At 31.8% G+C, this 71354-nt stretch overlaps 7 protein-coding genes and 2 pseudogenes across 18 annotated transcripts in view; 7 read left to right on the plus strand and 2 right to left on the minus strand.

Moving 5' to 3' along the window:
• Positions 1–9493: 9493 nt before the first annotated feature.
• LOC146951925 (putative galacturonosyltransferase-like 1) lies at positions 9494–11220 on the plus strand. Its single transcript, XM_085756587.1, has one exon. It carries the CDS (start codon positions 9901–9903, stop codon positions 11002–11004), a length of 1104 nt encoding a protein of 367 aa, XP_085612713.1. The 5' UTR covers positions 9494–9900; the 3' UTR covers positions 11005–11220.
• An 11693-nt stretch (positions 11221–22913) lies between these two features.
• On the plus strand, positions 22914–25139 carry LOC146951926 (lysM domain receptor-like kinase 4 pseudogene; annotated as a pseudogene). The gene has a single exon (XR_015032765.1). The product of XR_015032765.1 is annotated as a lysM domain receptor-like kinase 4 pseudogene (transcript).
• A 258-nt stretch (positions 25140–25397) lies between these two features.
• Positions 25398–32410, minus strand: DA1. Of its 3 annotated transcripts, none has more exons than XM_085756621.1 (13): positions 31932–32410; positions 31528–31672; positions 31320–31410; positions 30550–30682; positions 28632–28752; positions 28432–28515; positions 28240–28311; positions 27801–27920; positions 27472–27684; positions 27046–27102; positions 26694–26806; positions 26103–26161; positions 25398–25908 (listed from the first exon to the last, which is right to left on the minus strand). In XM_085756621.1, the coding sequence occupies exons 2-13, from the start codon at positions 31627–31629 to the stop codon at positions 25592–25594; spliced, it is 1482 nt and encodes a 493-aa protein (XP_085612747.1). In that variant the 5' UTR covers positions 31630–31672; positions 31932–32410; the 3' UTR covers positions 25398–25591. The 3 variants fall into 3 exon arrangements, with proteins under 3 accessions (XP_085612747.1, XP_085612738.1, XP_085612730.1); XM_085756612.1 differs by lacking the exon at positions 28240–28311 and adding an exon at positions 31761–31841; XM_085756604.1 differs by lacking the exon at positions 28240–28311.
• Positions 32411–40011: 7601 nt separating this feature from the next.
• Positions 40012–44148, minus strand: 5PTASE11 (inositol polyphosphate 5-phosphatase 11). 7 transcript variants are annotated; one of them, XM_085756672.1, is made up of 8 exons: positions 44051–44148; positions 43805–43952; positions 43553–43670; positions 43090–43166; positions 42856–42981; positions 42176–42381; positions 41934–42071; positions 40012–40407 (listed from the first exon to the last, which is right to left on the minus strand). In XM_085756672.1, the coding sequence occupies exons 2-8, from the start codon at positions 43839–43841 to the stop codon at positions 40243–40245; spliced, it is 867 nt and encodes a 288-aa protein (XP_085612798.1). In that variant the 5' UTR covers positions 43842–43952; positions 44051–44148; the 3' UTR covers positions 40012–40242. The 7 variants fall into 7 exon arrangements, with proteins under 7 accessions (XP_085612798.1, XP_085612792.1, XP_085612778.1 ...); XM_085756666.1 differs by having other exon boundaries at positions 42176–42363; positions 43553–43683; XM_085756652.1 differs by having other exon boundaries at positions 43553–43683.
• A 2184-nt stretch (positions 44149–46332) lies between these two features.
• LOC146951929 (F-box/FBD/LRR-repeat protein At1g13570-like) lies at positions 46333–49765 on the plus strand. 2 transcript variants are annotated; one of them, XM_085756682.1, is made up of 5 exons: positions 46333–46486; positions 46651–46697; positions 47339–48181; positions 48295–48450; positions 49077–49765. In XM_085756682.1, exons 2-5 carry the CDS (start codon positions 46695–46697, stop codon positions 49359–49361), a joined length of 1287 nt encoding a protein of 428 aa, XP_085612808.1. In that variant the 5' UTR covers positions 46333–46486; positions 46651–46694; the 3' UTR covers positions 49362–49765. The 2 variants fall into 2 exon arrangements, with proteins under 2 accessions (XP_085612808.1, XP_085612815.1); XM_085756689.1 differs by having other exon boundaries at positions 46333–46409.
• A 2023-nt stretch (positions 49766–51788) lies between these two features.
• LOC146951930 (F-box/FBD/LRR-repeat protein At1g13570-like) lies at positions 51789–54663 on the plus strand. The gene is made up of 4 exons (XM_085756703.1): positions 51789–51925; positions 52601–53434; positions 53584–53739; positions 54177–54663. Exons 1-4 carry the CDS (start codon positions 51857–51859, stop codon positions 54459–54461), a joined length of 1344 nt encoding a protein of 447 aa, XP_085612829.1. The 5' UTR covers positions 51789–51856; the 3' UTR covers positions 54462–54663.
• Positions 54664–57427: 2764 nt separating this feature from the next.
• On the plus strand, positions 57428–59533 carry LOC146951931 (F-box/FBD/LRR-repeat protein At1g13570-like; annotated as a pseudogene). Its single transcript, XR_015028061.1, has 4 exons — positions 57428–57448; positions 57748–58569; positions 58676–58832; positions 59210–59533. The product of XR_015028061.1 is annotated as an F-box/FBD/LRR-repeat protein At1g13570-like (transcript).
• A 3428-nt stretch (positions 59534–62961) lies between these two features.
• LOC146951932 (MATE efflux family protein) lies at positions 62962–67031 on the plus strand. The gene is made up of 9 exons (XM_085756714.1): positions 62962–63298; positions 63549–63744; positions 64870–65215; positions 65309–65395; positions 65642–65698; positions 65828–66066; positions 66168–66286; positions 66481–66567; positions 66650–67031. Exons 1-9 carry the CDS (start codon positions 63026–63028, stop codon positions 66707–66709), a joined length of 1464 nt encoding a protein of 487 aa, XP_085612840.1. The 5' UTR covers positions 62962–63025; the 3' UTR covers positions 66710–67031.
• A 3210-nt stretch (positions 67032–70241) lies between these two features.
• RPS9 (ribosomal protein S9) overlaps positions 70242–71354 on the plus strand; it is a 2152-nt gene continuing 1039 nt past the window's right edge. Inside the window, exon 1 of the mRNA XM_085756727.1 lies at positions 70242–70620. Coding sequence (XP_085612853.1) covers positions 70291–70620 — 330 coding nt within the window. The 5' untranslated portion in view covers positions 70242–70290. The remainder of the gene's footprint in view (positions 70621–71354) is intronic.

Consider the following 71354-nt stretch of genomic DNA (forward strand, 5'->3'; position numbering starts at 1 on the left):
ATATATATATATTCATCTAGTTTTTTTTTTTACACTTTTTAAAGAATAAAGGGAAAAAAGTTGGACATATAACATATCTTGTTTGTTACGCTTTTATTTTAATATTTGAATTTTCTCTTATCTATTTGTTATATGTGTTATTTGTATTGAAAGTTGTGGGTAATTTTGAAAAAAGAAAAAGTCAACCAAGTAGAACTAAGACATGCTATTTTCTTTTTATATAGTATACATTTTCAAAATTTTCATAATAGAAAAAATAGAAAGGTTAAATAATGGAGAGGATATTGATTTGTACTTATTTGTCATATTTTTATCTGAAATGATATTTATACACCATCTTATAATAATTTTTGGAACAACGCTCTTTCATATTCTCATTGTATTCACTCTTTCATATTCTCATTGTATTCTCTTTTTATTTTTTCTCTTTAGTATTTGTAGTCCAATAAAAAAAGAAAAAAATATTATCACACAAATTGTCACAAAAGGATTATGCAAATATCGTTACTCTTTTTTATTGGTAACAGTTATAATATCGAGTTGGCACTTTGACAACTCTACTTATGAGTAGTACTTGCGTGTACTTGTGAAAACAAAACAAAGTCATCAATTAGAATTTAGAATCACCAAACTTTGATTCCTCGTTTCCTCAATAAATTTTCTGAACTTTTTTAATAGTGTGGAAGAAATTCACTCGTGGCACAAAAATTCATATACGTACCATGAAATCAATTTGAATGGGAAAAATGACACTTTGCTAGTAGTGTGCTACATACTTTACATACACCTTGAAAGTAAGCATGTCCATAACTATTTATTGGATCATTCAATGCATACCACCGACAATTACTTATTTTGAACTAAGTTTTAAGATTTTAAGTTCGAGTGAAAATTGGAAAGTATGGGATTGATAGTGAATATAGACAAATTATTGGAAGTTTACAACATGAATGTTGAATCACCCCATATGAACAAAATGACTTTTAAGACTCATGTGAGGTCATGACTCAAACACGTTTTTTTATTTTTGGAATCTAATTAATTACTATGGCGTGTGATCATATCTTTTTATTTTAAACTTTGAAGTGCAATCATAACATTTTTCTTTTGAGAAACATACAAGATGTACATATGGAAAAAAACAATTTGATTGTTGGGGTTCAAAACAGAAAAACTTGTATGAGATCCTTTGTTAAAAATCATGTCCCTTTTTACAAACCTTAACTCAAAATTTTGTTGTTATTCATATTGCACAACGATTGTTTCTAATTATAGACATTGTAATTGATTCTTCTCTTATGCCGGAAGCTTCTTTTTGTGTGTTTGGTTTTAAGTTAGGGAAAAGTTAGGGAAAAAGCTAAAAGTGATTTCATATAAAATTGATTCTTCTCTTATGTTGGAACTTGGAAGCCTGCACATGTGTTTAGTTTGGTTATCATGTTTTGGTGATTTCGATTGAAATTGATTTTGGGTTTAGATTTGATTCTAAGTTTATGGTTTTTGACTCAAAACATGATTTTTAAACTCAATTTTTTTATTCAACTCACTTTTACAAAAATATATCTAGACATTAAATATTTCATGATCAACTAACTTTTAATTAACATCAATTTTACGGAACAAAATCTTTCAAAAACAATTTTCATAGTACAAATCCAAATACTTTTATCATTTTAATTTGGCTTCTCATAGGATTGAAGGATGGTTATCTAATTTATAATATTGTATGTTTTAAACGAGTATTGCATAAGCTGCAATGTGTCAAACGTGATCAAAAGGTTCAGAATGGCTAAAACGTCAAATTACTTGCAAACTACGTCTTTGCCTTTTATGTCTATTAACTCAATTTTAAGGTGTATTAAACAAGGATAGTAAGTGCAATTAGTAATAATAATTGGAGTACTAATTTAAGGATCTCATGTCTCACATTCCAAATTATAAATTAGGAAAAAAATGTATGGTTTGGTGGAGGATTACTTAATGGTTAGTACTCCTAATTGAAAGGATTAAGGATTTGTTTCCCATATCCCATAACAATAAAATAACCTCTGAAACCCTACGTGGACGTGTGATAATTTTTTATCACCATATATTATATTCTATTGGCCTAGTCTTTGGCAAATAGTTAAAGGAGTTTGAATCTACAAGCAAAGGACGATGTTGATTGAGGTAAAGTAAGTTCAATTAAAATATCAGCTTGAAAAAGCATTGACATTCGTATCTACTATTATATATAGGAAGAGCCCAAAGATGTATTTAAATATAACAGATAAAATATTAAATGGTCGATCACATGTGATTAATAAACTTTAGATACGGATGAATTTTTTTAAAAACTCATGTTTAAATTTTAGTTGAAATAAATTCTAAGTTTAAATATAATTATCTCTCCAACGAATTCTAGATTATTATAATCTCTTTTGCCTAAAAAGAGATGGATTAAGATTAAAAAATTAGATAAATAAAAAAAGCCTAAAAAGAGAAGGGTTAAGATTAAAAAATTAGATAAATAAAAAATATTGAAATACTTAAATCTATCTTGTTAATAGATAAACTCATGGGAGTAGGGAGGGGATGCAAATAGGTGCTAGGGCGTAGGGAGGGAATTTTTTTAGTTTTTACATTTTATTTTAAATGCATATAGTGTTATCATGTTATTTCTTATTGTATATATAGTTTTGATCTATTTAAACTTTATTTTTAATTGGCCAATTAAAAATTACATGCTTTATTTTTTTATACTCTATTTCATCTGACAAGTTTATTTTCAATTGATATTGTAATTATATTTTTATTGTAATTTTTTAAGTTCAATTGGTTGAGTTAAAATAAACAACAACAATTAAGCTTTATTCTATTAAGTGGGGTCGGTTACATGAATCAACCGGCGCCATAGTGTTCTATCGAAAATCATGTCTTTCTCCAACTCATTTATCTCTAGATCATTCCTGACAGTTTTTCTTATAGTTTTTCTAGGTCTACCCACACCTCTAGTGATCCGACTTCCCTCCATTTGATTTACTCTCCTAGCTACAAAATCCACAATTCTTCTCTCTACATGCTCAAACCACCCAAGTCTAATTTCTATCATCTTTTCTACTATAGGTGTTATCCAACTCTCTCTCTAATGTCGTCATTTCTAATTCTATTTCATCTAGTCATACCACACATCCAACGCAACATCATCATTTCTGCTACACTATTACTTTGTATTTGCGTTGGTTCTTCACCGCCCAACACTCTGTCTCGTACAACATCGTCGGACTTACAGTTGTTCGATAAAAATTTTCCCTTCAACTTAAGCGGTACTTTCGCATCACATAAAACACTTGAGGCACTCCTCTATTTCAACTACCCAACTTGGATCCAATGGTTCCCAACTTGGATTCAATGGCTCACACATCCTTCTATTTCTCCATAATTTTGTACTATAAACTCAAGATATTTAAAACGTATAACTTGTGGTATAATATGATCTCTAACTTTCACCTCTACGCTAGAAACGTTTCATCTCTTGCTAAAATCATATTCTATATACACTCTCGTGCTTCTGCTCGAGCGAAAACCCCATATTTGAATTAGTGTGATAGAAGCAAATAGTGTGAAATGAAATATGACAGCATTAATTTTTTCAAATATAGCTCATTTGGCCAGGATAATGCATTGTTATATGTAGGGGACGAGATTCCAACCCCAGACACCCCGCTTATTTTAGAGGTGAATTCTAACCACTAGATTACTTGACCAGAAAATAAATAAGAGAAGGTTTACAAATCTCATAATTAATGGTAGTATCTCTAAACTACCCTCATTTAATTTAATTTTTTTATATTTTCGATATCCAATTTATTAGTAAGGGTAATTTAACCAATGTACTGATTTTTTTATTGAGATTGCATATATTAAATATGTTCAAATACATTTATTAGTATGTGTTTTCTATCATTTTTTTCTTATAAATCATTCTAGAGGAAGTATCGTTGTTTCCTTCTAATTTTACTCTTTATTAAAAAAATATATTTCTTCAAAAAAAAATTATTTAGAATTTCGTGTTTCCCAATCAAAGAAGCACATAACATTATGTGTGTGTGAGATTTATTTCCCTTCCAATTTTATCCTTTATTTGTATCTATATATAAAGGAGATACCAAATTTTAGTATAACACCTTTTCATTCTTATTTCAAATAACTATTTTTTTTAAATAAATAATAAAAACACACAACTTCATGACTTCAATTGTTTCATCAAGAAAATCGAGTTAATACCTCTTCGGTCTCTTGGGTCATCGAAGATGGTACTAAATGTGAAATTTGGGCAGGATAATTGGATATTAGGTGCAATGTCTCTTCAAGATCTTGCCACTCATTGGAGTCATCAATCCCGAATTGACTTTCATGTAGTTTTTTTTCCCTTTCAGGTGATGATTGGAATCGGACGATCACCGAACTCCTCTGAAAACCCTAACTTCTGAAATCGGACCCTTGAGAGTAACGATCAATTTTCCATCAAAAGCATCATCAAGTTGAAGATCCAGATCTTATCTTTGCTATGATTAACGGTTGAAAAGATCGTGATAGAATTTGTGTTCATCTTTGGAAAGTTTCTCATCAAACCATTCTCAAGAATTCAAAACATTTATCTTAGAGGTATGTTGCATGATTCTATATGCACTTGTTGCCAAACGCTATTGCAACTATCATGCATGTTTCTATAAATTGTCAATGGCTTTCATTCTTGCGAATGGCAGCAACTCTGCTGGACGAATCACTCTGGATGAGTTTGACAAAATGGTAAATTATTTCCACTTGAAGATCGATTCTAGTATTGCGTTAAAAGCTTAACTTAAAATTTTGAATTAGGATGTTCCAAAAGTGCTAATTTGACCAAAACCGAAGAAAATAATATTCCATCCATTTTATCTTGTGTGGATATTCGGTTTACTCGGGTTTCTGTTTGAATGAGTGAGTTGAAACGGTTATCATAGAACAAAGATCATAAGCACAAAAACAAGAACATAGAGGACCACTGAAACATCAAACTTCAATATATATTGAAGAACATAAAGAAAATAATTCAATATGTTTGCTTTTTGGTTTCAAGAATGTTAAAACTTGAAGATAAAGAATATGTAGTACAAAAAAAGGGAATGATGGTAAACACGAAAATTCAAGTATTTTGTAAGAAAAAAACAGATCCAAAATAGTGAAAATTAGATTTAGCGCAAATCTACTTTGATCAAAGATGGACCAACGAGAGATGAGTGTCTCCATTTCTGCTTGGTCTACGTTGCAACAATTAAACGTGAGATTGTAAGAAAATTATGATGGTGGCCATAATTTATTTAATATTTAGTGCTGTGTTAATTTGATATGAATTGGAAAGATGATAGGAATGTTAACCTAATTTGGTTTGAGTCTATGAGGAAGTTGAGGGAGGCAAAATAAGAGATTAAGAGAGGTTAGATGAAGGGAGAGCGACACAATTAGGATTTTCATAGATGGTTGAATGATATTTTTTGGGTATAACTCCATCTCTATAAAACGATGTCTCACAATATTATTACTTATACCCTAGGCATATACATAGCAAAATGGCGTCGCAATAAATTGTGGTTCAAGAGGATGCAGGTTCTGACAGTGGTTTTTGGCCGATCCGAACTCACCCAACCGTCAGTCGAGTGAAATGATGCAGTCAATCGAAAACCCAAGAACCCACGTCATTGATTCCCTTCATTTCATTTTAGATTGGGATGGTCGTGGTTGAGGCTGAAATCCTATCCACCCCATCCCTTAACTAGATGTTGATACGAAGCTCTACAACTTCTCAGACGTTCAAATTGCCACGTAGTGGTACACCTTATCAACTGAAACATACACAAATGTGCTGACTTCGTACCCTCTTTGAGTCATAAGATCTTGTTTGGTTTGCGCTCTTATGAACATCATTGTCTATCATTAGACCCGATTATATGTTGATTGCATTATAAATTATAATCCTCTTGTTCATCGTTAATTAATTTTTATTTTCATCCAATTATTTTTTTTCATAATTATCTACGCAACGATTAATTGAAAATTCATAAAAAAATATGATTAAACTCAACTACAATTTTTTTTTTATACTTATAATGTATATCAATTAAATGTTAGTAAAATCATCATGTAATTAATCAAAGGATGTGTTAGTTTTGTTAATCATAAAATAAATATTTGTCTTTTAGATATTTTGTCATTGTGACCATCTTTTTTTTTTTTTTTTGACAAAATCATTGTGACCATCTTTTGTCTCCCGATTTATTAACAAATTAATGTGATGTTAATTTTTTTCGTTTAATTGCAGATTTGATCCCTCTATTTTTATTATTTTGTAAAATAGTCCCTGTTTTAAATTATTTTAACAGTTTTGATCTCTGAATCAAATAGTTGGTCCAAAATATCATGATATGAAATGCTTTAAATGTAGTTTTAAAGGGGATTTTCTTACAATTTCATCGATGTTGATATCACCAAATTTTTAGTTCAAAAATATGATGGAGGGGCAAAAACTATCAAATTAAAATAGGGAAACCAAATATGGAAATTAATGGAAATATGGAGACCAAAATCGCAATTAAGCCTTATTTTTTCAATTATATCAACTAATTGATACTACGTGCATCACTCTAATATACATTTTTTATTTATTTTGCATTTACTTCTTTTGTCCCATAATAATTGTCACTTTTTAGAAGAAAAAAATATTTTTAAAAGAGTGTCACTTTCAATTTTCAATTTAGTTTTAATTGATTTTTTTTCTTCAATTTTACCCTTAAATTAATATTATGTGCATAACTCTCAATTTTATTTTCTACTTAATATTTATTATAATAAAAATACATCAGTATTTAATAAATATAGTTTAGTAAAATCATATTATTTATTTTTCATTTATCAAAAAAAAAATTTGGTCAATTATTTATCAAATTTTTTAATATATGTGAAATGGTCAAATGTGTGTGGTTAATTTGCGAGTTAACCAATGAGTAACAAAGTTTTTTTTTGAAGAACCTATGACTAACAAAGTTAGTTTGTTAAAATTGTATAATTCTCTTTATTTCATTGATAATTTTTTCTTAATTTGTGTGAAGTGGCCTAATTTTTTACTTAATTTTTTTTCTTATTATCTTTTCTACTTGATCATGTAAATAAAAATCTTTCCGGTCAATGTAAGATTCGGTTGCTGGGTAGTTTTCGGATGAATGCGTGATGGTTCCACCATTGACAAGAAGGAAAAGAAAATATAAAAACTATATAATTAAATGCCATGACCATGAACCATTAACAACATTGAATGTGCCTCGAATGAATGCGAAGCTAGCCGTAAGAACAACGCTAGATGCATAAGATACGCAGAAAAATTAATATGTTACGAGTTTACCTTCATGGATGCTCTTTACTAGTCTTGTGTCACTGTTACTTTAACACAAAGTACTTTCTTCAACAATTCTAAATTTCTAATCCAAGTGAGAAGGGATAGTGCTTAATCTGTAAGGACACTCAATGAATTTGAGGGCTTCCTTTGTTATTATCTTTTCTAACAGGAAAAAAAATAGGGTTAATTATATGTGCACAATTAAAATAGTTTTGTATTGTGTACAATTTTGTCTATTGTTGAATCAATAAGTTTCATCATATCTTAACGATTTTATGATGGGATTTATTGATTTAATGGTGGAATCAAATGTGTACAACGTGTGAAAATATGAATATTAATTTAGAGTTTTCGAACATATTAAATATTATTTTCTTACAATGGTTGTTTTGTCATTTAAATACTCCATTCGTCCATATATCTAAGCACCCTTTTATTAGATGCAAAAGATGCTTATATGAATGGACAGATGGAGTATAACATATTATATAACCAAGTGATTGGTCATCGATATTTAATAGATTCCATCAAAGGACGAATCATTCGAAATAATTAGGATTTGATTCTTAGGTGGAATAACTTTTGACAAAATTTTACCTACTTCTCTGTCAAACTCCAGATTGCTAGAGTCTCTTTTATTAATAGCAGGAGAGTAAAAAAAAAGCATGTAACGGGTTTCACAAGGGTAAATTTGTCATATAGATATGATAAATATCATATGATGTAACAAGGTGTGAATAAAAAATAAGATTGAAAAAAAATGTTAGCCTATTTGTTATAACGTGCGCATCAAATACATGAGATAAAATTTTGGTATGTCTCTATTGTCTCTCTGTTTTTTTTTTTTTTGACAAAATCTTTATTGTCTCTTATCCTTTCTCAAATTTTACATCACATTTTGTCTCTAACTTATTCTAACTACAAAACGAACCCATAAAATTAGCTATTTATATATAATCTTATGAGATATATTACAATGTTACATTCCTTTTTATTGAGTGAAATTCATGTAGATATTTCCTTTTTATGAGAGATCTATTTTCAAAAGACAGGAACTCGCACATGTTTTATCTAATAAGTGAGTGAGTATTGAAAAATGAGTGATAAAATGAGTATTTCCAACACTCTTTTCAAATATCGGATGATAATGATACAATATCATAATTTAATTTTTGGGAAATGCTAACTTCTTCCATTCATACACAAATTTAAAATTTAAACATACAAGCTTTTTAATTGGAAATGGTGCATTATATATCTTCAAATTTTAAAGTTCTATATTTTCAATAGAAAAATTAATTTTTATTTCTATATTTAATTTTTTAACTTCTGCCCATAGAACACTTAACATGTCCATTTTTTTTAGGAAAATGCGCCATTAAGACACAAGTTAAGAAACTAAAGATAGAAGCATTTTGAATGTACAATTTCCATTTTTACCTTCTTAACTTCTTAAGACAAGATAAAATTTATGTTTTAATTCTATTTTTAACTTTTAACTTGTGCACTTAAATGTCCTTTTATTTTTATATTATAACAAATATACATGAAATAAAATGGACAAGATATATAATTGAATTTTAGATTACTAAATGTCCTTTTTCTTTAAAACCCAAGAGATAAGATTTTTATTGATTAAATACACTCACTATTTCCATTGTGTGAAATAAAAACAAATGAAAATACATTGTTTGCTGAACATGGGAGCAATATGATTCTGACATATTCAGATACATTTCCTCTTTTATGATACATAAATGCACTGGTATGTCGAGAAACACTTGTGTGGACCAAGACCAAGAATTTTGGTTTGGTCACACACAAAGAGAGAAGAGAGAAGAGAGAGAAGAGAGAAGAGAGAGAAAATGTAGAAGAGATAAGAGAAGAGAGAGAAGGAGAAAATCTTGTGTGTGTGATGAAACCAAAATTCTTGGTCCTAGTCCACACAAGATTTTCTCCTGGTATGTCTACCTTGTGTATTTGTAAATGGATAAATGCTCTTTTATATCCCCATCCCATGGCTTAAACCATAATTAATTGAGTACAAAAACCATACATTATATACAAAATAAAAATCATAAGTTAATGAGACATGAAGAAATTCATATCCTTATTAAGAGGATGGTAAGGGTCCCCATCCCATACCTGAAAAATGGTTCAAAATACTAAACCATATAAATCCAAAACTATATATGTGAACTCCACCAACTTCCCCCCTCTTACATGATTTTCATATATATTCTTGACTTTGCCCTCTCTCTCTCTCATTATGCTAACCCATCCAGCTAGCAAGCCACTTCTCTCTCTCTCTCTCTCTCTCTCTCTCTCTCCCCCTCTGCCTCTCCCTTTTTTTCTTCATCTTTTTCTATAAGTTAAAAAACTTTCACTAACTCAAAAGTGTGTTTGAACCCTCAAACTCCAACTATAACCACCTCCAAGATCTCACCCTTCTCAATCAAAAAAAAAAAAAAAAAACACAGACACACACAATGAAGATCAATTTTCCAAAACCAAAACTCTTATTTTTCTTTCTCATTCTCTCCCTCTTGTGTCTTCAATCTCTATCATCCTCCAACACCAAAAAAAATGCCTCAAAAACAAGAAAAACAATTATCAATGATCAATTCAAAGAAGCCCCTCAATTCTACAACTCACCAAATTGTGCCTCCATCAGTGAACCAGAAGAAGACACCGAACATGACACTGACACATATATCTGCTCTGAGGAAGCAGTCCATGTGGCAATGACATTAGACACAACATATATCCGAGGTTCCATGGCTGCAATCCTCTCTGTCCTCCAACACTCATCATGTCCACAAAACATCATCTTTCACTTCGTTTGTTCCTCAAACACTTCACTTCTTCATTCCATAATCTCAAAATCATTCCCTTACCTCAAATTCCAAGTCTACAATTTCGATGATTCAATCGTTTCGGGATTAATCTCAACCTCAATTCGATCAGCACTTGATTGTCCACTCAATTATGCAAGAAGCTATTTGGCAAATCTAATTCCATTATGTGTAAGAAAAGTTGTGTACTTGGATTCAGACCTTATCTTAGTTGATGATATCGCAAAACTTGCATCAACACCATTAGCCGAAAAAAATGCAGTTTTGGCAGCACCGGAGTATTGCAATGCAAATTTCACATTTTACTTCACACCAACATTTTGGTCCAACCCATCTTTGTCTTTAACATTCGCGAATCGAAAACCTTGTTACTTTAATACCGGGGTTATGGTAATTGATCTAGAAAAATGGCGCGACGGTGATTACACAACAAAGATTGAGGAATGGATGGAATTACAAAAGAGGATGAGAATCTATGAACTTGGTTCATTGCCACCTTTTTTGCTTGTTTTTGCAGGGGAAATTGTTCCTGTGGATCATAGATGGAATCAACATGGTCTTGGTGGTGATAATTTTCGAGGTCTTTGTCGAGATCTTCATCCAGGTCCAGTGAGTTTATTGCATTGGAGTGGAAAAGGTAAACCATGGGTGAGATTGGATGCTAATAGACCTTGTCCTTTGGATGCTCTTTGGGCACCTTATGATCTTTTGCAGACACCATTTTCTCTTGATTCTTGATTAGGGAAGAAAAATCAAGTTTAAATGTAATTAATAAAAATTATATATATATATATATATATATATATATATATATATATATATATATATATATATATAATCTTTTGAACAATGGAAAAAAGAGACAATTGTGAAGAATATGAGACTTTTCAATATTGTTGAGAAAAAAATAATGACTTTGTATATAGTTGAAGAGCTGCATATTTTGAATGTGTATATTCATCGAGTAATTTTTGTTCTTATTAAGGAGAACATAATCAAATTCAAGATTATGTATATACAATTTTGTTTTGATTGTTCTGATATTATTTTTTGTTTTAATGAGTCTCGCGCCAGAATTCATACGCACAAAGTGCGGAGAAGATGAATATTGCGAGTTTGAATTTGCGTCTTAGCATATCAAATGTTTATGCATATTTTACAATATGAATTGTATTTACGGAATTTTTAAATTATCTTCTCTTTATCTGCCATTTTTTCTCTGTTTTTTAAGTCTAGTGACATGACTTGAGTTATGATTTTGTTCCTTTAAGCATGTTCCAAAGATTTTGAGGCTTTATGGTATACTAATTGATAATTGAAAGTTACTTCTGTAAAGTGTGTAGAGAATAAAGTAAAAAAATTAATAGTCAATATTTTCGATACATGCATATGTTTTATTTTTGAGAGGGAAAATATGCATATATGTTAACTACCAAAGTGTATTTGCCTATTTCAATACCTCAATAATTAGTACTATTGCTTATTTTACACTTGAAAGTGATTTGCCTATTTTAAAAAAGTGGGATTCAAAGTGTTTAATATGATTGTTAATTTGGAACCATCAGTTTTCAGGTTACAACAACTTCTTCACAAAGTACTATTTCTATGTAAAAAAATTGTTGTTTGATTTATGACTAATTAAAAGGCCCTTATAAAGTTCTAAGGCTATGTCACATATATCGGTTGAAGAAATTAAGATACATAAATTAATTTTCAAGAGTGTTTTTGGATGCACCAACTTTCAGTAATGAAGAACATCTCTAATAAGAAATTTTGAAATTGGTTTCTCTATTTTAAACTAAACAATCATGTGTTTGCTTTTTTATCATTGTTTTCTTTTCTATTGTCTTCATACAAATAGGGTAAGGTTGGAAAGGTATTGTGCCAGCTGATTACACTTTCCTTGGATAAACAATGCCATGTGCATTAATTAATAATTGATGGTGAGAGGAAAGTAAAGACTAATGATTGAAGGTGAAGAAACTATGATCAAATTTACAAACTTAATATTTAATTTGGATAAATTATGAGGCGTCTGAATGCACTATACCCTCTTGCCCTTATACCAAGATTAAAAATAAAAATTTAATGTATTACCAAGAATGAATTGATCCAATAGTAATGGATTTGGATTTCTTAAGCAGTTAGATGTTCGATTCCACACTTTTGCAATTTGAAAATCCAGTTGAAAGATGAGAACTCGCTTCGTGTGTCGTATATATTCTTCTATAAAGATTAATCACTGTTAAATAATGGTAGAAACTTTGTATCTATAATTTGTTTAAAAAAAAATCTACTCGTGTTATTTAGTAGTAGCTATGATCTCAAAGAAGAAGAACATTATTATGACCAATACAAATTATTTAATATTGTAATTTTGAAAGATTATTTTAAATGCAGCAGCTCTGTTATGAATTATTGATTTATGAATCAAGCAATTTTAAAGTACTGTTTTTTTTCTTCATGTTGTAATGTTCTATTGTGGAGAAATCGAATGAATTTTATTCCGGTGTAGAGAAAGATGAAGAAGCAATTTAAGTGTAAGTAGGGCTGACAATAAACCGAACCAAATCGAAAATAGTTCGAGACTCGATTCGATAATTGATTCGTTGAACTTAGTTCATGAATCAAATGAGTCGAACTTGAATTGAAAATTAAGCTCGTTAAATAAATGAGTTGAACTTGAGTTGAGTATGGTTCGACTCGTTTGGTTCATAAACCAACTCGATATATATAAAATATTATTTTACATGTTTTTATATAATATGTAATTTATTATAAACTTCTAATAATTATGTATTTTTCTCACAAGAATTATTGCTAATTTGATTGAAAATCAACGACAATTGTAATAATAGAGGAAAAAAGTTAATACCTTTTGAAGGCTTTTAAACAAACCTTTGTACACAAATAGTCCCATATCGGGAGTTTTGAAAATATTAGAGAGGAAGAGTCTCTTATATAAGAGAGGTGCGTGATGAATACAATGTAAACATGGTATACACTACAGTACTAAGTGCCACTGCCTTTCTACCTTCATGGTTTTATTTAAGTTATATTTTTGGTTTTTTTTTTTAAATTCAAAGACATATTTTGATATAAAAAAAAGCTTTTTTTGAAGGAAAAAAAAAGCTTTTGAACTATACAATTCGAGCAGACGAGTTGAATCTAACGAGCCGAACCGAGTTGTTCGTGAACTTTAAACGAGCCGAACTCGAGCTAAAAAAAGGTTTGTTTCAAACTCGAGTCGAGTTTCGAGCCGAACCAATTCTTATTAAGTCGATTCAAACTCAGACAGGTTCGACTCGACTCATTTTCAGCCCTAAGTGTAAGTAATGTGTTCTAATTTTGGAGGTGTCACAATAAAGAAAGTTAAGATTTTCTTAACAGTGACTATCATAGTGAACATTGAGGGAAGGTAAGTGTTTTTTTTTTCAAATCAGAGGGGAAGTGATTGTTTTTTTGATAAACTTTAAGGATGTGTTTGGATTGAGGGTTTAGGAGGGGAATGGAGGGGAGGGCTCACTTTTATTTTTTAAATTACGAACAATGTAAAATATATTTTTAAAATAAATTAAGTGTTTTTGAAGTATTATATCATCATCAATCATGTTGTTAATTCAATTTTCTAAAAATCATTTTATAATGTCCGTAATTTAAAAAATAAAAGTGAGCCCAAACAAAATGTGGATAGAAAAAATAGAAAACTAATTCACTCGTCATCGGATTGGGTTTGTTCAAGTTTGATAGAAAAAATGTGGATTTTTAACTCAACCCAAACAATTGAAATTTGATTGGATCAGGCACTTTGCGAAGAAAAAAAAAATAGAAAACCAATTGAATCATAAGATTGTGGAAACACGAATACGAAGCATTCACATAGAGCAAAGGGTTCACGCGGATATGATTCATTTTTCATATCGTTGTTGTTTGACTTTAGTTTGATTTTCTACGGAGACTAACATTGAAGTGACTTTTATTTGTAGTGATCATTTGCATATTAAAGTTTATTTATATGACATAATTTTGGTACATTCATTACATCCATATTTTTGGATAACTGTGTTATTGGTATGAAGTTTCTACCACCATTTAGAATTAATTTCCGTCGATAAATTTGTGGAGCACATAAGCAGGTTTTTCATTTTAACCGAATTTGTTTCATAGCAAAATTAGAGATCAAATTCTTGACCATTTATTTAATGGATTCAAAACCTTACTATTTGGATCAACTTATTATTGCTTTCACATTAAAATTTTAACCCGAGATTTGATGTGTACTAATGTGACAAGCACATTTTCTTTTTGAGGGGAAATGTGACAAGCACATGTGTAGCTAATATAATCATGAAATGATAAGGTGGCTAGAAACCATGGCATGTGGAACTAGTATTGTGGAACTAATATAATTATTAATTATGTGGAACTAATATAACCATGAAAGAGTTTCTTTTCAAAGCTAAGGTCTTGGGTTTAAATTCTACGATGATATTTTTTTGAAATTTTCATACTCATCAATTTTTCTGCCGCATTAGAATATCTGCTAAATCAATATCTTTTATAAGAATTGTTCAAAAACAATATCGTTTATAAGAATCAAATGATAATTTGATAAGTGAACCAAAATTGTATAGGAAAATGCTAATAAGTGTTTTAAGAGTATTGTTTAAGAAATAAAAAGAAATACATAAAATATATTATATTTTTTTGACAAAAAAAAATATTATATAGTAGTATGAGTTTTTTTGTGTGTGCAAATTAGACATCATCCGCATACGCAACTGCAGAGATTAATTCCTCAAACTTTAAGTATCTAAATGAAAGATAAACTCTTCCTAAAATTGTTAACGTTGTTACATGTCATGGTAGGAAGAGCATTGTTTAAAAAATCAAAAGAAATAATTTTGTATAAAAAGTGATATGATTATGACTTAAACTTGTATTGTATTTTTAGACAAATTTTCCTTTCTAAGTATTCCTTTGGCAATGTCATTAAGGTACTTTGTTAAATGTTTCTATAATCGACGGATCCAATTATATATCGATTGTGTCACAGCTTATTTATCGAATTTTTTAATTTTCACTTAAATATAATAAGTTTTGTGTCAGCGTCGATATTTTTTCTCAATCCCACAACATGTCTGTTTAAAATATTAAAATTAAGAATAAAAAAGAAAAAGAACGTTGTCTCAAAAAAAGATAAAAGTTGGCAACAAGTCAATGACATTGTCAAAATATGACGATATCATCATTTGACAACCTGTAAGATATATCCACTATGGCTCTGTTTGGTAAAAATAGCGGATAGCTTATAAGCTAGCTGATAAGCTAGCTGATAGTTTTTAGCTGATAGCTTATAGCTGATAAGCTAATTAAAGTGTTTGGTAAAAATAGCGGTTGAACTAGCTGATAAATGTAAAATTACATAAAAGGACATTATTAATTCATATAACATTTATTCCATTTCAGTTTTTATACTTTACAAAAAAATTCAAGTATAAAGTTTCTTTAAAAAAATAAAGTATAAAATTTGATGTTAAAATGAAAATTGTTACTACAAGAAAAACTGGAAACGCAATATAGATAATATACATAAGAACGTAATATACATAATATACATAAGAACGTAATATTCCATTTCAGTTATTTTAATGAAAATTTGATGTTAAAATGAAGACGTAATATACATAAGAACTGGAAACGCAGGGAAAAAAATATAGAGGCAAAGCATTGAAACGTAATAAATGTGTTTTAATATATAAAGGGTAAAGTTGGGTTTTAATTAAAATAACAAGGGTAATAATGGAAGAAAAAACAAAAAGCTATAAGCTATAAGCTCAAACGCTACTTGGAGTAGCTTCTGAAAAATAGCTTATAAGCTCGTTGAAATTCGTGAAATAAGCTATAAGCTCATTGTAAAAAAAGTTACCAAACATAGCTTTTTTTGTCAAATGAGCTTATAAGCTATAAGCTATAAGCTATAAGCTCTTTTGGTGGCCTTACCAAACAGACCCTATGTGTATTTTCTTTTAAAAAATAAAATAAAATCCACTATGTGTATTTTCATGTTTTATGTCGTAATATTTTCCAATGAGGATATCAGCAAAAAAAAAAATATTTTTCTAATGAGAAGACAATTATTAATAGTAATATGTTTGTTTATAATACATCATTTTAGTTTGTTCAAAAAAAAATTAATAGTAATATGTTTGTCACGTATTTTATCTAATTGTTATATAAAAAAATATGAATAGAGTAGGAAATTTATTTTAATCAAAATGATAATAAAAAATAAAAGGAAACTTCTACGGTACACTCGCAAAGTGAGGTGTACCGGTACTCTCGCTTCATAATTTTATAAATTAACGATAATTTTTCATGTAAGAAATAGCTATTTTTCAATATTTATATTTTATAGAACATCATTTCGTAAGAAAAAACATCATTTCATTGTTTATAAAAATCATAGTAATTTTTTTTACATATTATCGTAAAAAATAATTAATGTTCTCAATCATGAGTGATAAAAATTCAAAAAAAAATTAATTTTATTTCGTTGACACTTTTGATGAATAAGATTTAGTTATTATAATTATAAGTGATAATAAAACAATATTTTTCTTCAAAAAACAACTCATTTAACTATTAATTTAAAGAGTGAGTGTACCAGTACACTCAAATATATTGGGTGTACCATAGAATTTGCCTAAATAAAATATGTAAAATAGTTAATGTTTAGATTTTTTTTTTGGGGAAGTTAATGTTTAGAATTGTAAAAACTATTGTTATTAACATAATTTTTTTTATGATAATTTATAAATCTCAACTATATTTCATCTTGTGCCTGGAAAAATTATAATTTCATATCAAATTAAAAAGTTAGATATTAATTACGAATCAAAATTAAATTCCTTTATTCAATAAAGTAAAATATTGATATTATTTGGTAATTTAAAATTATAAATGTTGTGATATTCCTTAAAATCTTATGTTGGAAGTTGAAAATCTCGGTTGACAGTTTTTCTTATGCGTTAGGCACACCTGTTTTTATAGTTTGAGCGAGGTATAGACTTTGCGTGCATCACTAGGCCCAAGAGCCTAGTGCGCTAGGCGCATGAGCCAGTAAAATATGAATTGTGCATGCTGCTGAGTCATGCGCTAAACGCACATGGCAGTCTTGGGGTCTATTTTTAGTTTTTGGAGTGTATAAAAAGTCAAGACTTTTTTTTTTTTTTGTAATATTTGAAAATCAAAGGAGGAAACCTTCGTGGAACTTAGAGGTTCAAGGTTGAATGTTTTTGACCGAGATGCTTGGGTTGAAAAACACTTTTCATAAAGACCTTGAGTAGTTGAGATCTCATTAGAGGAAGGATAAAAAAAAATTCTATCTTGATTTCTCTTAGGATCTATTGCAAGTTTAAATGACTTGAAAAATGGGTAGAAATTATGGACCTTTATTGAGATGCTGTAAATTTAATTTTTTGTAACATCTTTGTATCTCTAATTTCATAGTGGATTTGAGAACTACTTTCTCTCCTCCCCCATACGTAGGTCATCTTGGCCCGAACGGGATAAACAAATATTGATGCATTGTTTCCTTTACTCTCTTAACTTTGATCTTTTATCACTAATTTCAAAGTGGATTTGAGAACTACTTTCTCTCCTCCCCCATACATAGGTCATCTTGGCCCGAATGGGATAAATAAATATTGATGCATTGTTTCCTTTACTCTCTTAACTTTGATCTTTGATTATGTTTGTGGATTTGCTTTGCTTAATTAATATGTCTAATGTTGTTGTTGTAGTTGCTCGAGACTACTTTTATTTTGGTTACTACTACCTTTAGCTCCGCTCATCTAAATTTAATGGTGTGATTTGATTTCCAAAATCACAACAATGAATATAACTTATTACTATAAAATGTAAATTAAAACTACTTAATTATTTTAAGTGAGTCGGATTTGAACAACTTATCAAGGTTATGAATAACCTCAAGGATTAAAAAATGAGCTATTTATATATTATTCAGCAACAATGTGTGAGCATAGAAAATGAAACTTAAACTATGCTTTTTTGGAGCATGAGTCAAATCTTTAGCAAATCAACAAACCTTATTTAATATGTTTTCAATTCATAAATCATGAAATAGTATAATTTAATATATAAATAAATAGAAATAGATTCCAATGAAATAAAATAAAATGGTCCCAAAATATTTTATTAAAAAAAATACAAAAAACAAAGACAGTGTCGGTGGAGAGATAAAATCAAATCAATAGAATAAAATGTCAAATTCATGAGAAGAAGAAAAACGCGTTAAAGTAGTGGAAACATGATTTGTACTACACAGTATAGTTGTTGAGTCCCACTTCTAAGGTGCTTCCTCAATCTCACTCATTTCTTTACCTTTATTAGGAAAGAAAATTTAAATCTAACATTATACCATACGATACAAAATTTTGATAAATATCTTTGTAAGATTATGATGATAATAATAAATAATTAAGTACATAGGCTGTACTATACTGTACAATTAGTTATACGTAGTCTTTCATATGGCTCTTTCAATCGCTATGCATGTCCTATTGTCTACTATCATCCACAAATCTTTGTCCTCTATGACTTTACTTCCCTAGCATTAATACTAGGTTGAGTCTATAAAGTATTGAAAATTACACGAGAGCTTTGTTATTACTATTTTTTTAAAAACTTTTTTATTCTTTTATAGACGTTGATATATAATTATTTTTTTAAGGATTTTATAGATATTTATCTTGCAATATATACCACATAGTTGGGGGTTTTATGAGCCTATCCATCCAACTATTTTCTTTTCCTTTTTTAAAGGATTAAGAGTAGATAAATGAGATGTGATTATATCCCATAGGGTTTTCAACGATGTAGGAGTGTCATAGTGTAAGTTAGAAGAATTACATTGAATAGAAATATAAGTGCTTAACTGAAAATCATATATATGAGAAAATTTATACTCAATGTCTTAAAGTTTTATGTTAAAATGTAATGCTTAAATACTTGTATGTATGCTCTTAGCTTAACGTGATGTTTCGTTAGTGTTTTAAACTCCTTTGCAACAATGGCGCAAATGTATATAGATGTTAACATTTTCACTTGGGACTTGAGAGAGAGCATTCTCAAATGTATGTATAAACTTACACTCGAGTAAGAAATTGTTAGTGTTAAATATGAGCAAGCAATTCTTCATCAAGTGAAAAGTGTTAAACAACATATAAATGAAATAATCCACATATCTATTGATTTATCATTGCTTGAAAGCTTTAGTTGAAGATATAATGTCCAAATGATTGGCATGATTGTACTCAGATAAATGAATCAATCATGTTTGTAATCAATTAAATTCTATTGAAGAGGTAAACAGTACAATTAGATTATCAAGAAAAAGACAATTCACTGCAAAAAATATATAAGGGTCTAATCACAACAAGTGGCAAGACAAATAACATAAAAATTAGTAGCATTCCTTAAATTATGGGGAACGAATACAACAGGTCTAAACAATTAGTCCCAGTCCCACTATAGGTCTATCCAAAATAAGAGAACGAAGGCCACGCCCACGGTCCAATATTAACCTATTTGTCACCGCTGTTTTAAGGACACTATTGCTATTTGAAAACTTAGGTATGGGGTAAATTTGTTTTTTTAGGAGCAAAAATTGCTTTCTTTTTAAATATTTTAAGGATGAGTTTGAGTGTTTGGATGAGAGAGAGGGAGCTTTGGAGGGAGGAGAGGAAAAAGAAAGATAACTTTTTGATTTTGTTTGAGAGAATGTTTTTGTAGAGAATGAGAAAATAGATTTTATGATGAATATATTATGGTAAAATTAAACAATTAGTCCTTTAACTTAATTTTACGTAACACTTTCGTCCTTTATCTTTTTTTGTCATGATTTAGTCATTTATGTTATAAAATAACAACATAGTTATCCTTTTTTATTAAAAAATAATCAAAAACTCCAAAAAAATTCATCAAACTCATAAACAAACGCAAATCTTCATCATACAAGCCTAGAAAATCAAATTTCATTAAAAAAAATCTCATAAAAAATGATAAGATATTGTCATTTTATAACATAAAAGACTAAATCGTGACAAAAAAAAGATAAAGGACGAAAGTTTACCTAAAATTAAGTTAAGGGACTAATTGTGTAATTTTACCATATATTATCTATTGTGAGGTTATTATAATGAGACAAAAAAGATTTGAAAATTTTGCCTAAAGCCTTTAAAATCCTCCTCTGGTATATTTTGAGTTTCTCTTGTCGGACCATGGCGGGGAGTTTAATTGATTTGAAACATACATTGGACTAAGTGTAACCACACAAGTGAATTGGTCTTATAACTTATATATTGTTCAACCTCAACTCTTTCGTCTAATCTGTAACTTTAAATTACACTTAAACACATTACAACATCTCTCCTTCAAGTGTGAAACTCTCCACGTCTGTGGTTCAATACAAACATTAGGGCTTCGATACGATTGTTGGATCATGAGAGAGGCCTCACTAATTTGGTTCATCATACCGAACTAAAAGCAACCACATAAGTGAGTTGGACATTTAATCTTTACCTCAAACCTTAAAACATTGTGTTTATGGTCCTCTCATTTTATATATTGCTTGAGCTGAGATAGTGTAGAACTTTAAATCACACTCGTAATACCTCCTTATTAGAGATATTTTATATTATGAAAAAAAAAACTAATCATTTCATTCAAGTTTGGAGACTATTCCTGCTTTTATCCTATTTATTTTCCAAAGCTCTCACATCCTAAACTCCCAAATTACTTCTAAATGACATCTTTGAAGACATGGGGAAATTTGTTGAATTATTTAAAGCTATAAGAGTAATAAACATAACTAACTACAATAAATAATATGAAAAAAATAGAAAAAATAAAAGAGGATGATTAATATTTTTCGATTTTTTTCCACTAAAAAAATATGAATTATTTTTTACACCCTCAGATACAAGTTACTTAGATTTATGGATAAGAAAATGGGCTTCATTTTTTTAGTGCTTTTGGGAACATACAATCGATGCCAACAATTTATGTACAAGCAAATGGGATTTATTATTCGCACTCGTTATTTTCATTATTGTGTCTTTTAGATTTTTTTTCCATGAAAAAATGCCCTTCATGAAAATTTACTTTTGGAAGCTACCTACTTTTTTTTTTAATATCTTGATTCATCCAAAAAATAACTATGTTTGTCTTATAAATCAAGATGTGTCTACATTTGTAAAAATCGATCTCTTAAAATAATTGAAATTCATTTAAGATGTTGACATCTCTCAACAAATATGATTTCAAATGTATCGGTTAAATGTCAAACTCTTGATCGTTAATGGTTAAAACACTCTGACAACTAGACAATAGACATAGATTATCTCTTATGGGCTCTAATGCTCCACACCATATTTATAAAACCCGCAATTTTATTCCATGGTGCATATTTAAGCTACCCACAAGATACACTAGCTTAATTAATTCTTTTGTTGGTTGATTGCAAGCATAATTAATTCTATATTTCTATGAAACAGTAGGTTAAATAAAGCACTCTACAATTGTTTATGGATTCAGACTCTACAATTGGATTCACACTAACTAACCAAACTAGCAATAACAGACTATAACTAACTTTCAGTTATAATTTTGATTGGGTCTAATAACGTATACTTCAAGGCTATTGACTTATTTGGTTTCATATATTTATCATTTGAGATTCAATTTTAATCAATTATATCAAGCTTCAAAATGCAGATATATATTTTGACAACTTTTGGACAACTTTCTCTCTCATACTCACATGATGTTGTTATCCTCTCTTTTCTTTTTTCTCTCTCTATTGTTTTTGACCAATAAGAAGTGAGAAAAACAAGGTTGTCAACAAAGTTGTCATCAAATGGATGTCAAAATATCATTACTCTTTGCTAAAAGACACCAACTAATTTTTATGAAGGTGTCTTTTAACAAAGTTATAACTAAAAAGTGGAAATCACACCTTGAGGTGTGGGTTGCTAAAAGACACCTTCATGGGTGGCTTCCAGCAAAACCATATATATATATATATATATATATATATATATATATATATAATCTTTTCCAACAAAAACCAAAAAAGGAAAGAAGAAAAGCCGGATTATATCATGACAGTAGAAGCAGGCAGTAGAAAGCAGCAGCTTAATCATACCAATATGATATAATAATCAATTAATCATTGAGTCTTGAATAAAATACAAGACGGTCCAATTAGTAAGGTAAGACCTTATGTGAACAAAAATATGATGACACTAATTTCTTGACAACTTTGATTCAAGTGGCTATATTTTTTTTTAATACACTCTCATTCTCTGTATGAAAAGAATTTTCAGAATATACTTCCTAGAATATTCTTCATCTATGACGCAAACCCAAAACTTGGTCAATTAAATTTTAATATGACCCAATTATATAATCCATCTACAAAAACAACTAACAGACCAAGGTACCAGAAACCACAGGTCTATTTTAATGAACACCATAATATAATACTATAATTAAATATTGTAATATAATGATTTAGACTATGTCTTTTAATTCATCACACGTTATTCTGATATATTAGTGCTTAGTCTAAAGTTGATGATACATTATTCCTTATAGGCATTACTTACTTTTCATTTTCATAAGGAAAAATAACTTACTTCACCATGAATCAAGTTGTGTTTAACCTCATTTTCTTCACATTGAGCATGCTTCATTCATCAAAAACAAAGGCACAACAGAATTACTCAGGAAATTCAATACTCAGCTGCAAGAACAACGATGATGCGGGACCTTCATCGGCATTCCTTTACACCTGCAATGGCCTCAACAAATCATGCATGACCTATCTAACCTTCAAATCCACACTACCTTATAACTCCGTTTCCACAATTTCCAGCCTTACTTCATCAAACCCGAACGAGCTAGCCAGAATCAACGGCGCCACTTTGCTCACTGTTTTTCCATCTGGTAAAGATGTTATTGTCCCTGTGAACTGTTCTTGTTTAACCAATGATTATTACCAAGCTGAAACCAAATATATATTGGGTCCAAACCCAACATATTTCATAGTAGCAAATGACACGTTCCAGGGTTTGTCGACATGTGATTCTCTTATGCGTGCGAATCCGTATGGAGAACTTGATTTGCTTCGAGGAATGGAGTTGAATGTGCCACTCCGATGCGCTTGTCCAACATATCATCAGAAAACAAATGGCACCAAGTACTTACTCACATATTCTGTGACCTGGGGTGATAACATTTCAAATATTGCTACAAGATTCAATGTAGCAGTAGGTAATCTAACTGATGCCAATGGTTTTTCCACACAAACTGAACTCCTTTTTCCATTCACAACTGTTCTGATTCCTTTGGCAAGTGAACCAGTGAGTTTAACAACTATAGTTGCTAATGATCCACCAACCCCTCTCGGTTGCAGCTTCAAAAAGTGCAAGTCTAACACAAAAGTACTCCTTATTGCTTTAACCACCTCACTGCTGGTTCTGTGTGTTTTCTTGTTTGTGCTGTTTCTGATTTGGTTTCTACTCAGAAAGAGATCAGCGAGGTTTGTTAAGCAATGTATGCAAGTTAACAATAAAAATGTGGTGTTTTCAGAAGAGATCCGTGAGGAGATAGCGATCATTGAACATCTCTCCAAAGTGTATAGCTTTGAGGAAATAAAAGAAGCAACTGAGAATTTTAGTTCAAAGAATAGAATCAAAGGTTCTTTATTTCGCGGCATATTCAACAATGGCAAGGAAGTGTTGGCTGTTAAAAGAATGAGAGGAGATGCTTCCAAAGAAGTCAATTTGCTGAAAAGGATCAATCATTTCAACTTGATAAAGCTGCAAGGTTACTGTGAAAACGATGCTTGCATCTATCTTGTCTATGAATACATGGAAAATGGATCTTTAAGGGAATGGCTTAGCAAGGATAGTTCCATTGAACACCAAAGTTGGGCAAAGAGAATACAAATTGCTTTGGATATTGCCAATGGACTTCAGTATCTTCACAACTTCACAGAACCTTGCTATGTACACAAGGACATAAACAGTGGAAACATTCTACTAAACAAAGATTTAAGGGCCAAGATAGCAAAATTTGCTCATGCTGAAGAATCAAAAAGGATGATAACTTCTGGTTCTCCCACATCACATGTTGTAGGATTTATGGGCTATCTGGCTCCTGAGTATCTGGAGGCACGGGTAGTCAGTACCAAAATGGATGTCTATGCCTTTGGAGTCGTGCTGTTGGAATTGATCACCGGCAATGATTCTATTACCCTACAAGATGGAAGAGAAGTGATGCTTTATGAAATCATACAAAACATCATTGGACAGGATAATGAAGAAGAGAAGGTGAGCTTGTTCATTGATCCTTGCCTCATCGAAAGCTGTAGGAAAGCCTGTGCACTGCAGCTAGTTAAACTGAGCCTAGCCTGCTTGATCCAAGAACCAGAAAGCAGACCAAACATTGAAGAGGTGGTCTCTAGCTTATTGAAAATACAGGCAAATGATATGCAACAGAGAATATCACCCAGCATCAATAAAAGTTTAAGTTTGGAGAGGTGAAACCAGAGTTTCGACTAACTGATACCGTTGCTTTTGCAGTTTTTGTATATACTATACATATTTTATGCACCAATGTCATTGGCTTTTGTTTTGGATGAAATCACCAACTATCCTCCAATGAGAGAAGACAATCCTATTTGAGGTAGACGGAATAGCAAGGTTTTTTAATTGTTAGTTTTTTAATACAAAAGTTTTCTTCCTCTGCATTTGATTATACCAATCATTATTCCTTTTCCACAATGGCCTCTTGTTTTCTAATTATTATTATAAGACTAAAGCTTAATGATGTCTTCAAACAAAATAAAATCCAACAGCAAATGCAACAAATTCATGTCATAGGGGTTAGTAAGCGTGGATTCTCTGTTTTATTTTTGGTTGGTTGCTTGTGTTAGGTGTTCCAGCTAGTGCAGAGTTTGTATAACTACTGTTGACTTGCTCCATGGCACTACTTGTACTCGGATTTAAGTTGTTATCGTTAAATTTTGTGATTGAAATAGATTGGAAAAAAAATTATATATATGAATGTAATCAATAATACTTGAGCAAAGGTATCAATTAATTACAAGTACAAAAAAATCAGCACTGCTGGAAAGCTAATGCCAAAGTACCCAAGCCTCCGTTTCTAATCACAACAGGCTAGGCTTTATCTAAAAAGAATGAGAAACAATGAGATAAATGGGAGATATCTATACTTAATATGGGAAACTACCCGTCACCTTGATATGGTGAAGGGTCCTTTCTAGGCCATACTTGCGAACTGCTTTTTGACCGGCTCTAAACCCATCTCCATAAACAGGGGAAATGTCTGATTCAATCTGGTGCTTGAAGAACTCCCCAAGCTTCTTCTCAAAAGGAGGTCTTTTACCTGTCTTAGATGTATATGATGCAGATGAGGATGAGGCTGATGAAAAGTTGCTGCCTGGTGCAGAAGAAAGCTCAGACTCCAACCACATGTGAGCCAAAACCTGACAAATACCTTCTTCAACATCTTGACTTAGAGTCCGAAAACCTTCATATATACAAAATTGGCATAAAATTGAGACAGCCGCAATGAAATAAAATGGGATTGATGTTACACAGAAAATGTTAACTATTAAAATGAATAAATGATGGTTCACATGTTGTAACCAAGAAAATGTACGCTGGAACTGCAACGACTTTCTAGATGAATACCAATAAAAAGGAATCGAGAAAGAAATACACCTGTTAGCCGCAGCCATGCATGCATCATCTCATGAGCTAGAATCGATCCGGTAAGTAATCTGTGAAAGAAAAAAAACAATTCATGCACAAATTGATTCTCCCAAGGGATGGACGGAAACAAAGATGCTGATGCGATAAGAGGGAAGAAAAAAAACACCTCACAAAATATCTACAACGGAATTAAAAAAACTTTTAAAATATTCAGATGAGAATCTTATGTGACAATGAAGCATTACTATATTCTTATACAATTTAATATCAAAACCGCAACACATGCTTGGCAGTAGTATTCCTTTTTTTATTTTTTGTTCAACTTCCTTTCCTAACTGCAAAAGAACGCAAAGGTTCTATCATGGACTCATTCACAAAAGCTAAACCCCATGGATATCACGGGGGAAGCAATTTTAGCACCTCTTTTTTTATTCAGCTATGTAACTTTCAGATTAATATGCAGATATAAATTGTGTACCATGTAAAACACAGTGCTTCTGACAAACGTAAAATATTATCTGGGTCTAACAGTCTGCAACTAGGAGGAACTGTCTGCTTGTTATACAAGTTGTAAAAGCAACAAAAACATCAAATTATTACCTTGGAAGACCGTATAGAATGAGAATTGCAGTCACATCACAGCGCGCAGTCAGTTTGTATGGCTGTGCTCTCGTGTCTCTATTTCCTGTGCCGAGTCTAGGTCTTCTTGAAAACTGATCAAGTTTAAAGGCAAAGTTGCGTAAATATATAGCTAACTGTGTGTGTGTGTATATATGTGTGTGTAAGAGAGATATATCAAGTGAGATAGATATTTTTATACGAAAGTGAGAAGAGTTAATCTTGACCGTTGGATCTTATCATAAATGATCAAGATTAAAACATAAAAAAAGCCATGTCGCTTATATATTTATATATGTATGTTAGGACAGGAGAACATAACAGGAAATCTTACAGTGCTGAGTTCCTCTGAGAGGCAGAGTCCTCTGGTCTCAGGCATATGATAGTGGCCCTGTGAAGATAAAGAATAAGATACGCAGGAAAAACAATTCCTTTAATTGTGAACTAGTTAAGATTAGAAGCTTGATATTTTAGAGCATTTTGGCAGGGGAAGTATTACTTATTACAAGCATTAGGCTTCCAAATTAGATTTGTTTGTATCTATTTTGCTCTTAAATTTTTTATATCATCGCGTGTCAAATTGAATCATTTATTTGATAAATTATGTGGTGAACATATCACCAGAGAATAGCATTTTCAAATCTAACACTAACAAAAATGGAAGCCACAAAAAATAGTTCCTCAGAACAAATTAATGCCGTTACAATCAAATTATTAATTATATTCACTGCAAACAAGTGAGATACATTTTATAACTCACATTCTTTTCCCCCTCCCTCGCTTCATTCAGTGCTTGTCTTTCAACCAAAAGTAGAGGAACTTGCTGATTCAATTTCATATTTATGCTTTCATAGAACTTCAGTATATCAGCATGAAGGGGCTGACATTCATTAGTATCCATGATAGCAGAATCGAGACACTCTAAGCAGAGCTTCCTTCCATCCTTATGGGCAATATATCCCGTCCCTTGTGGCTGCATGTAAAGAGAGAAATTTTCATTACATTCTTTTCACTTTGCACCATACATTTTCATTCAACTTACCCTAAGCAAGCATATGATTAATATAAAAATATTTAAGCTGGACTGACCTCCATTCGCTCACAGCTACAACAGCGGGCAGTGTTATCATGTTCATGTGAAGGGCAATAATGCTGGTTCCAGAATGGGTGTGCCCTATATTCAATAAGACCAGCAGGGTTTGTTGGAATCTGTGAAAAAGATATATATTACCAAAAATTAACGGCAACAGGCCATGAGATATATGTCTGCAGTCAAGGAGAAAACTAACAAGCATGCCTTAATTTAATTGTAACATGGAAAAACAATAAACATCATGAATGAAATGGAGATGATACATCTCCCATTCTCCCTCCAATTGCAGGTATAAGAAATGCATAAAAGCGTAGAGTTGTAAAAGACAGAAAAAGTATTAATATTCCCAGAGATAAAAGCTTGTTCAGAACTTCACATCAACGACACCCGCACACCAATTATTCCGGACCAGGAACAGGAAAACAATCTACTTACACTATTACTAGTATCTAAATTAGCATTTGGCATGGTTATACTCATAAGGTATGACTCCCATAAGACCGTAATCTGGATAACGTTTTCCATTCTCCCCATCCATTTTTACATATCAAAAAGTAAAGGCAAACGAAAGTCTATGATAGGTATCAGATGCAAGAATGTAAAAAGTTGTTAAGGGGAAATACTTACAAAGTGCTTGCAGACATCACATTTCGGATGGTAGCTTTCCTTATAGCATGCTTTATGGAAAGGGTAATTTCCAGACGTGGAAAACTACAAAAGCAAGGAAATATACATGAAATACCAATAAAAACCTTGAGTACAGAATAAAAACCAGTTACAAAAACATTAAAATGAGAAATTTGACTGGTCAAAGGAAATTCTTGCACCTCATAATCAGAGATTGGTAGGTTGCAAGCACGGCAACGGAAGCATTCAGGATGCCAGAATGCACCCAAGCAATTTAGATAGCGGCCATAACCAATCTCAGTATTGCAGCCAGCACATATCCTATTATGTAAATAATTAGATTATATATCCACAACTGAGTCTGCATTACATATGTTGTTGATATTCTAATCTAACACCAAGCTGAAATAATAGAATAATTTCTCCATCAACTGAAAATAAACAGAAAATTGATGGGCAGATGTTTTCTCCCTTTGTTTATGAGCATTGAATGCGATGTACATGATACAAAAGCTATCCCTTCTTTGGATACGGAACTTAGTTCATAGTACCCCATGGTTATTTGTTCATAAATTCATCTCATCATGATAAAGACTCTACAACAACAATAATAACCCCACACTTTCTGACTTGGCAAATCAAAATTCTAGCCACACACACGCACGCACACGTATAAATAACAGGCGTAAATTTGTTTTTGTGCAGCAGTCTATATTCGGCTAGTGTTTAGTACAAGGTATTTGAAGAGGATAAAAAGAAGGCTTAATTGCACTCCCCCCCCCCCCCCCCAATCTTTTGTCAATTGTGCGATTTTGCATCCCATGTTTTTAATTGAGCGATTTTGCACCCCATCTTTTTCCCCCTTTCTGGTTTGAAGACCCCCATGTGTTTTAGTGATGATGTGTCTGATTTTGATGACGTGTCTTTGTTTAATGTTTGTCATGTGTGTAAATGAAATTTTTAAAAAACAAAAAAATGATTTTGGAAATTAAGAGAAAAGGAAAAAAAAAATTAACAGCTCCGCCATGATGCAAAGGACAGGACCAAGGAAGCTGCAGAGAGGGGAGAAAGCTAGAGATTATGCTTATAATGCAAAGAACCAATCTTCACTTATTGTTGAGAAGATTATTACAGAACCAATCTTCACTTATTGTTGAGAAGATTATTACAGCAACAATAGAACCATCTTGAAGAATTCCTCTGCATACAATTCCATATCCTCCTTCTCCTATCATGTTCCCTTCCGCAAATCCATCTGTCACATTCTCCAATTCCTTCAAACTATACCACCGACCCCACCCTATGTTCGCCGACGGCGGCGGTGACTCCACCGACACACTACTACTCTCTTCGATCTCACACTCCACTTGATTCTTCATCCTCGAGGATTCATCACCGTCAACGTGTTCGATCTTGATCACCTCCACGATCTCCTTAGAAACGAGTGGAATTGTGCTGGAGCTATGCTTCACTCGACGCATTTTGCTCTTCTTTGAGGTTCTGTTCCGGCGAATGCAGAGAACGGTGATGCGAATGCAGAAAACAGTGATGAGAATGATTGTGACTACGATTGCGAGGAAAATGAGGACTAAGATGTAGAATTTGAAACCTGCAATGGAGGTGGTTAGCAACGGCACAACACCGCCGGAGGAATTGGCGGAAGGTGCCATTACTGTGCTAGCTCCCTTTTTTAATTTCCAAAATCAATTTTTTGTTTTTTAAAAATTACATTTACACACATGGCAAACATTAAACAAAGACACATCATCAAAATCAGACACATCATCACTAAAACACATGGGGGCCTTCAAACCAGAAAAGGGGAAAAAGATGGGGTGCAAAATCGCTCAATTAAAAACATAGGGTGCATAATCGCACAATTGACAAAAGATAGGGGGGAAAGGTGCAATTAAGCCTAAAAAGAACGAACAGTGTATCTAGACTACATTCTAGACCAGTTTTTTTAAAGCTACATTCTAGTCCAGTGTACATCACATCAGCCCCTTCCTACCAAAATATCCTTGATGATTCATAAGATCATCAGTCAACAAGTAGTTCAACAAGACCAGCACGAATAAGTGGGAATTGAGATGCACAATGTTATCCTCTAACTCATACCTGTACCCCATCGGGAAATACTGAATTGGTTGATACATGTTATCATTTCCATGTTTGGGAGGTGACTCCAAATTTAGACTTTCTTCTATTGCTCTGGCAAGTTGTTCATCTTCTTCTAATTGTGATTTGTGGTCTGTAAGATGGACAGAAAACTTCATAAATATAGAACAGAAATTATTTTTTATCTTAAGACATAGATGATATATATATAAACTAAGTCAACACCATCAATATAAGCAGAAATTCCCATAGTAAAAAAAAAACAAAAATATATTAATTTTAGGGTTTATATTGGATCAACTCCAATTTCTAAATGATTTCAAACATGGTAGAAATTGTTAAAGAACGAAATGCGAGCATAAATGATATTGTAGCTATCATATACGGTAAGAATATAAAATATCAAACTGCATATATTTCAATCTAGTAAAGCAAAGCATCCACATTTACTATCAGTTATCATCCTATTACATTCAAGCATGAAATTCAATAGTAAGCAACTGGTTTCTTGGTTGATCAAAGGATTTGAATACAGATTTCATATCAAATTTCTCCTAATCACAATTCGATGATAAAAGGAGAAATGGAAAAAACAGGAATAATAATATCTAGAACAAATTCGAATCAAGTATCAGAAATTAAGAACTTTCAAAAATAACATCATGCCATAACTTAACTTCAATCTCAGAGCAAAGATTCAAAATAAAAATGCACCGCAATCCATATCCTTTCAAGAAGATGCAATAATCTTTTAGAGCTATCTATCTCACCTTTTACATTTTTCACTTTCTGATTTTCTTCTACCAAAGACAACGCAATAGCACGATCAATGTCTTCATTCTCGTTCTCAGTCCAATCATCCTACATTCAAAACCCTATCAAAACACGCGACACAATATTTTCTAAAACAATAACCTGCAACATTTTCCAACACCAGACAAAAAATTCTAAACCATTACAAATTGCATTAACAAGTACCCCTGAAGTTGATGGCAAGTAATAACTCGAATCATCTTTATAATAATGCCCTTCAGAAACCTTATGATCAGACCCTTTAAAAATTCTACTAAGCCAACCCATCAATCAAAAAAATAGCTATATGTTCAACAATAACAACTCCTCCCTGCACAAATAAACATCAACATTTAAAAAAAAAAAAAAAGTAATCACAATCAAGAATCTTGCAAAAAAAATCATCCACAGACACTGACACGCTACACCGGTGGTAATTTGAAAAATTGACGTAATTGAAAGTAATCACATGTGCCAGTGCCGCGACAAGATGTTCATGTCTTACACAAAAAAAAAAAAAAGAGGGTTTAGCAGGTTTATATAAAAATTAAACAAGTTTATGAAACAAAAAACTTGAATTATGAACTAACCTGTGTTAAGAAATTGCAGAAGCAGCGAAAAGCGAATTGTAACAAAATTGAAATAGTTTGGTTTGGTTTGGTTTGGTTGTGAAGTGTGTGATCTAATTTGGAAGAATGATTCAAAAACGAGTAAGAAAGAAAAGACTCTTTAGATCATTGACAATTGAAGAAAAAGAATAATAATAATCAAGAAAAGAATTATTAATTGTAAAAAGAATTAAAAGAAAAGAAATGAATGAATAAATGTGAAGAAGAGGGAAAAGTAGAAGAAGTGCACGCGATTATAAAGTCAAATTAAATTTGAAGAAAAGTAAAACATTTCATCAATCAATTATTATTATTTAAAATCCAGTTAGGAGGAGATTGATTTGGAATACAAAGGGGGGTGTGCGTGGGGTCCTCCTTGTTCACACACAACACACACCTTCTTCCTCCTTCTTACGAAGGGAGACCCCAAAACCAAAACCCAACACAAAGACAAAAAGTTTGTTCCTGATAGCGAAAACCAAAACAGTTTTCTTTCTTTCTTTCTTTCTTTATTTTATTTTTAACTAACGTCAAAATATGCATTAATATAGTTGTGTTGCAGGTGCATTTTAAAACTTACGGATACTAAGAAAAAAGAAAATGTTAACTTGTGCCCCAACAAGATAAGGATCTTAAAATAGATAGAATATAAAAATAAATATTGCATTGAAAATATAAGTTTTGAAGTTTTTAAAGTTATGAATGCACAATTTCCAAGATTAAGTTTCTACATTTAGTTTCTTATCTTGTGCCCTTAGGGCACAAGTTAACAAGACCCTAAGAAAAAATGTTGAAGTATTAAAATTGTCTGAAAAAAGTGCTACTATTATTAAATTGACTTTTTTGTATAAATGTATTTAATGTTGATTTTTAATATTTTGAGATAGTTTTTTTTTTTTGTGGTGATCGATGTTTGAACCCGGACTTTGCATATATTATGTATTGTCCTTATCAACTGTACTAAGCTCACGAGTATATATTCTAAGTTGATAGTATTAATAAGAGTATAGATGAAAACAATAATAAATACGTTTGGTACATAATCTTTTTTTTTTTTTGACAAAAAAATTGGTACATAATCTTATATTTAGAAATTCTTTCAAAAAAAAAAAGTTATATTTAAAAACAATTTTTTTTTATCAAGACAAAACTTTCTTTTTTAAAGGATTTTTATGATTAAAAAACAAAAGAAGTATCAATTTCGCTAAGTTAGTCCATCATTTGTGACAACTAAAATGGGTATGGGTCCTTGATTGATTACGTTAGGACGGAGGAAATGGGGTTAGGTATAGAAGAAATGGCAAATATTTATTTGCGCATCCGCGGATTTATGGAGATTACTTGCTTCCTTGTCATGCGCTAGGATAGGAACGGGATTTAAGTAATTAATTAATATCCTTTCTTATTAAATTCATTAAATATTTTAATTTAATTCAGAGATTTTTAGAGTAACTTTGTTAAAAAGAAAACAAAAGTAAATCTAAACTCATTAATTTGGGGTTTTTTTTACGGTTAAATATGTTTTTTGTTCTCTATAAAATTGGGGACTTCTAAGTTTAATCCTTACTTAATTTTAATAGATTTTTTAGTCCCTACAAAAAAGAATTACTTCTAATTTTAGTACCTGTTACAACAAAGTTTGTTTAATTATCCTTAAACTCTTAAATTTTTGAACAATTTTTTTGAGACAAGTTTAGAACACTATGAAAGGTTCATTTACTAAAATTTAGAATTTTTTAACATGAAACGAATTAAATATGAATTTTTTAAAACGGCAAAAGTTAAAGATAAAATTAACAAAATCTGAACGTAGAAATCAAATTTTGCGACAATTTTTTGCAGAGGAACTTTTAGTATTGTTCTTAACACGTCTGCAAAAAAAAATGTTCAAAAACTCAAGAGTTTAAACATAAATTAAACAAATTTCAATTGAGGAGGGATTAATAGAGTGCAGAATTTTTTTAAAGACTAAAAGAACTACTAAAAAATTAATTAAGGACTAAACTTGAAAAGTCCCAATTTTATAGGGACCAAAAACATATTTAACCCATAAAGTTTTTTTTGTCAAAAAACAGGTTTTTTTAAAAATTTCCTTTAACAAAAGTAAATCTAAACTCATTAATTAGGGATTATTTAAAAAAAAATTGGTCAAAAAACAAGTTTGTTTTAAAAAAAATTCCTTTTTATCAATGATTCACAATTTCACGTCTATTGGAGTTGAATACAAAATTTTACGGGTGAATCAACTCATTATTAATTGTGGTAATATTCACTAAGGATGAATATATTTATCACAAATAATATTTGAATCATGGTGATATTTTTACTACAAAAAGTGTCTCTCTCTCCTTTGATTACACTTTTATGTTTGTATTTAAATGTCATTTTTTTTAATGAATAATGCCAAATCAAGCGAATTTTAGGGGATGTATTGGATTACGATTCTAAGAGATTTAAAAAGACTTTTTAATTATGAAAAAGTTTTGTGGTATTCAATCAAGACTCTTTGCAATTTAAAAAAAGTCTTGTGGTATTCAATCTAAACTTTTTGTCATTTTAAAAAAGTCTTGAGGTATTCAATCAAGACTTTTCATCACTTAAAAAAAGTCTCATGATATTCAAAATCATTCAAATTTCGAAAGATTGTTTAATAAATTGGATTTTGATGGATTTTGTGGGATTTTTTAGTGAAATTTTAACAAGAAAAAGTCTTTCATGAAGACATGATATTTCTTGGGATTGTTTTTCTTTTAAAAGTTATTATATCTTTCTTATCCCTTCTCTCTTCTCCCTTCTCTCTCTCTCTCTCTCTCTCTCTCTCTCTCTCTCTCTCTCTCTCCCCTCTCTTTTCTCCCTTCTCTCTCTCTCTCCCTCTCCCTCTCCCTTCTCTCTTCCCCCCTCTCTCTCCTCTCTTTTTCTCCCTTGTCTCTCTCTCTCCTCTCTTTTCTCCCTTCCCTCTCTCTCTTCTCTTCCCCCTCTCTCTCCCTCTCTATCCCTCATAAAAAAATAAAAAATTAAAGTCTGTATTGAGAATATTATGATAGAGAGTGTTGTAATCATTTCTTTTCAATGAGTCCTTAAAATTCATAAAATCTTTTAAAATCTTATAAATCCATAAAATCCTTTAAAATCTTATGATGTAAATCCGTTGAAATTCAAATTGAAAGTCCTGATAGTTTTTTAAAATCATGGAAGTCATTAAAATCCTACAAAATTTTTTAAAATCTTTGAGACTTTTTTAAGCAAAAATTGTTCTTTAAAATCTTAATCCAATACAAAGCATCCCAAAAACTTGGCACGGTGACTTGCGTTTATTTTTTGTTTCTCTCTCTTGCGTGACTCACTTCAATTGGTAATTTCCGTAATATATCTCTAGTCTTCTTCCACAAAGGCTTCACACTTTCCATTGCATCTATCACTGGGGATAAAACTGAACTCACGTCAACTCCATCATCCAGAGTTTTATGTTTTGACACCTCTGTGCATTTTTGTTGCACACACCAAGCAATATGTACGAGAAAATTTGGACCCAATTTAAAAAGTGGATATGTCAAAGTAGAACATGCATGAATCTCTCATCATCTAAACCTACACAATAAAGTGCCTCTGTTTTATTCAAATGTGATGGAAATAAAAACTTTACGATAGAAATGGTGAGAAATCAATCCATAGAATTACGGGACATAACATTATAGATGCTCAATTTCATTTTGGCCACAAAGAGTTGAATTAGTACTTATGAAAGAGGGTCTAGCCACGAAGAACCGCATATGATATTACTTCACATATCAAGCAATCAGAGTTAGGGGAGATACATGTTTGAAAAGTGCTTGTGTGACCGATAGAGTAATAGAAATATCGTTCGTGAAAATTTCGCGTGAATATGTCTTCGCGACATAAAGCATTACTGTTTTTTAAGGGTTTATACCCTTTTAGTCTCTGTAATTTGGGCGAATTCCAGTTTTAGTCTCTGTAAAAAAAAAAAGTTTAGATTTTGTCCCTGTAATTTAAGATTCTTCCACTTTTGGTTCCTCCACTAACCCTGTCAGCAGAATCTGCACATGTGGCACGTTGACTGTGTATTTTTTTTATTTTTTATTTTTTTTATTATGCCAAGTGGAATTTGTGATTTTTTTTTAATAAAAAAATTAAAAAACGAAAAAAAGCTTAAAAAATAAAAAAAATTATAAAAATTAAAAATAATGAAAAAATATTAAAAAAATTATGAAAAAAATCTTAAAAAATAATGAAAAAATTTTAAAAATTTAAAACGAAAAAATTATTAAAAAATAAAAAAAATCTAGAAAATTATATAAAAATTTATAAAAAAATCTTAAAAATTTATAAAAATCTGGAAAAATAATGAAAAAAATTTAAAAAATCTTAAAAAATTTAAAACAAAAAAAAAATATTTAAAAATATAGAAAAATCTTAAAAAATTCTGAAAAAAACTGAAAAAATAACGAAAAATCTAAAAAAATTTAAAACGAAAAAAAATCTGAAAAATCTAAAAAAATTTAAAACGAAAAAAAATCTGAAAAAAATTTGAAAAATCTTAAAAAATTTAAAACGAAAAAAAATCTTAAAAAATCTAAAAAAAAATTCTGATTATTTGTTTTTGAAAAAAAATCTGAATATTTTGAAAATTTAAAAAATTTTGAACTTTATTTTAAAAAATTTTCAGGAACTTAATTAAGATTTTTTTTATAATTTTTTCGAAAATTTCGATACATATTAATTTTTCCAGATTTTTTTTATTTTTTCATTTTACGAGATTTTTTAAATTTTTCCATTATTTTTTCAGATTTTTCCAGATTTTTATAAATTTTTTTATTTTTTTATTTTTTTAGATTTTTTTTTCGTTTTAAATTTTTTAATTTTTTTCATTATTTTTCCAGATTTTTATAAATTTTTAAGATTTCTTTATAAAATTTTCTAGATTTTTTTTATTTTTTATGATTTTTTTCGTTTTAAATTTTTTAAGATTTTTCCTTTTTTCTTATAAATTTTTCTAGATTTTTTAAATTTTTTCATTATTTTTTAACATTTTTTTTCATAATTTTATAATATTTGTTCAGATTTTTATCATTATTTTAAATTTTTATAAATTTTTCTAGATTATTTTTATTTTTTCAGATTTTTTTTCGTTTTTTTATTTTTTTAAGAATTTTTTATTAAAAAAAATACAAATGCCACGTGGCACAATAAAAAAATTAAAAAATAAAAATAAACACACAGTCAGCGTGCCACATGTGCAGATTCTGCTGACAGGGTTAGAGGAGGGACCAAAAGTGGAAGAATCTCAAATTACAGGGACATAATCTAAACTTTTTTTTTTACAGGGACTAAAACTGGAATTCACCCAAATTACAGGGACTAAAAGGGGTATAAACCCGTTTTTTAATTGCAAATGTTAGTGGCTAATTTATTAGATTAATTTTTACCTATTCGTCTAAGTTTGAACTTATAACCTCAAACTTCTTTTCCCTTTACTCAAACCAGGGACGGATGCAGGCACAAGAGTATGTAGGCTTGTGCCTGCAATAAATTTTGAGAAATTTTTTTTTTAGGTGGTAGAAATATAGTAATATATAGTTATGGTTGAAATGTTGACTAATTGGTCCACACAAAACAGACAACACTTTTCTATTGGCCCACACTTAAACACACACTTTGACATAACACCATACACACAACTTGAAATTATTACTTATTGGATGCATGCTCTGATGATGCATTTTTAAAATTAGGAGGGATTGGTGATCCTTCCATAAAGCTAGTGGAGACAAGAAAACATATTGCATACCCGTTGATATATTTGCTTTTAGAGTTATCTTTGATATTACCTGTGGCAACTGCATCAGCTGAAAGGATTTTCTCTACTATGAATATTGTCAAGAATCGGATGCGAAATCGCATGTGAGATAAATGGTTAAACAATTGTTTAGTTACTTATATAGAGAGATACTTTTGTTGGTATTGAAAATGAGAAAATCATTCAATGTTTCTAAAATATGGAGAATTGTAGAGGACAATTATGATGTATATTTATGTTATTAAAAATGAATTATAATATATATATTTATTTAATGTTTGAAATTTATATACATGTGGTGCCCCCACTTTCCAAAATTCCTGGATCCGTTACTGACTCAAACCACTTAAGCTACTCAACCCCCTATTTAAATGTCATTTTGATAGCTTAAGGATACAAATCTCTCAATTAATCATACTTACTCCTTTCCAATAAAACTATAAAACAAAGTTTTTTTTTTTTTATGTACAAATTTAAGTTTCCACGAAACTAAATTCATTTTCCAATAATAGTTGTTCCATGGTGATATCAAACACATTGGAAAGGTTCTCGTGAGCTTAACTCAGTTAGTAGGGACAATGCAAAATATATGCAAGGTCCGAGGTTCAAATCCCGACCACAAAAAAAAAACATTGGAAAGAGAGAGAGAAATAATATGCAAAAGAAAATGAAAAGTTATTGATATATTAAAATGAGACTATTTTTTTTATTTTTGGTGGCCGGAGTTTGAACCTCAGACCTTGCATAAATTATGCATTGTCCCAACCAACTGAGTTTAGCTCAGGAGGACATTAAAATGAGACTTTAATTCAAAGAAAAAAATTCCAAAAATTCGCTTACTTATTTGTAGAGTTTTATTCGAAAACAACAATTAAAAAAAAGTTTTAATTAAAGAATAAGAATATTATTTTCACTAAATTACTCATATAAGTGAAAATTCATAAAATTATGCAAATTAAGAAATATAGTTTGTTTTTAAATGCAAACACGTTTAAATTAAAGAGAAATATCCAATTGGACTTGGTTTACAATAGTAGGAGGGACTTCCTCTATCCAGACTCCATTAGGACTTGAGAGCGATAATTGAGCCATTTGATAGGCTGCCATAATACCCGATCTCCAATTTAAAACGTCAAACGTAATTAGTATAATTAATACTCCAGTATTTATTTTGAAAGTGTTGTTGCTCTTGGTGCCTCATGTCAGTGAGAAGTTCCTTTTTGTGCCATGCAGATTTCCAAATAATTAGGGAGAATACTACAACTATGGAGTTTGATGAAAAATTCCAATTAAGATGGCATCATAGGGAAATCATGGCATGTGCAGAAACAAACGGGGCTTTCAAACCACAATCCGCCCCAAATGCAGTGCAGACTCCTCTTGCGATGACAGAGAAGACACATGGAATTTTTTCATTCGTTTTCAGACCTTCATTTAGAACCAACCACAAAAAAAAAACACTTAATTCTTTGAGTCCTCTCCCAATGCCACACATTTTCTTAGCTTGGTGCATTTGAATACTCATCGTAGATTAGAAACTCATAAGTTGACTTCGTTTAATATTGTCCATTTGATAAAAATTAAAGGACGAATACAGACCGTCATTAGTTGCTAATTAATGTTATATTTTGATAGACACTCCTCCAAATATATGTGAACGGGAATTATCCCAACATGCATGTATCTTCAAGCATATTGTAATACAATAAAATGAAACCCATGAGGACTCTTGCACACCATTTAAAAAACGATCTATAATACAAATGTTATAGTAAAGGATTTAATACAACAATGGTCATAGTAATACAGCAATAGTAAAGGATTTAAATAATAGAAAATGAAAACCATGAGGACTCTTTTACACCATTTAAAAATAAAAATAAAGAATCACTTAAAATTTGAACTACATACAATAATTTAATCCAAAAGACATTTGCAAGTTAAAAAAATTGTCGGCAAATGTGTCAACTTCAATGATAAACCTTATTGACTTAAAGCTTTAGTTGGAATAAATCCAATTCATAAATTCAATCACAATGCGCAAGCCAAGTACTCAATAAACCGACCTGGATTCATACGTATCCATCATGTGCCAAATTGCAAAATTTAGCATTGACAAATTAGCATTCTTATGTGTCTTTTTTTTCTTTCTTTTTATCTTTGTATTTGACCAACTATATATATATATATATATATATATATATATATATATATATATATATATATATATATAATCATAATCACAAATACAATAAAATGATTTTCTCTTTCTTCAAAAGAAAAAATTTACAAATGATTTATCTGTGTTAAGTGTTAACCACAACACAGTAAGAAACCCAAAAACTTCACTGAAGAAAACTCTAAAAAGCTTCATAACCACAAAACTCAATCATCACAGAAAATAAAATACAATTTACAAATGAATAGAACCAAATATTAAGGTAAGCACTTAGAGGGGTTCACTACACTACAATTGGATTAAGTTTGAAGTTGACGAAGTCTTAAGCAGATGTGTGCTTTTACTGGTTTATGATCTGAACCGTATATTTTATCCATTGACTCGTATGAATGTAGGGTTGCTTCCACGTTGTCTGTGTCTTCTATCTTGAACAGTATGCGATCTGTCCATGCTGGTACTCGAACCTGTAAATAAATCAACATGCACACATCATCATGTATATATACACTTACGTCAGTAGAATCATTAAGCGTCACGAAATCATATAGTATATGAATATCCGTAATATGTCACACAAATGGAAAATATATACAAAGTTGTTTTGTGAAGCCGGTTTCTAGTCATTTACATTTTTACGTAGAATTTTGAGTCAATATACATGTACAAGTTTTTTTGTTCTTTCTGAAATTCTAAGACTACAATTAAATAAATTATGATTTGGTTTTGTAAGATCAATTAAACAAAGATCAAGCAAATGACATGATTGGACTCAAGTAGTAAAAAACTTTTAATTAAGGTCAAATTGATTAGGATTGTCGAGTTTGATCGTTAGTTAAAATTATATTGGTCATATTTTACTTACGTCGGACTGAAACCTGAATTACCTTAGCTCATTTGTATGAAAAAATATAAGTTAAGAAATAAAAAAAAAACATTGCAATTAACTATATATTTATTGCATTAGTATTCCGTAATGTAAAAACAAAAAACTAGTAATACTCTATCAAATGATATTTTTTTTCAGAATGAAAAGCAACTAATCACACTTTTTTTTTGAAGGAAGCAACTAATCACACTTATTAATTAAGATTAATAAGTTAATTAGATTTAATATTTGCAATCACACCAAAATAATTCTATTGTCTAAAATACCCTTCACGTCCTTTTTAGTATAATAAATTTGTACATATTAGAAACAAAGGTACCCCTAATATATATGGATCCTTTGGGTTCAACCACGAAACTCTTTCCTATAATCGGTTATGATAAGTCATTCTTTTATATTGTATTTTTTAATCATTTTAAATAGGGGTCATGTAGTTTAACTAGTTTGAGTTAAACGATTAAAGGAGTTAAGGAGTTATAGGTTCAAGTTTTGACAAGGAGAAAAATACTAACATAACAATTAACATAATAACATTTTTGATTCAATTTTTTTTCTTTTCAAATGGGATTACGGGACTATTCAGTGCGGTTTTGTAAGCATCTTTTTGAAAAAGAAATATTAGGAATATGCTCTTTTAAGTTGTGGTGTTTCCGATATCATTGGTGCCGGTGGTTTACTACGTGACCATATAAGGGATTCGATAGCAGTTTTCTTCTAATGAGGGCAAGGCGATGCGCTTGTTGTTGAGTTATTTGGTATTTATCATGGTTTGATGTTGATCATGAACAACTCTATTTAACATGTTATATTTGGAAGACGAATTCTTAAAAGTCTTTCATGCTATTCAAAATTCGGATCACTCAAATATATATGCTTCTTTGTTGGTTTGGTTATATTTTTATTTCCAAAGGAGTACTATATTGATATTGTAAATTAATAAACTTAGCCCCCTTTTGTTTTTTTTACTATAATGACTTGTATTATGAAACAAATGATATTTTAGAGATTAACATATAAATGATAAAACCTTTTTTTTTCTTCTGTTGCTTAAATTCACTTGTATACATTTTTTATCTTGAAATGGAAAATGTACTTAGTACTTACCTTGTAACTTGTGTCGTAATCGCTACTTCCTTTATTATACTTGTATGTTGGCTTGAATGTCAATGTTCCCTCACAAAATCCATTGAAAATTTGTCCTTCTCCAGCTTGTTGCAAGAGTTGATCATTACCATGCAGCTTCTGAAATAAGAACAAGAAAAATGAATTATGTATGTGAGTTTAGGATTAAGTTGCAAACTAATTCTAACAATATGAATATTCCACTTTGCTGATGAATTAATTACCTGGTGAAGGTCTTGGTCTATTAGGTTCCTGGCTGGATGTGTATTGATCCCTTCAAGCCTATAGTTTAGATCTCCTAACCAAATAGTCATGTGGGCTGGTCTAGAATATGGGTTCCAAATCTTAGAGAAAAGGGAGTGCGATATATGCCTGCATTCATAATTTCTTTCTTGCACATTGCGACCGTGAGCTGCAAAAAATAAACAAACTAAGTACAAGGTAAATGGTCTTATGATTAGGAACGGATGGTATATATGTGTATCAACCAATATGTACAACATGCATGTGAAAGTGTTTGTTATTTCTTATAAATTTTCACTTTTGAGGTACCAATTAGCGGAAATGGATTCACTGCAGATGGCAATCGGGACATTCTATGTATTCACGCAGTCAACAGATCGGTGGCCGGTCAAGATGAATAGCAAAAAATTTATGCAAATTTTGATTTTTTTTAAATGTAAATTTATTTACCAAATTTGAAAATCCTCCGATACTAACTTAATTTGATGTGTTGATTGCATGAATTCAAGATTCCAGGACTATAGGGATTATGGAATTCATATCTTCTATTGCAAAGAATCATCCTAAATAATATTCTATTGGTGTTTCTTCAAAAAAATATTCTATTGGTGTTTAAAAACGTATTTTTTGTCCATAAAAGAATCATACAGTATATAGTTACCAGAGAGGTGACAGGAAATAAACACCAAACGTATGCCTTTGTAGGTAATGCGTATTGCTACAGCCCCTTTCTTTCTTCCAATTATTCCTCCACACCCCCCAACAGATTCTTTGTCCACTTGTAATTCTGCATACAATTAAAATCATCCCATTTAGCATACATTAATTAATTAATAATAATTACTAGTAGTGTAAAGTAAGAAAAACATAATTTGACATATATAAACAAGCTCACCTTGAATGAATGATCCTGCATTCTTTGGTCCAAACAGGTACAACTGCAAAGATTGCATAGTAACTTTACCTATCAGCCTTCATTTCCAAAAAAAAGGAAAGAAGTAGAAAAGTATTTCAATAAGTTCACAAACACTTGGTCAACCAAAACTATAAAAAATTTACTACTACATAAAGTTAAATTTATACAAAAATATCATTAGATATTTAGGTTTACTAGCTAGATTGAATTACAGACATAATTTTCTTTCATTTATAAGTTTGAAAGTTATTTTTTATTTTTTTAGGGTGATTATAGATCATAAACATGGTTGCACTATTGCACCTGTACTAGAATAGCATTGACATATATACTTAAAACTGGACAAACTTAAGCTAATTATAGATTCTTGTTTTCAATGTTAAGGATCGAAACAAAAGAAAACCGAAACCAGAAGAGTATATGAGAACAAATGAACTCTTACATGTGACTTTCATCCAAAGCTGCCGAAAGCATAGTTGCCATTTTGTTTCCCGGAGCTTCTTGCAAGCCAACAGCTAGAAGATCGAAATCCCGGTTGCTACCAACCATCTGTGCTAAATCTTCAAACGAAACCTGATTAATTCACGCCAAATTTAATAATAATGTTGAATTGAATTTTGAAACAACAACTAAATAGAAATAATTTTTTTTCAGCATATGCGACAATTAAAAAGAAACAGTGGGATCCTATTACCTGGCCATTCATGTTCCAAGTAACTATGGAGATGCATAGATTTGAAGTGGTGGAGAAGTTACAAGTGTTATCCACATCCACAGTTCTTATCCCAATCTGAGATGGCGAAGTTTGATGATGAACAAAACCCGTTGGCCTGCTCTTCGACCTTAATTTTCGTTTGTAAATTTTGTATGTATATAAAATAATAAAATGGTATATGATTAATGGAAGCATAGAAATTTAAGTTAATTTGATGGATCATACCTTTTGCAAATTAGTTGGTTCCCCATTGTGTTATGAAACAAATATTTTTTTCAAACGAGTGCACAGAAAATAAATTTGAGTAAAAGAGATATAAATTCATTGACTTTGGAACTTGGACCTGTATTTATAGTAGAGGTTCTACACCGCTTCAGTTGTCAAATGGAAGATATATTGAACTTCTGTACAATTCTAGAGATTTTCAGTTCAATGGTTCAAAATTTTTGAACAAGTACGTGTTGTGATATTTTTCTCGTGAGTTAGGTTAGATGTGGTTGACAATGGAAGAAGATAAAATAAAATTGAAAAGGACCATCCGTCCGTTTGGGCTATTCACGTATGCCATGCAAATTACGTCAAGCAACTTTGTCTGTGGGTGGATATCTTTAGTCTAAATAAGACGCCGTGGAATGTCAATTTCAAGATATTAGTATAACATAGCAATTTGGTTCAAGATACTCAATGATTAGTTTTTATTGGATTATTTTTCAAGTCAATGATTGTATTTAAAGGGAGAACAAAGACTATTCCAACTTGTTACAGCTTAGATAAGATGACACGAATCTCTTCTAACTCAACCAAGGTCTTGAGTTCGAATCTAACTTTTACTTTGGACATGCAACAACATTAAAACTCTTAGAAAGAACTTTGTTATTCATTTATGTCCTACAATGCTCGAGGGATCAGTCTCCGCAGTTGCACGCGTAGAGGTTACCAAATTTACACCAAACTTGTTAAATTAGTATTACATAAAAATTGTGTAAGAGTAAAAAAACATCTTAGAAAATGTTCATTTTCCTCTCTTCTTCTTGATCTACCAAAAAAGAATGGTTTAACGTCAATTTTGCTTAGGAATCACTCAACCAAATAATTTTTTATGGTTAAAGTTAAAAAAAAAATCCATATGTATTAAGTTTTTTTTTCTTTGTATTTTTTTATTTCACCTTCTTAGCTTGACGTTGTTTGCTTTGATTTCATGTATTGGTGCCATTTTTTTTTATTTCCCGACTTGCTACAATTTTCATTTAATTCAAGTTGAAATATTAGTTTCGATCTATTATATATCTAATCAATGGATCTGGATCCTCTCCAGCTTATTTCTCTCCAGCAGTCTCTCCTGCACTTTTCTCCTACTGTAATGTCTACAGCAGTCTCTCCTGCGCTGTTTTGAGTTGTTAGATTGATCTAATGGCTGAGATTCTAAAAGAGGATAAAATACTGACCTATCTTTACCCTCACCGCTTTGACTACAATTGCATATCTCCTCCACTGTTATCAAATTTGAGTAAAACACAGTGCCACACCTTGTTTTTGTGATATTTTTCTAATTTCAAGCAAATCAATTTTCTAAAATCAATCATGCAATTAAATATTCTTGGAATTTTTAACTCCAAAACACAAGTGCCTCCATTGGAGTTTCAGATCACATGTTGGGACCTTCTTCATTTAGAAAAGAATGCAGTCTATTCTTTCATTTGTTGTTATGTTGTTTCATAACTTGTAATCCATGGTAGGCTGGTGCTGCAAAGTTTTTTCAGTGTTTGTCTAATTTTTTTGATTTGTAAACATGTATTTTATTTATTGCCCTTTTAGTCTATCCACCACTGGATGTATCCAACGAGTAAGAAAAGTGCAGGAGAGACTGCTGGAGAGAAATAAGCTGGAGAGGATCCAGATCCCTACTACCACCCCACCTTTTTGGAGATATGGTTAATCGCTTAATCGTCGAAGAAATGAAAATCCCATAAAAGAGAAGCAATAAAAGAAAAATTTAGTTAATGCCTTGCGGTCTCACCGATTTATTACCGAATGGTGTGGGACATGAATCCCATTATGTTCTTGAATGGGATATGATGCTACTTTGAGCGATTAATTCCTTCAATATATGTCGCAATTATTGAGTGGTTATTCCCTCACGGATTTAATTCTTTCTTTTTTCTGCACTTGTATGTCATGAATGATAAGATGAAGGGGGAAGAGTTCATGTTATCAAAAAAGAGTGGAGAGGGGGAAGAGTTCAGGCAGCAATGGAGAGGGAAGATTTCAATTTGTGCTGTTAACTAAATGTGAGTTAACTCACGTAAGTTTTTCAGTGTTTTTTTTTTTAAACGCGACTTAAGTCACGTAGAGAACACAACTAGCGTGTGAGTGTGTGAGTTAACATGCATAGGGGCATTTTAGTCATTTCACTTGGGAATGAGCAAAACCGTTTGGGTAAAGAGCAGTTCTCATGTGAGATTTTCTAATGGGCCTATTTGTCCAAAGGAAATGGGCCTGAATTAGTTGCTTGTTCTCTCGCGTCGATCGCTACGTGAACGGTTTCAGTGTTTGAAGGTATTTCCATGATGATATCTTCATTTAGGTCTGAATTCTTATCTCTACGCGATCCCAATCTTTCTCCTTGTTTTCTTCAAATTCAGCTTCAATTTCCAAATTCATGTAATTCAATTTCAATTTATCACTTCCATGCCTTTGAATTTTCTTATATTTCTCGATCATTCCATTTCTACCTCAATTTTTATTTAGTTTTCACTATTCAGTTATTTTTAATCTAATTGATTAATGAATTAACCATTTTTTCTTTACTGTTTTGTTTGTTGTAGCTATCACTTTGCTTCTCCTTGCTGGAATTACTCGGTAGCTTGAAATGGTAAATTCTCACACACTCTCATTTGCCATACATATATTTGCATCCTGTGAATTCCTGAATTTTGCGTAATAAAAATAAATTTTTGCTTTTTTTTCTTTTAAGTTTATCTCTCAAAGGAGCTAAATTTTGATTTTGTAATAGATTACATGTTTTAGGCTCATATAATTATTAATATTGTATTTTTGCATACACATCTTTGATTAAAAAACTACACCTATAGACCCTCTTTGGGTAAACAACTTAATGAATCACTTATAGCTATAAGCACTTACAACAAGAGATAATCAAATTGTTTTCATATATGCTATAAGCTATTTTCATAAACTATCCTGTGGAGTTTATGTGCATAAGCTGATAACAACTTATAGACATGTCATAAGCTGTTTACATAAGCAATGCCAAAGATTCTTATAAGAGCTTATGTCAGTAAATAAACTCAAATAAGTCGGTAGTTTTTATGCAAATTAATGCCTTTATAGAAGAGAAAGAGATAAACAATACTTGTAACTTTAACATTTTGTTATTTGAATTCAGAGGAGTTACATTAGCTTGTTTTTTAATATTTTCTGTTTTAACTTTTAAGTTAAAATAACCTATTTTGTTTTCTGATTCTTGGATCTTTTGTCTGAATATATCTAAAGAGAAGGGAACAATCCCAGTCTCCTTGCGTAACGGATGCGGAGCCCGATAGAATTAGTAGTTTACCAGGTCATATAATAGACCAAATTCTCTCAATTTTGCCAATTAAGGAAGCAGTAAGAACAAGTATTTTATCAACCAAATGGAGGTACAAATGGGCCACACTTCCAAATCTTGTGTTTGATAGTCAATGTATCTCCGACACTTCTGAAGACCTTTTAGTTATCAAGAGCAAGCTTTCGAGAATTATTGATCATGTACTTTTACTCCATTCTGGGCCAATAAAAAAGTTCAAGCTCTCCCATCGTGAGCTCATTGGAGTGACTGATATTGATCGATGGACGCTTCATCTAACCAGAAGGCCTGTTAAAGAGTTTGTGCTGGAAATCTGGAAAGGGCAACGCTATAAAATACCTTCATGCTTATTTTCTTGTCAAGGTTTACATCATTTGGAATTATTTAACTGTTGGCTTATACCACCATCAACATTTCAAGGATTCAGGAACTTGAAGAGTCTTGATCTGCAACATGTTACCTTGTCTCAAGATGCTTTTGAAAACTTGATATCCACTTGCCCTTTGCTTGAACGATTGACATTGATGAACTTTGATGGTTTCAACTATCTTAATATCCATGCCCCAAATCTCCAGTTTTTTGACATCGGGGGTAAATTTGAGGATATTAGCTTTAAGAACACTTCTCAATTAGCTGTGGTGTCCATTGGTCTGTATGTTAACTTTGAAAGCAGTCAAGGTAGATTGCACGGACGCACTAGCAATCTGGTCGAATTTTTAATTCACCTGCCTCGTATACAAAGGCTGGAGATTCAAAGCTATTTTTTGAAGGTATAATGCTCAACTCAGGGCATCACTTGTCCTAATCACATGTATGCAACTTGATTTGTATGTAAGAAAAATATTATATTTTGACGTAAACTATTCTCTCCTTTTTGCTCCAGTATTTGGCTCTGGGGGTTGTACCAGTAAAGCTTCCTACCCCTTGCATTGATCTAAGTTATCTTTCCATACGGATAAACTTCTATGATTCAATGGAAATTTCAGCTGCTCTTTGCCTTTTCAGAAGCTCACCTAATCTACGAGAACTCGAAATATTGGTGAGTACTTATTTAAACTTGATTTGAGTTTGCTTGCTGATTCGTGGTTGCATATACTGTTTTTGTTATATATGACAAGTTATTAGAGAAGAACTACATACGGTGAAGGGCACTGTTTTTCGCCTGCATACTGAAAAATGGGAAGGGCTTTTATTTTCTTTTCAAATTTATCATTATATAGATTCACTGAAGCCAATGATGATTACTTGTTATAGCAAGTGCCGTCTGAAAGCAAGGCCATTATATGGTGCCTGATGCACACTTTTCACAATACGAGACTGAGTCTTCTTTTAAAAAAATGAAATATATTGACACTCTTTTCAATATTATTATTGGCTGAAATTCAGGTCGGTCTCACTCTCACTATTATATGTGAGTTTGAATTCTTATTCTGGTGTACTCTTTCTCGGAGTGACTCAACCCAATGGAATTTCAACTAATAATACAGTGTTAGAAAGAGAGAATCAGATGTTGTATTGTTGTGTTGTTAGCACTACTCGAATTAACATCTAGAACTAGATTTTGCAAAGTTGTTTTGTTTTGAATTTTGTCTGGAGTCTTAAGTTCTTGATCTAGTCTTTTAAGTTTTTAAGACTTCTTCACGTGTGTGTTATGATTGCATGTAGGCACGGCCTGAGGAGCAGCCTCTTCCATTAGCTCACCATGCCGACTGTTGGGATGATGTCTATCCGGATTGGCCAGTCATGCGAGTGCGACATGTGAGAATAGATGGCATCTCTGGTATCAAACCTGAGTTAGACTTCATCAGCTTTATACTTCTATATTCTCCTGTGCTAGAAAGGATGACTGTGAAACCTGCTTTAAACGCCGGACCGGAATTGGTGAAAGAACTATTACGGTTGAGGAGAGCCTCGGGACGAGCTGAAGTTATTTACCTAGACTCTGTATAATGATTTTTACACATGAAAATAGTACACGTGAACTTTCTTTCCTTTATGAAGTATACATGAAAAGCCCTCCCTGACAACCTGTTCCATCTTGGAAAGGATCAACTCTTTTCCTTGCGATTTGTAAGCCATCATTGGCACATAGAGTTTGATATAGACTGGAGTTGAATTAAGTTTAGGAAATATTGAGTTGGATATTTATTTTCTTCAAATTGTAATTTGTTTTTTATGATTGAACTAGGTTTGTTTTGCCTTCGTTTTGGAGCTTGTAATGTGCTCTCTTGTTTTGCTTCGGCAATGAGTTTGCTCCTTGGCCGAGATCTATACATAGGGGGAGGTTGTATTTATTTTCACAACTGAATTAATGTGGTATTTTCACTTGTTGAGTTGAAAAGGAGTTTACAGTACACTGCTCTTTTTAAGGTTCTTGATACAAAACTTAGAATCTTATCAAGTGAATATTCAATGTTTACAGGACCTGCTGATCAAACATGACTTTCATCTCCCTTTCCTCCGTCTGTATTTTGTTGTTTACCATCTTCCATGTTTGATTGTTTCTCTGTGCTCACACCCTCCCTCCCTATTCTTCACATGAGAAACATTTTCATTATTCCGAGTGTTTTTTCTCTCATGAAGCTTCCTTTTTTCCCCTCCACCCTAATTACATCATCATTACTTTCCGGTGACAACTAGGGTACCCATGGAAGAATGGTGGGTAATTTACCTCAACCAATGAACATTCACCTTTTTAGGTGGTATCCATGAACTATCTTGACCCCACCAATAAATTGCTCATTTTTATTGGTTGGTAGGTAAATTACCCACCATTCTTCAAAGGTAATCTAGAAAAAACCTTACTTTCCATCTCCATGTGTTTCTTCCTTCCCCGTTCCTTTCTTGTTTTTATCAAAAAGATAATGAGTTTACGAGGTTAATTATGAAATTTTGCTGGAGATTGATTTTTTTTTTTTGACGGAACGAAGATTGATTTTCTTATAATAGTAGTAGTAAATTATTAAATATCATTCAAGCTTTTAATGACTATTGTATTGGGTTGGTCTTTTAGCAAGCCCATTAAGTCATGATTACGAGTATACATTCCAACTAGATTACTGCTCTCCACCCAGCATAAAACACTCGCGCCCTGCAGCCTTGCCCAAAATACCCCTGCGCTATTTAAGTAACGTTGCGCTACTTAACTCACGCCGCGTGAGTTAAGTCACACAGGTTTTATTTTTGCATAGTCACGCAGCTATAGCTTCTTCCCCTGTTTTTCTCTGTATTTCATAAACCATCTCTCAATATTCATTTTTTGTTGAATCAAATTCACATACACTGCATGCTGCATATTGTTGTTTCATCCTTAGAAACAAGTCTTCAATAACATTATTACAACTATTTTGATAATCACTTGATTTTCTCTTCTTCCTCTTATCCTTGCTTGCAATCATCTTCAATCTCAGATTCTTGTTTAGGACTATCACTATCAAGTGCCCTTTTTTGCATTCCTCTCTGTTCTCACCTTCAATATCTCCAACAATTCATCCACAGCTTTCTCTTTCTTCATCCGATTCTTAATCAAAATGATAAAATGAAGAAGAAGAAGGACAAGAAAAAGAAGAGGTGAAACAATTGATGAATTGTATTGACTTGGATAAAATGAAGTGAAGTGGAGTGGAATGAATAGTATTTTGTTGTTAGCTAATAATAACAAATTTAATTAAAGGCAATAAAACATAAGTGAAGTGGGCTGTTGTTCATGCTTCATATTTCAAGTTTTCTCAAGTTTGCAACTGGCGTGAGTTAACTCACGTAGGGTGCGTGAGTTAACTCACGCAAGTGTAAAAAAGCGGTTTTTACACGTACGTGACTTAAGTCACGCTGCGTTAGTTAAGTAACGCATAATTTTACACTTGCGTTAGTTAACTAGCGCAGAGGTATTTTCGGAATGGCTGCAGGGTGCGGAGCGAAAAGTGCAGGGCGGGGAGCAAAATTCTTCCAACTATTATGTTACCAGCGAAAAGATGGGCATTTCCGTGCTCGTTTTTTTCACTCTTTTACTGTGTTAATGTTCGAAAATTATGAAGGGTTTTTTCTTTTTTATGAAATTTTAATTTTGATTAAAAGTAAAAATATAATTGCATGTTGCTTTAAAATTATAACAAACCATGTTTATCTATTTCAATGACACCAACAATATAACAAAATAATTTAATCTTAATTCTTATCTTTTTAATGACACCAAGTTGTAGAAAAAATTGTTTAAGGGTATAATTGGGATAATGAAAAAGTTAGTCCAAAATCTCATATTTTCTTTATATATAGGAAGTATATACATATTGATGTAGTTTGTTAAACTTTTATTTTAATATTTAAATGATACATTCTTATCTACTTGTTATATTTGCTGTAAATTTAAAAAAGGAGAATAAGTCAACCAAAGTGTAAGCTACTGAGCTCGCACCTTAATTCCTGTCAAGATAGCTAGGTCGCCTCACATGTATCCTTTGATTAAAGGATCATGCAAGAAGGTACGGTCTATATTCACCAAAAAAACAAAAAAGAAGGTACGGTCCATCTTGTTTGTTGCATCAATGTTTATAATTTTTTTCCATTCTGTTGGAGAGCTATTGTATCAATGTTAACATGTCATACTTTTGTATATTTCAATATCCTTTGATTATAATTGTCAATTTGATCATTCTTATTGTTGCTGTAAATATCGCATGAACGCTGGTTGATCCATCAATGATCAAGAACATATAGTATGGCATATCGCTGTCATGCTAAATAGCTGAATTGTATAGTATTTAGAAGTATTGAAGTATGGCTCATATATGCATGACACTAAAGAAGGCAAGCCCCCTGCGATACGGTTCATGGTTAATATTGTAAACTGAATCATAATAGTAGTATTATGTATATTGTTTGTAATACCGAAACCCTAATTCATCGCAATAATAGAAACGGAACTATAGCTGCTCTATAGTCGTAGAGGTAGGCACAATTAGCCAAACTGTGTTAACAAATATCGTGTGTTCATTGTCCTTCTTTTTCTTTCTCTTATTTAATCTTTTGTTACTAGTTGCTGTTCTAACAAGATGAATTGAGATGAGTAATTGTCTTGTTTTTGTTTAATGAAGTTACATTACCTAGGTTGTTTTTAAATATTTTCTGTTTTAAGTTATAGTAACCTAATTTGTTCTCTCATCACTGGATTTTTTGTCTGACCATATCTAAAGATAAGAGAACAATCCCAGCCTCCTTGCGTAACAGATATGGAGCCCGATAGAATTAGTAGTCTACCAGGTCATATAATAGACCAGATTCTCTCACTTTTGCCAATTAAAGAAGCAGTCAGAACAAGTAGTTTATCTACCATCTGGAGGTATAAATGGACCACACTTGCAGATATTGTGTTTGATAGAGAATGTATCTCCAAAACTTTTGAAGATAAGCTTCCGAGAATTATTGATCATGTACTTTTACTCCATTCCGGGTCAATCAAAATGTTCAAGCTCTCTCGTTTAGATATTGGTGTGACTGATGTCGATCGGTGGACTCTTTGTTTAACCAGAAGGCATGTTAAAGAGTTTGTGCTAGAATTCTGGAAACGCCGAGACCAAGACCAACGCTATAAAATACAAGCATGCTTATTTTCTTGGCAAAGTTTACATCATTTAGAATTACTTAACTGTTGGCTTATACCACCATCAACATTTCAAGGCTTCAGGAACTTGAAAAGTCTTGATCTACAACATGTTACATTGACTAAAGATGCTTTTGAAAACTTGATATCCAACTGCTCTCTGCTTGAACGATTGACATTGATAAACTTCGATGGTTTCAACAATCCTAATATTCATGCCCCAAATCTCCAATTTTTTGACATGGGGGGTAAATTTGAGGATATTAGCTTTATGAACACTTCTCAATTAGTTGTGGTAGCCATTGCTCTCTTTGAGAACTTTGAAAGCAATCAAAGTAGATTGCACGGACGCACTAGCAATCTGGTCGAATTTTTAATCCATCTGCCTCGTATACAAAGGCTGGAGATTCAAAGCAATTTTTTGAAGGTATGATGATCAACTCAGAACTCACTTGACCTAATACTGTTTTTCCTGTACAAATTTAAAAAGCACCTCAGTCACATATATGCAACTTGACCTGTATGTAAGAAAAAGATTATATACTGATGTAAACTATTCTCTCCTTTTTGCTCCAGTATTTGGCTGTGGGGGTTGTACCAGTTAAGCTTCCTACCCCTTGCATTGATCTAAGTTATATTTCCATATGCATAAACTTCAATTATTCAAAGGAGATTTCAGCTGCTCTTTGTCTGCTAAGAAGCTCACCTAATCTACAAGAATTAGAAATATTGGTGAGTACTCATTTAAACTTGATTTGAGTTTGCTTGCTGATTTCTTGTTGCACATAAGATGAAGGCGCTTACATGCTGAAAAATGGAAAGTGCTTTTATTTTCTTTTAAAATTTATCATTATGTAGATTCACTGGAGCCAATGATCATTACTTGTTACAGCAAGTGCCGTCTGAAAACAAAGCCTGATGCACACTTTTCACAATAGGAAACTGAGGCTTCTTTTAGAAAAATATCTTGACACCCTTTTCAATATTATCATATATTATCATTAGCTGAATTTCAACTAATAATACATTGTTGGAAAGAGAGAATCAGATGTTATGTTGTTAGCACTACTCGAATTAACCTCTAGAACAAAATTTTGCAAAGTTGTTTTGAGTTATGTCATGTCATACTTTTTAAGACTTCTTCACTTGTGTGTTATGATTGCATGTAGGCGCGGCCTGAGCAGCAGCCTGTTCCGTTAGCACACCACACCGATTGTTGGGATGATGTCTATTTTGATTGGCCAGTCATGCGAGTGCGACACGTGAGAATAGATGGCATCTCTGGTATCAAACCTGAGTTAGACTTCATTAGCTTTCTACTTCTATATTCTCATGTGCTAGAAAGGATGACTGTGAAACCTGCATTAAACGTCGGACCAAAGTCAATGAAAGAAGTATTGCGGTTGAGGAGAGCCTCGGGACGAGCTGAAGTTATATACCTAGGCCCTGCATAATGATTTTTCTTGAACTCTTAAATAGAAAACTGCATTGTTAGTGCCTCCTATGTGTGTGGTCTTGAAAGTATTTCTTCTTATATTGTCCCTGCATCAAAATTATGTTTTGTAAATTATGAGTTCCCATTTTCCTTGCGATTTGCAAGTCATCATTGGCACTCTTCAAATTGATATAGAATCTAGTTGAATCAAGTTTAGGAAATATTGAGTTGGATATGTTCATGATCTTGTTTAATTAAGTATCTAATGATGACCTAGCATCAATTTAGATCATTTCTTTTTAATCTAGACGTTTTGTTAATTTGCGTGCCACTTCCTTCATCTTCACTCAAATTTCATCTTCTAATTATTTAGCAATGGTAATATATAAATCAGTCAATAAAGGTAGTCAAGATTGGAGAAATCTCACTGCTAAGTTGAAGAATAAAGAGATAAGTATCATATATCGCAAGTTCATGAATTCATTTAAAAAATGAGAATTGTTAAAAGAGCTTTGCTATATCGTGCGAAAACTTTTCAACGAAATTCCACGAATAGTAGAAATGGCTTACAATTCACGGTGGCATGTGTAATAAGTAACTGCTCATAAGGACAAAGTGGTAAATGTGCTTTAACAATTGCACTTCGTGGATTTTCGTTGCTGATTTATTGTCGTACGATTCATCTTTTTCCTTGTTAAAAAGTTTAAGTTATGTACATTTTCTGTTTAGTGAAAAAATCAATTTCCATTCCAAAAAAATGAGAATTGTTGAATTGAAGTTTTCTCTGGAACCTCGTATTCACAGAGTAGCGTCTAGCTAACACCTACAATGCACAACCAATCACACATGAAGTGCATATCCCTCTCAATATGCTTTGTGTGTTGGTGTTGAACTAGGTTGCCAAAAAGATACACCGCGCTCATGTTATCGGAGTAGACTAAAATTGCTTTCGTGAGAGGACAATGTAGTTCCAGAAGTAAGTTCCTAATCTAGCATGATTTAGAAACTACATTAGCTACTCGACGTTATTCAGCCTCAACGCTAAACCGAGATAAGGTAGTCTATATTTTAGAAAACCAAGAGATCAAATCATCTCCAAGATATACAAAATAACCAGAAGTCGAATTTCTGGTGTCTGGACATCCACCCAGTTTGCGTCTATGTAAGATATGAGCTTATTGATGGAGGAGGGATACAAATGAAGGCCGAGCTCAATAGTACACCGAGTATAGCAAAAGATTCACTTCAATGCAGACATATATAAATACACTTGCTGAACGACATAAGAGATACTTGGTCTTGTAAATGTCAAGTACTGCAAACTAAAAATTTGTTTAACCCTAATTTTTTTTGGTCAATTTAATGCTAAATTTATTAAATATCATTGCAATTATGAAGGAATGTTATATTGGGTTGTTCTTTTAATAAGCCCATTGAATCGTGACGATGGTTATATATTCTAATCATCTCACTAAAGTAGAACACTCCCAACTAAAAACATGAGTAGTTAGAAGAACTCTAGCACCCTAATTTCTTTCAAGATCATTCAATCGCCTGGCATGGTCCTTTGATCATAGAACCATCATACAAGAAGGTATGGTCTATCTTGTGTATTATATCAATGTTAATATGCCATACTTGTGTTGTGTATATTTGGACTTCCTATGATTATAATTGTTAATTTGATCATTCTTATTGTTGCTGTAAATATCGCATGAACACTGGTTGATCAAGAACATGTATTATGTCATATTGCTGTCTTTGGTCAAGTATTATTATGGAGTTGTTTTATTTTATCCTTACTAATACTATGTAGGTGTTTTCGTAACCCTAACACTATTTCATACGATTCAATATCTTTGTTAAGTTAATACTATTCAATATTTGTTAACTGAACTTGGAGGAAATCCATTCCATTTTTGCTAAAACAAAACTTCCATGATCGTCTCTAATACACATACCAATCCCAAATATGTTAATTGACCTAGAGAAAGTTGCATCGACATTACACTTGCAGCTCCTCCCTGCGTTCCGTTGCTTCTTTATGTGATTGACAACTTGCTGTTGCTGCGCCGCCGCATTATTTCGGCATGTTTGCGCATCCTGCCAACTCGAGAGTAGATTCATACCCCACTCTCGCAAACTGCTGTCCGTGACAACGTCTCATCGAAGAGGGATTGTTTATCCCCCACTCAACTAATTAATATGTTATTGAGTTTTGCTAGCAACTAGAGCTGTCAAAACGGGCCGGGCCTTACGGGCCGGGCCGAAAGCCTGAATTAAATGCAGGGCCAGGGCCGAAAATTTGGAGCCCGAATCGATTCAGGGTTTTTTGGCCCGGCCCGAAAAAGCCCGGAGCCCGGTCGGGCCGCGGGCGGCCCGCAAGCCCGCCAAAAAATACAATTTTTTTTTTGTCTTTGTGTGTATATGAAATTCAGTTCTTAGTTCTCACACAGGCGCCAGATAATACCATCTTCGCAAGCTCACTCACGTCTCAGAATTAATATAAAATAATATCCAGTCAATTGAGAACCCTTTTTTTCGTATTAATGTTAGTTTTTTTTTTTTGGTGACATTAGATGTGCAAAAGTGCAACACTTATAAACTTCAACTGTTCAACATCACACCCATGTTAATTACGTCCAACTGATTGCCTCGATATTTCATTTTCAACTTATTTTAATAAAATTATTTTTTGATTTTTGAAAGGAAAAAAAAAAAAAAAAGATACGTTAGCCCGGGAGCCCGTGCAGGGCCGGGCTCGGGCCCCAATTTTCCAGCCCATATTCGAACCGGGATTTTTAGCCCGGCCCTAAAAAGCCCGTTGCCCGACCGGGCCGGGCCTAAACGGGTCGGGCCGCCCGTTTTGACAGCTAGTAACACTCTCTTTTGGATACTCTCTCTAATACTCACTCTCTTATTGGTTTAAATCATTGTGGATCTACACTTTGAAAATAGAACCAACAAAAAGTGGTGGGACATGTAATGATTTCATCCAATAAAAGTGTGAGTGGTAGAGAGACTGTTCAAAAGTGAGTGTTGTTAGCATCCCTCTATGTTATTTTAGAACCGTGGTTTTTTATGAAACTTACTACCCTGGTCAATAGTTTTCATGCAAAGTAATGCCATTATATAATAGACAGACAAATAAACCTTCGAACTATATACATCATTTTTTAATTTGAATTCAGAGGAGTAATTAATTGTGTTGTTTTTGTTTAACGAAGTTACATTAGCTTGTTTATTTACAGTAACCTAATTTGTTTTTTGAATATTGGATTTTTTGTCTCACTACATCTATAAAGAGAAGAGAACAATCTCAGTCTCCTTGCGTAACAGATGTGGAGCCCGATGAAATTAGTAGTTTACCAGGTCATATAATAGACCATATTCTCTCATTTTTGCCAATTAAAGAAGCAGTCAGAACAAGTATTTTATCTACCAACTGGAGGTATAAATGGACCACACTTCCGGAAATTGTGTTTGATAGAGAATGTATGGCCAACACTTTTGAAGACAAGCTTTCAAGAATTATTGATCATGTACTTTTACTCCATTCCGGGTCAATCAAAAAGTTCAAGCTCTCTCGTGAGCACATTGGTGTGACTGATATCGATCGGTGGACTATTTGTTTAGCCAGAAGGCATGTTAAAGAGTTTGTGCTAGAAATCTGGGAAGGCCAACACATTAAAATACATTCATGCTTATTTTCTTGTCAAAGTTTACATCATTTAGAATTATTTAATTGTTGGCTTATACCACCACCAACATTTCAAGGCTTCCGGAACTTGAAGAGTCTTGATCTACAACATGTTACATTGACTAAAGATGCTTTTGAAAACTTGATATCCAACTGCTCGATCTGCTTGACGATTGACATTGATAAACTTCAATGGTTTCAACAGTCTTAATATTCATGCCCCAAATCTCCAATATTTGGATATGAAGGGTAATTTTGAGGATATTAGCTTTAAGAACACTTCTCAATTAGTTGTGGTATCCATTGGTCTGTATATTAACTTTGAAAGCAGTCAAGGTAGATTGCACGGACGCACTAGCAATTTGGTCGAATTTTTTATTCATCTACCTCATATACAGAGGCTGGAGATTCAAAACTATTTTTTGAAGGTTTAATGCTCATCTGATTCGAAACTGTTTTTTCCTTACAAATTTAAAATGCACCACAATATATATTGATGAAATCCATTCACTTTCTGTCTTGTTTCTGCTCCGGTATTTGGCTTTAGGGGTTGTGCCAGTAGAGCTTCCTACCCCGTGCATTTATCTACGTTATATTTCCATATGCATAAAGTTCAGTGATTCAAAGGAGATTTCAGCTGCTCTTTGTCTGTTAAGAAGCATACCTAATCTACGAGAATTGGAAATGGTGGTGAGTACTCATATAAGCTTGATTTGTGGTTGCACACACTGTTTTTGTTATTTATATGAAATTGTTAGAGAAGAGATATGTAAGATGAAAGGCGTTGTTTTTATACAGACCGGAAAATGAAAATTGTAACTTGCTTCTTCTATTTTTATTTTCCATTTTTCTTTTCAAAGTGCCTCAACCCACTCGAATTTCAATCAATAATATAATTGTGTTGGAAAGAGAGTATTAGAGATCGTTTTGTTTGCACTCATCGAGTTATTAAATTCTATAGAACTAGATTTTCGAAGTTGTTTTGCTTTTGAGTATTTGTCTAGTAAGTTCTGGATTTAGTCTTTTGAGTTTCTAAGATTACTTGTTTGTTACGATTGTGTATGTAGGCACGATCTGAGGAGCAGCATGTTCCGTTGACACACCATGCCTATTTGGATCGGCCAGTCATGCAAGTGAAACATGTGAGAATAGTTGGCATCTCTGGTATCAAACCTGAGTTAGACTTCATCAACTTTCTACTTCTATATTCTCCTGTGTTAGAAAAGATGACTGTGAAACCTGCTTTAAACGTCGGACCGGAGTTGATGAAAGAACTATTGTGGATGAGGAGAGCCTCACGAGCTGAAGTTATTTACCTAGACCCAGTGGCGGAGCCAGGAAATTTACCGAGCCTGGGCGGAAAATTTATCGCAAATTCACATGTGACATAATATATATAAATAGTCGTATATCAAAATAAATATGCCCTCCTCACATCGTCTTGAATATCCGGAGCATACAAATGAATTTGTTTCCTAAGACCTGGATCACGCACAATCTCATTTGGATTAAATTCATTGACCACATTAGGCGGTGGTTCTTCTACTCAGTGGCGTATACAGGACCCTGACTCAGGGGGTGCAAAAAAATTCCGTCGATAAAACTTTGCAAATTCAATCAGTTTTGTCTTGTCAAAACTAATTTTATTTTAATTATTTTTGATTTTATGTGAAATTATAAAATTGGATTAAATTAAATAAAAAATTAAACAAAGGATACGTTTAGAAAGAAAAAAACCTCGACCAATATTATTATTCTTTTTTACAAGAAACCTATATTGTAGTAATTTGTTAATTGAAGAGTCCAGCAGCCCCCATCACCTCCTCACCTGCTTCAGGGCTCGTGTCTTGCTGTTATGCTGCCACCACAATATTAATTAAAAGATCACACTCTTCAATTCCATCAAGTGTTATCCTCCATCATCAGTGTGTACTGCACCTATTTCCATTATCCTCCATCACCTTGCAATGAGTGAATTGTAATAAGCAATTGATCAAACAGTTTGTATGAAAAAAATTGATGAGCACTGCATTTTTTAATTCAAAGAATAATATTCATCCCTCAGTTGGGGGCAAAACAGTCAACAACCATGCTATGGGTAGGAGAATCGATTTTGCCCAAATTGAAAAGCTACAAATAGATGCTTCTGTTGAAACGCGAGTTAAACTAAGAAAGCACTTTTACCAAGAGAGACCCAAACATGTCAAACGTGAGGAAGGAATGGTTAGACGTGCGTTCTCAGTAGTCTACCGTGAAACCAAACAAGGGCTTAATTGAAGAAAAGTAGCCGCCGCCCTTTACTCATCTTCTTCTCTGATTATTTCTAATATTCTACTCCTTCCACTTCTCCTTCCAGTGTTTCATTTGCCCAATATTTTTTTTTTGAAGTGTGTTGATGGGCTTTTTTGTTGGGCCTAGTATGCAAAAAATTTTCATTGAGCCCGGGCGACCGCCCGGGGTCGCCGGGCGGTGGAACCGCCCCTGCCTAGACCGTAAGTAATGATTTTTACCGAACTCTTGATGGATAACTGCACCATTAGTGCCCCCTACGTGTGTGGTAGGGAGCTGCTTCCCTGTCTTGAAAGTATTTCTTAAAAAATATGATTTGTAATCTTAAAGATCTAGCACAACCGGTAATACCAACATTGTTAGGGTAGATATCTTTCGTGGTGTCTCGGTTTGAACTTGAAATCTTCCGTATTGTGTGCGTATATAAGTTTATAGTAGTGTTGTCACTTTGTTTGCAAACCCAAAAAACATGATTCTTAAATTATGATTTCCCATTTTCCATGTGATTTGCATTATCAAATCGAGTAGAATCAAGTTTATGAAATATAAAGAGTGCATCATTTGTTAATATATATCAAAGATTATTTACACATGAATAGAAGACAAGCGGACAATAAGTTATGATGTTAGAATTTTTTGGATGGAAAATCAAACCTCGTAAACTTTTTGTTAATATATATTGAGTTTGGTTATTTCTTTTCATCATTGGCGCAACTTTCAAATCTCCATTGATTTCTGAAACACATAAGTATATATAAACGTGAAAAAACACTTTTTGTTTGGATTTTTCCATGCAAAATGGTTTTTTTTTTCCTTCTGAATAACAAATATTTGTAATTTACTAGATTACGTGCTTCATAAATTTTATTGGACTTTTGAATCTAATTAACACTTTTGATTTAAGTACTTCATAAATTTCACTGGACTTACGTATCTACATAAACAATTTTGATTCGGTCACATATTTATGTGCTTCATGAGTGTTATTTCTCATTTACTAGATCATAAATTTAACTGGATCAAATTTTAATAGAGAAATATTGTTTCAAATACGCAGTTGAGTGTATTTTCCACTTATAGAGAGGGATTTAAAAGTGGAAAATTGATTTTGACATGTTTGATTGTTTTTTAGTATAATTGTTTTTGTGTTCAACATTGATTATATTTGAAGTTAGAATTTGTAGTTTTGTATTATATAATTGATTTTTACACACAAATTTATTGCTCTCACTTTCACATAACGTATATAAACACAAATCATTTTACTACAACTCACTTTTAATCATAATTAATTTTACTAAATCAACTCAATCAAAATCAATTTTTGTGACAAATAGAACAATTCATTTAAGTGTTGTTGTCAGGGATTAAAACATCATACGCCATGTCTAGAAGTCCTAGCTCAACTGACAAATGTTAAAATTGCGAGGCCGGACGTCGTAACCCGGGTTCGAACCCGGGACCTCACAGTTGTGTGTGGGTATATATTTAGTGGTAAAACCACTTCATCTAAGACAAAAAAAAAAAAAAACATCATACCCCATAAGCTTGACTAAACTAATAATTAAAAGGTAATATATTTTCTCTTAAGGTTGCTTTCTTTATTCTCTAAAATGACACTTGAAAAAAGGAAATATATTTTCATTCCTATCAAAAAAATGTCATGAACACTTTCTTTTCAATACTTTTTCTAACACTCATTCTCATATGATGAAATCAATGTACGTTCCACCATTCTTAGTGATATTCATTTTCAAAATGTGTATCCCACTTTAATTTAAGTCAATCAAAATGTGAAACCAACTTTGATTTATTTAAGTCAATAAAAGAATAAATTTTAGAGAGTGTTGCAATGACTACTTAGTATATATTTTCGTCCCACCTCCAAACTTGGTAACTTTTGAGTTCAATGACCGTCAGGTGCACCAACAAGTGGTTTATCTCGTGCCAACCCCCATCAAGTTTTCCAAAAACCTTGCTACGTATATGACAATGTAATATGGACCGTTCATTCAAATCGAAATTTCCATTTGAGCCAAGCCAAGCCAACCATTTTGTACAAGGAAGGACCAAGCCAAAATTCAAATCGAAAATAATCATATTATTGATGATTTATAATAAAATTTACGTATTACATATTAAAATGTTTAATCGAGAGTTTTGAACTTGAACCTAAATTACAATGGATATTAGAGAATAGAGGAGGATCCAAACTTTTTTTTTTTTTGAAGGAAGGAGGATCCAAACTTGACATAGTCTATTATTATGATTATTTACAAATCATAAAAAATCCGTTTATTTTCATATGATGATACTAACATTAATTAAATTAACCAAAATACTAATAATAGATACAATTATAGTCCTTATCATACTTAGAGGAAATACAAACTTACCAACCAGCTAGCTAACCTTCTTGCTCTACCTCTTCCTCACCAACCATTACATTTTTGTTAGACCCAATTTCTCATGTCCTATAGTGTATAACTAACTAACTATATAATATCAACTAAACCAACACATTTCTAATAGGCCCATTTGAAATTCAAAATATATAGTAGCAGAAAATAGTGTGATCATAAATTTAATTTACCATGGCTATCGACAGTCCTCTACTAGATAACAATGTCAACTCTCCTCCTAGTGTTGTTCATCATGAGGAAGAGAAGCCACTGAAAATTGTTCACAAAGTTGGAGTGGAGTCGAAGAAGCTATGGAAAATAGCCGGTCCAACAATCTTAACTTCTTTATCTCAGTACTCGCTTGGTGCATTCACTTCTACGTTTGTTGGCCATGTTAACGAGCTCGATCTTGCAGCTTTTTCTGTTGAAAATTCTGTTATTGCTGGTTTCGCCTTTGGTTTCTTGGTATGTAAACTTTTCTCATCTCCGCTTTATTATTACATAACACTTATTTTTGTTCTTTAAGGAGACTAACGACAAAACTCGCACACATTGAAAAATGTTGAGTTGTGTGGAATTGTGTGTTAGAACGCACGGGTGTACGGTTTAGTTACACTTATCTTTAACTAGTACATTTGTTTTTACCAAAAAAAAAAAAAAATGTATCCTCAAGTTTATGATTTATAAAATTGTTTTTGTTTTTGGTTGGCAACAGTTGGGTATGGGAAGTGCATTGGAGACACTATGTGGGCAAGCATTTGGTGCTGGTCATATAAGAATGATGGGAATTTACATGCAAAGATCATGGATTATCTTGGTGGCTACAGGCATTTTGTTGTTACCTTTTTATATTTGGGCAACTCCCCTCTTGAAGCTCGTTGGACAGACTGATGAGATCGCAGAAGCTGCTGGTTAGTTACTTATATAAGTTATATTCCTATCATTTAAATTTGGACTAAAACTGAAGACAGAGAATCCATTTCCGTAAATATTTCTCTTGTAAATACACTACTTTCAACTTGTTACTATTTAGTTTGAAGGGCTTAAATCGTCGATCGGTTGTCGAAGTTTTTTACAATCATTATAGTTAGTAAGTTCATTAAGCAGCCGTACGTCTTCATTGTGACTTTTGTATATAAAAAACCCAATGTCGATCGTTCAATGTAAATTAACGGTCGAGATTATGACTATATGGAATCAAGTTCCATCTTTTCACTAGTTAAAGGGATAGTTAATTTGAAGGGCTTGAATTGATCGTTGTCGAAATTTTCTACCATCATTATAGTTAGTAAGTTAATTTAAGTAGTTGGACGTCTTGCATTATGAATTAAGTATATCGAAAACTCAAAATGTCGATCGTCTGATCTAAATTAACGATCGAGATTATGACTACAAGAGTACACAAGAAATCGAGTTCCATTTTTCGCTAATTAAAAGGGTAGCTAGGATTAGGGCCCGCTAATGTTCTCAAAGAGGGGACCAAAGGGTAAATATACTACTTTTGTGGGTCTTGTTGAACACTTTTATTAAAGTTTACATGTAAAAAACTTCGGTTCATAAAAATTTGCAGCGTAACTGGTACCAGATCCCCCATGGTACAGCCCCCATATCGCAACACCTTGCCCTTGCTAGGAAATTTTAAATGCGGATTAAAGTATAAGTACAAGATATTATCATATTAATAATGTAGCACTATAAATGCACTTGTTTGTACGAGTAAAACTATGATAATGACTTGGGGAACTTGTTATCTAGATGTGATATAATTTGTTACGACTTTATCTAACATACACAAGCAAAATATCTAACATTATATATGTATCTTTTTTACTATTCAATCTATAAATCACATTGTATCTCATTTAATTGTGATATTTATTGATTCAATAGTGGAAATTAGATTGTGCATGATACAAAACTTGTTTTACTTGTGCACCATAAAATTGACCAGGTCATTACACGATAATGGCTTGTGTGTTTGTTTGGTTGTTAGTTTCTTTTTTATATATTTATTTTATCAATTTTCCTTTTGGTAGGCACATTTGCTTTGTGGATGATACCACAAATATTTGCATATGCTTTGAACTTTCCAATTCAAAAGTTCTTACAAGCACAAAGGAAAGTCCTGGTGATGTTATGGATATCATTAGGTGTTTTAGTGTTACATGTACCTCTTAGTTGGCTTCTAATATTGAAACTTAATTGGGGCTTAGTTGGAGCTGCAATTATTCTCAACACATCATGGTGGTTGATTGTCATTGGTCAACTTTTGTACATTTTCATCACCAAATCAGATGGTGCTTGGAGTGGATTCTCATGGCTAGCATTTGCAGATTTGTTTAATTTTTTGAAACTTTCTTTAGCTTCAGCTGTTATGTTATGGTATATTTTCTCAAACTTTATATTTTCAATTCAGCTTAATTAATATTTGATGGAAACTTTATATTGAATTGAATTTTGAAAATGTGATGTCAGCTTGGAGTTTTGGTACTTGATGATATTGGTGGTGATAACAGGGCATTTGGCAAACCCTTTGGTGCCATTGGATGCTGTATCTATTTGGTAAACCCTTTCTCCAAATTCTCATTGTGCTATAGAAGTTATGGTTTTCCAAATAAAAGTGATAGACATTTTCTATTTTGTTCCTAGCACTTTTGCATTGTTGTGTGATTGCAATTCAAAACTGAGGATTAATTAGGCTTGGGTTAGTCATTGTAAGCATATCATCCAATTGCAGTATACAAGGAGAACATGACAACAAAAGTTAAGATCAAGAATTGATATTGATGTGTGTTTCCATGATTGCAGTATGAACATAAATGGTTGGGATATGATGATCGCGCTAGGGTTTAACGTTGCAATAAGGTCATTATCGCTTTCTCTATTTCTTTTCTTGACAAACTTACCTTCTTTAAAGTGAACAATTTATTTTCTTTTCTTGAGTGAATAGTTAGTCGCAGTTTTCTATACTGATTATGTTTAATTTATGAACAGTGTGAGAGTATCAAATGAACTTGGAGCAGGTGATTTTGGAGCTGCAAAGTTCTCAGTGATAGTGGTTTCTCTCACATCAATATCCATTGGTGTTGTTGCCATGATCATAGTACTAACAACTAGAGATTACTTTCCTCAATTGTTCACTTCAAGCTATGAGGTTGCCCAGGAAACAACTAAACTTGCTGCTTTGCTTAGTATCACTGTACTTCTAAACAGCCTACAACCAGTCTTGTCTGGTTAGTCACAAAAAGATTGAAACATTGTTACTATAAATGTTTTTATGCATTGAAACATTGTTACTATAAATTAATTTATGCATTTGTTGTTACTATTTTAGGTGTTGCTATTGGAGCTGGTTGGCAATCTCTTGTAGCTTACATAAATCTTGGATCCTACTATGTTGTTGGATTACCAGCTGGGATATTGTTGGGCTTCACATTTGGTTTTGGAGCAGAGGTGATTTACTACCCCTTATTTCTCTTGAATTTAATTCTACAACACTTTAAATATATAGTATAATTTTTAGAAGGATTCATTTAGTAGTTTAATATTTATTGTTTGTTAATGAGGACTATTTTGTAATTTTTTATTGTATTATCAACATAAATTTATTTGTTCTTACTTTTTTTATACCTATGATTTGTTATCAGGGTATTTGGTCAGGTCTGATTGGAGGCATAGCTGTGCAGACCATAATCCTTATAATTGTTACTTCATTAACCAACTGGAAAAAAGAGGTTAGTGCAATTCATTTTTGTATTAGCAAATAAATAACCTATTGTTAGTTGAAAATTAATTTCATATCTTTGGATTTCACAGGCTGATGAAGCAGAAAGCCGTGTGAGGAAGTGGGGAGGAACAATTTCAATTGAGAATTAAATTCCATTAGATTGAATGAACAATGAAAGCAGCAAATTCATTGCTCAACAACTTCACATGACTCTCTATCAAGTCACGTTAAGATTGAGGGTACATGGAGACTTGAGTTGTACTAAAGATATTATTGCCATGGAAAATCACTGAGATTTTGCAGTTTCAATTATGGATTAGTTTAGCTTGTTTAGTTTCTAGAAATTATTTAATCAATGATTTGTACTCGTCATTTTTCTTCAATCACAATAGTGTTGTATTTTTTTTGAAACAACTATATTAGTAATTTGTTGTTAGATTAAAAATAAAAAAATCTTCACTCATGTTTGAACATGTGATCTTCAACTATATTAACTCAAATCACTTGAGCTACCAAACCTAACAATAATATTGTCTTGTATATTTTTATATAAAAACATTTACTTGTTCTTAGATGATTGATATTTTATTACTAACTTAAAGACCTAATTATCCATTTTCTGACTGTAATTCAGTTAAGGACTATGTTCTCCTAGTGTTTTAGGAAATAAAAATTGTTTTTATTTTTCTAATATACTAAATTGAATTTCTCGCGCAATTTTTCTCCAATACAAAAATTAGTCTTCACTCTTTATTATTCATGTTTTTTTGAAGGACTTTATTAAAGAGAGATATACTTTCAGTGTTAATATGTTTTACATCGACAACCAATAAAAATTATTTATCTTGCCACTTCATACAATATAATTCAAATGGTCATGCTAACTTGTATGACATATGTTAAGAATTTATTGAAAAAAATTAATATTAAACATTGTGGACAATAAATTAACACAATTTCAAATACATAATTTCTATTTATAAAATTCTTAACATATACCTTAAAAGTTTAAGTTAATATTTTCCTAATTCAAAATACACCTAGAGCACCTCCATCTTAGAATTTTAAAGAAACCACTTTAAAATTCGATCCGAATGTTCTAATCACATCTAGAGTTCTAGACTGAGCTATTTTGAAGCAAAAAAAAGAAAAAAAAATCTAGACTCAGCTGTTTGGAGACTTTGGAAAATTGCCAATAATTTAGCAATAGTAACAAAACAAGCACCTACATTTCGAACTAGAAACTTAGCTCCAGATCATAATTAATTTAGCAATAGTAACAAAACAAACACCTACATTTCGAACTAGAAACCTAGCTCCAGATCATAATATTTATTTTTTTTATCATAAAACATATTTTTACTAAAAGTCTAAAACAAGAGTTAATATCCTCTCTGTTTACTAAAAATAAATGTATAATGTTATTTGACGAGATATAAAAAAGTATGTAGTGGGTTCTATCATTAAGTGAGTCTCACTGCTATTAATTATTTTCAAGTTTTTTGTATTTTTATCTCTTCAAATAGAAGAAATGGAGAGACTAATAAATGGAGAAGTTCTTAACTCATGAAACAAATGGTATTCATCCCTTTATTCATATCAGTATAGCACAACAAATTCAACATTGCAAAAAACAAAACAAAATAAATCGAGAAATAAACTCATATCGTTCAAGTTAACGGCATACGATAGATCATTATCACAAATTATGTAACAAAATTTAAGTGATTGGAATATTATGTCTCTTGATTTATAAGTTAGCGACCTAATCGATTGAATAAATAATTGATTAAGGTTGATCATTAAATTTGAACTAAACGAACACCATACTTAGATGAAAAATCAAACGATATTACATTATGATGGGAAAAAACATTGCACTAACACTACGAAGTCACAAAAATAAACACGAAAGAAAAAATCTATTATGAGTATAACTTTTATACTTTGCAAAATAAGTTTGTAAATTTGTTCAAAATAAATAAATATGTAAATTTGTAACTCGTAAACATAACTAAGTTGACAGTTATGTTGCAATATGCAAAGACATTGGTTCAAACCTGAATTTCTCACTTATTCACAATGAAATTATGTCATTTAAACTTTTTTTTTATGACAAATAGTCAGTTGTTCGACAAATTTTTTCTCGAGTTTGAATCCAAGATCACCGACTCTTTTTCTCTTAATTCAAATCAATTAAACTATTTAATTTTGCCATCATGGCATTTAGATACTTGACAAACAAAAAAAAAACTTTTTTTAGAGAAAATAAATAAACTTATATTAACTAGACCATCGTCCCGTGCTAACGCACGGGTCATACGAAAGAACAAATATTATGTAAATATGAAAGTAAACAGTTTACTTGAATCGAAAAAATAGTATAATTCAATTCATAAAATAAATTGCCAAAAACCTTTGTAATGTATCATATTAAACAATTTCCACGACATCGACCCTGTTACGGTAACATAACATATAAATTTAATGACATAGTTTATTGAAGAAAAGAAAATCCAACGTCTGTCAACATAAAAATAGTACCAATATGCAATAACAACAATACTACAAAACAAAGTGCTACACATTACGGAAAACTTCTATGTAGACCACATTTGATATCACATCAGTATCTTGGCCGTCCTCATCATTGATCAACATCTTTAAACCATCCCTTGAAGTAACCCTTGATATTGCGACATACAATTGTCCATGTGAAAAAACAGGAGACAGTAGGTAGACACCAATATTTTTCAAAGACTGAACCAAACACGGATTATTAAATGTCTGATTTATGCAGATTGAAGGAATTCGACAACAAAGAAAACGACTACAGCATTCGAGCAAGCTAAACATCTTTGTCGTCCTTAGGAGAAAGAGAAGTTGTTTAAGATCAAGGAGAAAGAGTAAGAAGCAGATACGGTTATATTTGAAAATAAGCATTAGGGTTAAAACAGTAAATCCAAGCATTAGGGTTTAGGTTAAAATTAGGGCTAAAATAATCACCCGTGTTAACTTTTATATATAAGAAGATAAGAAGATAAGTTGTATAAGATCAAGGAGAAAGAGTAAGAAGCAAATAAGGTTATATTTGAAAATAAGCATTAGGGTTAAAACAGTAAATCCAAGCATTAGGGTTTAGGTTTAAATTAGGGCTAAAATAATCACCCGGGTTAACTTTTATATATAAGAAGATATATAAGAAGAGAAGTTGTTTAAGATCAAGGAGAAAGAGTAAGAAGCAGATAAGGTTATATTTGAAAATAAGCATTAGGGTTAAAACAGTAAATCCAAGCATTAGGGTTTAGGTTTAAATTAGGGCTAAAATAATCACCCGGGTTAACTTTTATATATAAGAAGATATATAAGAAGAGAAGTTGTTTAAGATCAAGGAGAAAGAGTAAGAAGCAGATAAAGTTATATTCGAAAATAAGCATTAGGGTTAAAACAGTAAATCCAAGCATTAGGGTTTAGGTTAAAATTAGGGCTAAAATAATCACCCGGTTAACTTTTATATATAAGAAGATTATTTTTTTTCTTTTTAGTTTTTACCCTAAAAAAAATAAAACTTAATATATTTTTCCTTTCAAACAAAAAAAAAAACTGAATATATTTTTGTTCCCATTTTAATTTTTAAAAAAAATAATAAAACCATTGTTATCCCCTTTCTCTATCTTCTTCGTTCACTTCAGCATCCATCCATCCATTCATAGCTAACACATTGAAAACAATGGCAGTTTCCTTATCATCTCTCACATCTTCCCTCTCTTCACTCTCCTTCTCCTCCAACATCTCTTCCAAACCAACCACTCTTTCTCTCCCCAGAACCTTCTCCCTCTCTCGCTCTCCCAAACTCCCCTCTCTCACTGTAACTGCAACAACACTCGCTTCCCCTGCCGAACCCGAAATCGCTGACCTCAAAACATACGTCAAATCTAGACTTCCTGGTGGATTCGCCGCTCAAACTATCATCGGTACCGGTCGTCGGAAAACTGCTATTGCTCGTGTTGTTCTTCAAGAAGGAACTGGAAAAATCGTCATTAATTACCGTGATGCTAAGGTTTATTCATTTATTTCTTTGTTTTCTTGATTTTGTTGTTTTTTTAATTTGAATTGATATTATAAGCTTATGTTGAGTATTTTTAATTACGTTAGGAAAATTATAATGTGGTATTGGATTTAGGGTTTGATGAGAACTTTGCTCTGTGCTTGAATGTGAATAAGTTAATGCTGAAAAGGTTTTGTTAATTGGCTAAGCAATTAGAGAAGTTTCAATTAGAAAATGTAGCATTTCATATAAGATGAAATTTCCATTTCAAGTAAATCTTATCTTGTTTAATATTTTTTAGAATAAAATATAAAGTAGTGAATTATTATGAAGCTTTGTCGCTTCATTTGTCTGATGTTCAACAAGCGTCGGTGTCGTAAACTAACATGACACTGACACATCTAGTTACATTCGATCATTTTCATTTTCTCAAATTACCAAGAGTGTATGGGCTTCATATATATTCACACGAATTTTAATGTAGTAGTGATTACCCAAAAAACAAAAGGAGCTTGTTATCAAACATAAGTGGGAGCCGGGAGGAAGGGTTTTAGAAAGGAAATGAAAGATAAATTTTTCAATTAATGTATATATTATATAGTTCAATGTTGTTTAGAATAAAAACTGAAATAATGGATTAATATGTAGTAGCACCGAGACTTTAGATTATAAGTGTGTCGGGTATACGACAAATGTTAGTGTTTGACATTAACACGAACGCATGTGGTTACGTTCAATTTACAGGT

The sequence above is a fragment of the Medicago sativa genome, chromosome 1 (assembly GCF_051527215.1).
Source record: "Medicago sativa cultivar Bolivia chromosome 1, Bolivia_mono, whole genome shotgun sequence".
Lineage (NCBI taxonomy): Eukaryota > Viridiplantae > Streptophyta > Magnoliopsida > Fabales > Fabaceae > Medicago > Medicago sativa.

Bases quoted from the DNA above. Each gene is read 5' to 3' on its own strand.
- DA1 (XM_085756621.1), bottom strand. From the start codon at position 31,629: ATGGGTTGGCTTAGTAGAATTTTTAAAGGGTCTGATCATAAGGTTTCT. The intron at 27,103-27,471 runs GTGAGTTATAAA...TTATCTTCACAG, and splicing joins CGAGGGAGGGGGAAAAGAAT to GGCCACTATCATATGCCTGA. The intron at 26,807-27,045 runs GTAAGATTTCCT...AAACTTGATCAG, and splicing joins TCTCAGAGGAACTCAGCACT to TTTTCAAGAAGACCTAGACT.
- LOC146951925 (XM_085756587.1), top strand. From the start codon at position 9,901: ATGAAGATCAATTTTCCAAAACCAAAACTCTTATTTTTCTTTCTCATT.
- 5PTASE11 (XM_085756632.1), bottom strand. From the start codon at position 44,020: ATGCTTCCATTAATCATATACCATTTTATTATTTTATATACATACAAA. The intron at 43,684-43,804 runs GTAATAGGATCC...TGAATTAATCAG, and splicing joins CTTGGAACATGAATGGCCAG to GTTTCGTTTGAAGATTTAGC. The intron at 42,982-43,089 runs GTGAGCTTGTTT...AATTGTATGCAG, and splicing joins TGCAGGATCATTCATTCAAG to AATTACAAGTGGACAAAGAA.
- LOC146951932 (XM_085756714.1), top strand. From the start codon at position 63,026: ATGGCTATCGACAGTCCTCTACTAGATAACAATGTCAACTCTCCTCCT. The intron at 63,745-64,869 runs GTTAGTTACTTA...TCCTTTTGGTAG, and splicing joins TGAGATCGCAGAAGCTGCTG to GCACATTTGCTTTGTGGATG. The intron at 66,568-66,649 runs GTTAGTGCAATT...TGGATTTCACAG, and splicing joins TAACCAACTGGAAAAAAGAG to GCTGATGAAGCAGAAAGCCG.
- LOC146951930 (XM_085756703.1), top strand. From the start codon at position 51,857: ATGTATCCTTTGATTAAAGGATCATGCAAGAAGGTACGGTCTATATTC. The intron at 51,926-52,600 runs GTACGGTCCATC...CCATATCTAAAG, and splicing joins CCAAAAAAACAAAAAAGAAG to ATAAGAGAACAATCCCAGCC. The intron at 53,435-53,583 runs GTATGATGATCA...TTTTTGCTCCAG, and splicing joins TTCAAAGCAATTTTTTGAAG to TATTTGGCTGTGGGGGTTGT.
- LOC146951929 (XM_085756682.1), top strand. The intron at 48,182-48,294 runs GTATAATGCTCA...TTTTTGCTCCAG, and splicing joins TTCAAAGCTATTTTTTGAAG to TATTTGGCTCTGGGGGTTGT. The intron at 48,451-49,076 runs GTGAGTACTTAT...GATTGCATGTAG, and splicing joins TACGAGAACTCGAAATATTG to GCACGGCCTGAGGAGCAGCC.